The sequence below is a fragment of the Phoenix dactylifera genome, chromosome 17, assembly GCF_009389715.1.
Source record: "Phoenix dactylifera cultivar Barhee BC4 chromosome 17, palm_55x_up_171113_PBpolish2nd_filt_p, whole genome shotgun sequence".
In the NCBI taxonomy this organism is placed as follows: domain Eukaryota; kingdom Viridiplantae; phylum Streptophyta; class Magnoliopsida; order Arecales; family Arecaceae; genus Phoenix; species Phoenix dactylifera.
In genome coordinates, this window is record NC_052408.1 from 12,637,845 (window position 1) to 12,693,732 (window position 55,888).

General features: G+C 38.3%; 3 protein-coding genes across 6 annotated transcripts; 1 reads left to right on the plus strand and 2 right to left on the minus strand.

Annotated features, from left to right (window-relative positions):
• The first annotated feature begins 9,750 nt into the window (after positions 1-9,750).
• LOC103717693 (protein argonaute 1B-like) lies at positions 9,751-21,574 on the plus strand. The gene is made up of 23 exons (XM_008806176.4): positions 9,751-9,944; positions 13,401-14,101; positions 14,193-14,401; positions 14,498-14,647; positions 14,738-14,871; positions 16,136-16,245; positions 16,621-16,727; positions 16,852-16,990; positions 17,150-17,266; positions 18,200-18,307; positions 18,429-18,500; positions 18,795-18,917; positions 19,036-19,201; positions 19,377-19,498; positions 19,580-19,717; positions 19,836-19,978; positions 20,095-20,157; positions 20,229-20,292; positions 20,390-20,525; positions 20,682-20,755; positions 20,876-20,970; positions 21,057-21,088; positions 21,197-21,574. Exons 2-23 carry the CDS (start codon positions 13,409-13,411, stop codon positions 21,409-21,411), a joined length of 3,210 nt encoding a protein of 1,069 aa, XP_008804398.1. The 5' UTR covers positions 9,751-9,944; positions 13,401-13,408; the 3' UTR covers positions 21,412-21,574.
• Positions 21,575-21,815: 241 nt separating this feature from the next.
• LOC103717684 (sucrose synthase 7-like) lies at positions 21,816-26,265 on the minus strand. 3 transcript variants are annotated; one of them, XM_039115077.1, is made up of 17 exons: positions 26,075-26,265; positions 25,827-25,959; positions 25,582-25,736; positions 25,299-25,491; positions 25,081-25,199; positions 24,765-24,981; positions 24,589-24,684; positions 24,311-24,484; positions 24,099-24,215; positions 23,775-23,941; positions 23,462-23,686; positions 23,001-23,322; positions 22,660-22,904; positions 22,434-22,572; positions 22,258-22,346; positions 22,151-22,174; positions 21,816-22,041 (listed from the first exon to the last, which is right to left on the minus strand). In XM_039115077.1, the coding sequence occupies exons 1-17, from the start codon at positions 26,176-26,178 to the stop codon at positions 21,978-21,980; spliced, it is 2,583 nt and encodes an 860-aa protein (XP_038971005.1). In that variant the 5' UTR covers positions 26,179-26,265; the 3' UTR covers positions 21,816-21,977. The 3 variants fall into 3 exon arrangements, with proteins under 3 accessions (XP_038971005.1, XP_038971007.1, XP_038971006.1); XM_039115079.1 differs by having other exon boundaries at positions 21,993-22,078; XM_039115078.1 differs by having other exon boundaries at positions 22,039-22,078; positions 22,151-22,346.
• A 5,593-nt stretch (positions 26,266-31,858) lies between these two features.
• Positions 31,859-55,320, minus strand: LOC103717668 (protein ACCUMULATION AND REPLICATION OF CHLOROPLASTS 3). 2 transcript variants are annotated; one of them, XM_008806146.4, is made up of 17 exons: positions 54,131-55,320; positions 50,773-50,831; positions 48,348-48,412; positions 47,392-47,526; positions 46,960-47,008; positions 45,981-46,093; positions 45,841-45,912; positions 45,621-45,731; positions 41,275-41,456; positions 40,341-40,586; positions 40,138-40,229; positions 39,584-39,966; positions 37,168-37,272; positions 36,907-37,044; positions 35,665-35,831; positions 32,479-32,600; positions 31,859-32,224 (listed from the first exon to the last, which is right to left on the minus strand). In XM_008806146.4, the coding sequence occupies exons 1-16, from the start codon at positions 54,415-54,417 to the stop codon at positions 32,528-32,530; spliced, it is 2,277 nt and encodes a 758-aa protein (XP_008804368.2). In that variant the 5' UTR covers positions 54,418-55,320; the 3' UTR covers positions 31,859-32,224; positions 32,479-32,527. The 2 variants fall into 2 exon arrangements, with proteins under 2 accessions (XP_008804368.2, XP_017700763.2); XM_017845274.3 differs by lacking the exon at positions 40,341-40,586.
• Between the last annotated feature and the right edge of the window lie 568 nt (positions 55,321-55,888).

Sequence of the window (55,888 nt, forward strand, 5' to 3'; positions counted from 1 at the left end):
TTGAGACAGAGTTTCGAACAGTCTGAGAGGGCGTCTCATATGCACGGAGAGTGCTCAGAGCAAAGCAGGCATATCTTGAACGAGACTCCTCCACGGTGATTGATTGAATTCGGGGAGTAGACCGTTACGGGGATGGTCACCTGCTGATTGGTGACATTCGCAGACTGGTCAGGAAGATAGAGTCTTTTCAGGCAGCGGACGTCTTCAGGGAGGTAAATAGAGCTGCAGATTGGGTTGCTTCTTTCGTGGCTCGGCACTTCGGTGATTTTATTTGGACGAGGACTGCTGACACCTCTCTTCCATTGCTCCATTTTCTTTTTTTTTTGACTTATCTGGCTGTACTCATGTGAGGATTATATAAAATGCCGCTTTTACCAAAAATAAATAAATAAATAAATTCACCTGCTTCCGCTTACGGTGCATGAGCGTTGATTTGCTTGGAGAGCGAAGATAAAAGTAAAAGAGAAGAAGACGTCGTGGGAGTGCCTATTTTCTACATTGAGTTGGTGTTTGTGAAAAGAAAGCAACCAGAGAATGTTTCCACTCGAAGCTTTGATACCATGGCTGCTATTTTTTAAGCCAACTTCTTTACTTTTGGACTTGATGTGGTCTTAACAGGGCATAGCAACGAAAGAGATCCACGATCTTTGCTGCAACATCACGAAGGACTCAAACTCGCATAGTGTACCGAACGTACCTGGGAGCTCAACTTGACCTAATTAGGACCTCACTTGTTTGTTAACGAAAACTAGTCTTAAACACCACTTTTTTCCCTACTTTGCTTCCAAGCATGTTGGTGCATTGTAATAAGCCTAGGATGTATTTGAATTGATGTAGAAAAATTCCATCACTCAACCAATCTACTTAGATGCCAAGAAAATATGACAATGAGCCTGTATCTTTCATCTTAAATGAATTAGCAAGTTTCTTGGATAAAGCTCTTTGCCATAAAGCTTCTTCAAGCACGTTTCTTTGCATTTCTTTTGGCAAACATTATCGAGTTAGGGAGAAGATGCAAGTGGATATGGAACAGTTTTATCCACCTTTCTCGTGCTAGTCGGTGCACATGAAAGGAATAACTGTAGGTGTCCGGATGCACTTGAAATAAAAGGTAGTTTGTATCTTATTCTCTCTTACAATATTTGGAAGAAAGCTTGAGAATAAAGAAGTATATACACCAAATAAATGAAAAAGGTTATCCACTCAGACTTTTTTTTTACTAAACATCTTTTCATGTAATTAAAATTGAATTAAATGCAGTAGTATGCAGACCAAATGGGATCTGGGATTTTGTTAGTAGACAATCTAGTTTTTTTGGCAACATAGTGGAACAATCCTTTTATTTCTCTTTTTCATTAAGAGAAGGAAATAAAAGCACTAATGGAAAATTTTTATTAAATCCGAATAATTAAAGTTAAAAAATAAAATTGCAAGTGTTGATTTTATGGTTAGGAGTAGATGAACCGGTTTGAATAGCATTTTCATTAAAAAAACTATTGGTAATATTTTTTTTATAACTCTTAACAATAAAGTTTACTCTTTTATCCCCTCCATTCTTACAAGATTACAGAATCACCGTCAAATAGTCTATGACGGTTTATATTATAAACCAACTCTTTTCCCTTTATCAGCATTTTTCTTTAGAAAAAAAAGGCTCCACCTCTGCTAAATGAAATGTAGATTTTTTTATTTTTGAGCAAATTACAAAAAATTTCTTAAGGTTTATGTTTGTTATACTTACACCTACTATTTTGTAAAACCTACACTTACGCCCAGTTAAATTAACGGTATTATTCAATCTGTTTATCTTATATAAAAAGTCAAAATTGTCCCCGAATAATAAGAAAATTACACTTACTGATCTGAATTCTTTAGATGATAAGCTGCTAGAGCTATTATAGGTTTATATATAGATATAAAAATTCTCATTCACAACGATAATGTTAAGAAATCATGTTTACAATATTGGACAAGTAGAATTCAAAATCAACAAAAAATACATCCACATCCCGATCTCTATGATATGGTGGGTGAGAAAGCAATAACAAAATCTGATAAAAAAGGATGGATGCCAGTCGGGAAGGATGCTCGTTGTCGGATGTTGGTTAGAAAAGAAGTCTATTGTTGGTCGCTCGTCCGGCAAGAAACATATTATCCTCCTCCTCTAAAAAAATAAATAATAAACTGCAGATTAAATACCCCATTCTCCCGGACCGGTCACGTGCATTCTGAATAAATTTTATATATAATTCCCAGCGAATCCAGTTACATGCGGTGTATTAAATGATAGTCGAGACTTCTAGAACTCTCTCTTACCTATTTTATCCAATGATTAATTAATAAAAAATATAAGAGCTTCCCGCGTGGGCTACATTAATCCCCGCGCAGCGCTCCCAGCATACAAACTTCAATGGGATCCCGTCGACAAAACCCCATCCCATCCGGCCCCTACGACGCTACAAGCCAACGGGTTAGATGGATCCCCGCGGACCAAACCGACGGCCGATTCATCGCTCGCATAGGGCTCGACAGGTCGTTTCCACGAAGATAGATTGACCCCCCCGGGGTACGTCTTTTGAGACCTTCGGAGTACGGACACCTCTCGCGGGCCCCACCTCTCGTGGCGCCGACAATGCTCTCCCGCCATGCCGAGCCCTTACCGTTACCACATTGGTGGTAGCGGTGGTCCCCACCGTCCCATCCCGGTCGGGACCTATCATTGCAACTTAATTTTTTTTTTTTTTTTTCTGCTAAAGAACAAGGGGTAGGGGGAGGAAGGGACAAGCCCACCCCCGCGTAGCAGCCCCCAACTGGGCCCCCGCCCCGCCAGAAGAATATTCGATACGGGCAGAAATGGCCGTGTGTTGGGCACCCCGACCGGTTTTACTCATACCCTCCCCACCCGTGGGCCCGGCTCAGCTACTCCTCTGAGCTCTGGCTCGAGTCCCACGTGTGAGTACGTCACACCCGGCACCACCCCGGCTACTAGCGGTTCAAGAGCGGTCCTACACCACAAGTCCAAGCAATGGCCAAAGTAGTAAGCTCCGGTCCACAATTTAATCGTCGCCGCAGCGATTCGAACTTGGGACCTTGTGGTTAGAATTGCTGCTGAGTACCACTAGGCTACCACCTTGGTGGCTTGCAACTTATTTTTTCGCCGAAGAAACGCTCCACGCGAGCCCCGAAAAATTATCATTTCCCGGTATTTTCCAGACCGTCAATTTATCAAAACTCCGTAAATCATCCGTCAAGTCTCACGGTGACTGGGCCCAGAATCCCCCCCGGGGACCAACGTACGCTCCTCGTTTGCCGTTATCCGACGGCAATAAAATAGGTATCGTGTCGGATTGATATAAATGGGCTGTAAAGGAGAAAAGCAAAAGCTTCCTCCATGCTTCTTCGACGAAGTGCTTTTAAGGATGTAACAGGACAAATCAAGGAGGGAAAAGTAATAAAGATAAAATAATTGCTATTATAATCAATTATTTGGTGTATGAAATGCATAAAAAAGAAATAAATAATGAGAAGCTACCATCATGGTGATGGGGACCGAGTGGTTTTGGTCTACTTTCTTTTGGAGGCTTTCTTTTGGGTTGATCAAGCGGTCAAATTAACGGTCCCCAAGCGGTGGGTGGCACTCTGGGACCAAATCAAATCAGATCCGTGATGGCGATCAGCCAAGGATCTGGTCATCACGGCACCAGCAACGAGGCATGGCTTGCAGGCCCGCTGTCCTTTGGTTGAGTTGATCGGATGCCAATTTTCGGGTGTTATGTCACCTCAATGGTTGTTGCATTCTTCCAACGTGCATACGGTTCCTGTTAAGGTACTGCTTGGAAGAATAAAATTATGTTAACATCTCTGATGAGAAAAGTTTCTATGAAGCATCAAATTTTTCTTCACTGTCAGTACTTTTTTTGAATCATTTATCTGTATGAATACCTTGTGACAAGAACTAGAAGAATTATTAAAAGGTTAGATTGCAGCCAAATTTGTAATACGACATAAGAAATCTATCCTAAGTTTCTTTTGAGAATTGGCTTATTGTTTTTAAAGCCATTCTGAATTTTGTCGCTTGGGGTGGGACATAATATTTCACATTTTTACTTTTGATGATGTGTCGGCATAATGCACTCCCTTGGTTTTGAGTGATTCTAATAATTTATTCTATTTACATAGAATATATATTAAGAATGCCCGTCAAACATATCCATGTTCAATAATATTATGATTCTTAAGATAGCACGAGAAAATAAATAAGGATCCTACTGGATATAATTTCAGATGTCAACAACGTTTTTCATTGTTATTTGTATGGGGTGCATAATATTTAGTTTTGTCATCTCTCTTTGTTACCCGGCCACAAAATGTAGAAAATTTTCAAACAATGCCGATGTGCTGCATTCGGAGACATTGAAAGCAAAACCGCCTTCTGATTTGACCTAGAAATTTTCATGAACCATGATTGAAGTTCCAATTTTTGCATTCCCCGAAGAGAAGATGCTTTCTTACGTACACCGTGGGAGATTTATTGACCTTGCACATGTTAGACCAACATATATTTGTCTTGAAAGCTAGGTTTCCGTATGATTCCCTTGCATGAATCAGACCAAAGTGCTACTGAATAATAAAACTAATCAGTTCTCTGGAAAAGTAATGGTGGCCTTTATTAATCATAACTAGATAAGGCCCAAACCATCATATATTCCATATGTGCCACCCACCAAAAGAATTCATCTGCATAAGTTGAGAGCTAAAAGCCTTGCAGGACGCTCTTCCATGCAACCTTCATATATGCCACTTTAATTAGAATGCAAGCTAAAGCACCTAACACTCTGTCCTTTTCCATGAACCACAACTTATTCTTCTAAGTTCAGCCAGCCTTTTCTGTCCTTATTTTGTAGCACATGATTTATTTTAATTAAAAACCCCACGCAAGACTACAAAACAACCTTGTTTTGGCAACTGTTGCACTATTTCATAAATATTTGCCTAGTAGAAAATCCACATGACGACATGCACCACCATCCTTTGGGCTTATCTCCTAAGTCGTAAGGGCTAAGAACACCTCGCCTGGGCTTTCCTTCATATATATTGATCTTTTCTCATCATAATTCTCTTGTTGAAGATTGTGAGCAGAAGCCTTCGGAATAGCTGCAGGCCACCTTCTTTCCATGGCTTGTGAGTTAGAAGGGCACAACTCATTTCGAGGTATGCAGATCTATCACTTTCTTAATTACCAGACTTTTCATGGAACGACAGCTTGGAACTGTATTTACTTGTGTTATTAGAACATCTAATGTAGCAGAGAACTCGATCCATTCACTCCATCATATGTCCATTTTTGCCATGGTATTCATTGTGCAGTCATACTATGGTAGCTACAACAGAGCACTTTACAATAACCCTGAGTATATAAAGCGGCACTGATAAGTATATATATGCCTATTAGGTAAGCATGGCGATGACAACGAATGTTGGGTTTCTCAGGATCAAACCTTAATGTTTGTAGAACACATAAACAATTATCGATTCACTAAGAATAATGCCTAAATACGCCTACTTTTTGCAACACCCAAATAATATGATCGAATCTTGTCTCGAGCATTCTAAGTTTGCTTTATCAGCACGAGGTCTCGTTGCAACTAGCACAGCACCATTTTATTTCTCAAGTTTAAGCCTTTATGATTGTAGAACATATAAACAACTATCAATTCAATAATAGTAATGCCTAAATACACCCACTTTTGGCAACACTCAAATAATATGATCAAATCTAGTGTCGGGTATTTGAGGTTTGCTTTATTAGGGCAAGGTTTAGATGCAAGTCGCGTAGTACTATTATGTTACTTTCCTTTGTTAATTGTGCTTGCTTTATACAGATGACAGAGATCGTAATATTATCTCAAACATTTGAGAAACACTGTGAAAAATAAATATTTAGATACAATTAGAATAGCACTATTATGCCACTTCTTGTCACTAATTGCACTTTCTTTACAGTAAAAAAGCTCAAATAAATGGCATGCATCTTATCCTTGTCTTGAAAATTAGAGTTCCACTTTGCAAGGGCAAGGTTTAGATGCAATAGAGCAGTACCATCATGCTACTTCCTTTTGTTAACTGCACTTGCTTTACAATGAAAAAGCTTTACTAAGTGACATGTGTCTTCTAGATTTTAAGCCGGCAGTTTTAAAATTTGTCCTAAGTTTCAATAATATAGTGGTGATCAATGCTAGCATATGCTTAGCCGCGATCGACTTAAAAGTAAAATTATATAAGGCTATTACAAAGATAGCATGCAATTTATTTTCACTTGATAAATCATCATTTTAAATATTCTTATTTTGATGCTTTCTTTCAATTTACATCCTTATATTAATATGTGTGACCTATTTGCCTATCTATGAAACTCGTGTGCATGAGTCCTAACATATTTCAACCTTTGGGCACTTTTGTAGATCATATATTTGCATTTTACCTAGCAGCAAACCATATTTCATGCCAATTTGAAACCATGGGGGAATTCTTGTGTGGATCACATTCCCTACTATTTGCATGAAATTAACGGATGGCAAGAAAATGATATCTAGAAAGTGAGCATAGTAGGTATTCGCTTTATCATAATAAAAATAAAGAATATTTAATTACAAGTTTAAAGTGGTAAACATAGGTTTGATCGGATCAATTTCATAAGTACCATGTATTTATCATATAATAATATATACTTGTGCAATCTTTTTGATCCGATCGAAAAGAACAAATATTTTTCTCAAGTCGTTTAGCTCGAATCTCTTAAAAGAAATTTAGAAAAAGATGGAAGAATTACAAAAGTAGAGCTTAAGTCTCCTTTCTTTCATTGATGATCTAAAACCAAGGTACACATCATTTATTTATAATGGTGAGGTCAGTTCTTGTACAATTTGGGTCAGATTCTTCTTCCTAGCTCTGATAGGATTATCTTTCTTAAATTAAATATGACTAGCAGAAATAAACTCGAAAAACTAAAATTCTTCAGGAGGTATATCTCAACTTCTACACTAACTCTTCTTTCTGTCGCTCTACCTAATTCTTCTCGAACTGGAAGATACATTCAATTAAAACGTTACACCAAAATAAAAGTTTTGGTTTGATCGGCCTATTTCAGGCCCCAAATGATAGAATTTGGGCTTAATTTCTAGAGACACCATCTCCTATTAAGTGTGGATTCATATTCTAGATCTCGAAAAAAAAAATATAATTTTAGAAAAAAGTTCATCTTCACCGGACGCTGTATAATCAAGTTATAGCTTTTGAAAATTTGGTTCATAACTTAACTTCTCGATATGATAGATCTTGCTTCTAGATCTTGTCCAGCCCTATCTATAGTGGTCAAAATGGTCCCCATCGAGTATGGTGAGGGAGAAAAATATTATATAGAGGTGACAATTTACTCCATCTCATTGGGCACCCAATTCAATCATAATAGGATGAATTTTGACCGAGCTATTTAGACTCAATGGCAGGTGTAGGTCTTGATATCAAAACCCGAAACTGAGCCAAAGTAGGAGCAAGTAATGGTAAAACCCATCTTGAACAAGACCTCAATATATATTATTACTCCCCTCCATGCCCTTTGCCCTAGTCACTTCACTCACTTGTCCCATGACTATCATTATCGGTCGTTCCCTCTCATTCTAATTAGACCCCAGCCCTAGTGTCGCACCCACTCTCCTCTCCAAGCCAATCAAACGCCAACCAATCCACTACTCCCTGTTTACGCCTTCATTTCTATCCACCAACTTAATATAAATTCGATCTTTTATTTTTTGTATTTTGTTTTTTTTATATATTACGATCACATATTATTGCTCTAGTTCCCATGGAATTTTTTGATACGATTACAAATTATTGCCTCAATTTCTAAGGATTTGAGCAACTTCAATTTGTTTTTTTTATTGATTTTTGACTTCATAAAAAACAATATTTTCATATGTTGTATTTCTATTATCGTTGAAAATTTGATTTATCATATTCTATTTGTTAGACTCTTATTTTGTGTATTATTTTTTTATTTATTTGATTTATAGGAAAAAAAAGACCTTTACAGTTTTACCTGATCCGGCCTGTCTAACCTAACCCGTTCAACTCTACCTAACCTGCTCTACCCCGAGACAGATACAAGATGGGTATGGTTATATAGTTTCCAATTGCCTATCCAATCTATACTCAGTTTGTTACCATCCCTAATATTATGCTAGCACCTAATCTTAGCTCTTTTTTTTTTTAAAAAAAATATTGTTGAAAGCAAGAATACAAACCATGGCGAGTGAGGTTCATTAACAAACAAAGTTTTCTTTTAAAACTGGATTTTTCATTTTTCTTCTTAGTTATGAGAAAGTCAATGTATAAATTTTCAGTATTATTTTTCTGAATCAATGCATGAAATAATTTTTTTTTTTTTTTTGGGCAAACAACCTACCATTGTTTCAAAACTATTTTGACATAGCAACTCTTTTACCACATCATCATCCTAAGTTACTAGCACCAATCTGAATCCCACCTTTCCAATACCAATCACATTTATGTGGTAAAAATGGTTCCCATGCAATCATAAAACACCAGGCCAATCCTACCACTCAAAAAACAAAAAGGGTCATATTTCATTTGCTAAAAAAGTCAGATTCTTATCTAAAACAGAGTAGTGATAAGATAAAAATGGCAAAAGTTAAAAAGACCACACCGACCCTAGCCTCTTGGCTAATCGAACTGACCCAAAGTGCTCCACTACCCTCACCTAGTGCCCTCTCCATCCCTAACCCTTTTTGAGCCATGGAGGGCCTCTCCCACCCTTATCTTTTTTTTTTTTTTTTCTATTTTTTTAAATTTTATTTTTTTCTCATTTAAGATATTTCTTTTTTTGGGGTAATCGTGTCGAAATCTGAGCTGCCTTGTAGGGTGTGGACCAATGGCTTTTGGCCAGCTCGTTGGAAGAAGCACCGGTACGGGTCCATGTGTCATTTAGGTAAAAATAAGATGATAAACAAATAGATAAATAAATAAATAAATAAATATGATATGATGTGATATTAGGCTCGTTTCTCGAGTGGGGGCGCAGCGGCCGGTCACGTCCGGGCGATATCAGCGACGTGGGCCCACCACGTCTCGCTTCCACGAGGCAGCGTGGACCCCACTTTACGTCCGACGTGGCGATCCGTCCATCCGCAACGCGACGCCTTCGCGTCAGCTCCGTGGTACCGCAGCCGAGACTTCCTGCCTCCCTTAACGCTAGCCGTCAGATCAGTGGAACCCGCTCCTCCCCTGGGCTCATCCAATGGTCCGTCCCAACTCCCAGCCCACTAATCACCGTCCGTCCATCTACCGACGCTCGAAATCAAGAGAGGGAAATGTTGCAAGTCCTTGGACCGCGCCACCTCGTTGTCTGCGCCGTGTATCCGTAAACCCTCCATCCGGAAATACCATTTACAAATGATTTTGCGGTGGAGAAGAGAGCGGATCCGGTGCAAGCCAGGGTAGCAAGGGACAGCTCACGGGGGGCCCATGCGGGGCGCCACGTGGCTTCCGGTTCAGACCGGGAATACGGACCGACGCCGCGGTCGGCCCGAACCGGGTAGTGGAAGCCATGGTGGAGAGGGAAAGCTCGGACCGGGAATCCGGAGAGACTCGGCGGTCGGTCCGGTCCGCAGGGGCTCGTTGGGTTGCGGAACGCCCTAGCGTCAGTTTTAAATACCGGACGCGACGCTCTCCTCGCTTTGGCATTTTCTCGGCATCCCCGTGGGGGCGGAATCCTATTTGGACTCTCCCTTTCCTTTTCGCTCTACACCTACTGCTTTAGGTTAGAGTTCTTACGGAAAGAGAGAGGAGGGACAGAGAGCGGTTTTCCGAGGCGGTTTTCGGGGGAAGAAGCGGTTTCTGGCCTCCAGCACCCCGTTTGCCGGTACAAGGTATAGCCGTTTTCTCACTCTACTTCGCTCTTCTTCTTCGATTTCTCTGGTTTAGGGTTCATCGGATTATCGTAGATCGGTTGCATCTGCTTTATTCCTTTTTTTTAGCTCTTTTATTCGATCTAGCTGCATATCCTTGTGTTATTTTTTTGAGCTTTTCGGAGACATTTTGGAAGGAAATATTGGTTTTGAGAAATGCATGCTTATTGGCTTCGCTTATTTTGTTTTGATTTTTGCGATTTTTTTGTTTAATTTGGTGTTGAAATGGCGGAGGGTAGGAGGAGACTGAGATCGAGCTCGTTTTCGCTTTCTTGGAGCCCTAGCGGGTGAGATTGAGCTTTTATTGTGATCGATGGTGTTTATCCTGGTTATTTATAGTGTTTTTTTAGTGCGATCAGTTGTTTTGATTTGCTTTCGAACTATTTGATGGCAGGGCCTAGTTTGGTATTTTGTTTCTAATTCAGAGGACTGTAGATCCACCGATTTTTTTCCCTGTTTCGTGGCCTCTGATCTTTGGCCTCGTTTCCTCTTATTTTTGTATTTCCGGTTTGATTTTACTTCTCCCTAGGGTTTTAGACGATCAAGTATATCTACGCTGTTATCCTTTATACTTTTTAGACGTGCCTTTGGGGTTGAGGATTTGGATGTATCTGTCCTTAGTCCCCTCTTTGTAATCGGTTAACAAGAGGCATTCGTTATTTCTCTCGGTTTTACAACCTTTTCCCTGTTGTCTTTTTTGCTCTTTGTTCTTTTTTTTTTCTGGGTGGGGTTCTTGTGAATTGGTTATCGATAGATAAAAGATTAGAGAACAATGTAGCTTTGCACTTTCTTGTGATTTGGTTATGGTTAGATACAAGATTAGAGAACGGTGTAGCTTGGCCCTGTCTCTGATTTCGCTGAGTTTTTATCTGTGTTTCTTTTTTTTAAAGAAAAAATAAAGCTACCTTGTTAAGACTCACCTTTCTGTCATCATTTCTTCTATTTTTTTCTTCTCCCTCCCAAATTAATGTTTCATCTCGACGCATTTTCCTATATTCTATGCATGTTGTTTCTACTTCTATGTGTGCTTTTTCATCAAATTCATTTTTGTGTACAATAAAGGAATTTTATTTATTAGGCGGATGTATTACTTCAGTAGAACCTGATTATGATAGTTTTGGAGCTTGCTTGGCTTTCTTTTAAGTGTTACGATATTTGTTCTGTAGTTCTAGTGGAGCCATCATATCTAGATTACCAACGTAAGAAATGATTATCCTTTCTGTATCAATTTTTGGTTTCAGATATTGAAATTTCCATAATTTGATTGTATAGGAGTTATAACATTTACAGAGTTTTGTGGGATGCATTACTTTTTGCCAAATGTATTATTTCAGTTGTTTCATAACCAGTTATTGATGTTTTTGAAATCTCTTTGGTTGCCTTCCATGTTTTGTAGTTTATGTCCTTAGTGTTTAATAGAGCTGTCCCACTTGGATTACCAATAAAGAAGTGAATATCTTCTTTGGAATATTTTTGATATCAAACTATACCTGTTGCTCCCTCCCTGCCCGTGTTTGAATTAACTGTGGATGGTTCGTGAATGTTCTTGCTAACCTTCGCCAATAAATTTTCTTCTGTGAAACCTGCTGTTATATCCTGTGAAATTTTGTGGTAAAATCTTGCAGTTGGTGTATCAGATGTGCTGTTTTGGAAATTTGAGGCACTTATCATCTATTATGCTGTTTCATGTTTTAATTGTTGATTTTAATCATTTACATTTATGCATTGACACATTTGCAGTGTTGCAGGTAACTCTATATTTTACTACTTGTGTTTGTTTCAGTTGCTTTTAAGAACAATTTTAATGATGGTTTTGAACATCTCCAGTTGTTGTGATTTATGCCTGTTGATTTTGTTTGATCATCCTATTTGGATTACTGAGATATCTTCTGCATATCTTTTTGTGAATCAGAAAAGGATTTGGTTCATATGCGCTTTACTTCAGTGTACCTAGGAATGTTCATGAACTTATGTAGGGTTACCCTCTGTGCAGCAAATTTTCTTTAAGGTGGAATATGCAAATCTCTTTAAAATCTGCTGGTGTATCCTGGACAGTCTTTTCAAATCTTGCCAAGAACGTATCATATTTGCTATTTTGGAAAACAATTTATAGGGTTTTATGTGTATGTCCCTAGGCATTTGTATTATTTCATGTTATATACAAATGTATTTTATTATTCTTAATTGCTGGCACTGAATATTGCCAGTTGTGCTCAGTAATGATTCTATTCTGCAGATCTTTTCGGTTTGCATTGTCTTTGGTTCTTTGTATCTATGATGCACCTTGGCACGAACTCTTATTATAAATAGACTCACGTCAGGTCATTTCATCTAGCTTGCAAAACGATCAGGGATATCTGCCTATGGGTGCTCATGGAGGTGCGACACAATATTTATGGAGGTTTTTGTTCATTAGATAGGGCTTTGTTATTTCCAGTTTTTCAACTATTTAGGCCGCGTTTGGTATCATCTCTACTTTTTTTTAAATAATTGGAAATGGGAAATCTATTTCCATTTGATTTTCAGATTTCCAACAATAGAAAATGTTTGGGGCTCTCTCTCTATTTCTCTCTTTAATGATATCACCATCGGCGGAAGGCCATGGTGGAAGACGGAAGCATGGAACCGAGCAAGCATTGAGAGGGTGGGGAGTGGGAGAGGTGGGGCAATTGGGGAAAATGCAACGGGAGCCGCTCAAATGGGAGATTGCTCGACTAGACTGACTAATGCTGGGAATGGATGGCTACGACCATTCCTAAGGGAATGAACAAACGGACGGGTGCCAACAATGAATGAACGGATGTCGGAAACAAACTAAATAAATGTCGACTCCTCCGATCCTATGGCATGTGCAGGTCTCTAGGCCCTAGTGGAGGAGGAAGTGGTGGTGGGATTGAGGATGGTGGCGAGGTGGAGTCACCAAAGAGGCTGGTGGCGGCGGGGTGGAGGAAGAGGGCGGTGAAGGCCTTGAGGAGGCGAAAGGGCGGCACTGAGATCGCGAGGTCAAGCGGCAGGATGAGAAAGGGGTGAAAACCCACTTTTTTTTAAAAAGTGGAAGTGAATAAATTTTCACGTCCACTTTTTCTAGAAATAATGAAATTTATTATATAAAAAATAGAAACATAGTAACCAAACATGTTTTCTGTATTCGATTCTGTGTTTCTGTTTAAAAGAAAACATGAAAAAAAGGATGCCAAACAGGGTGTTGGTGTAGATTATTGTATTAGACTACAGTTGTTGGATAGGGCTTTGTTATTTCCTATTTTTGCAACTGCTTGGTGTAGGCTATTGTAGTAGTTTTTGATTATTTTGCTGTCATTCTTGTCAAGGTTCATATGCATGTGTCTATATGTTCATACTTTGTTCTATTAGGTTTATATGCATGTGTATATATATTTATAAGTTCTTCTATTGCAGTTGCCAACATGGTGAGGAAGAGAAGAACTGAACCTTTGGATTCTGGGGAGAGCTCACAATCTGCAGAGTCTAGTGGCAGCGGTGGGCGAGGTGGGCCCCAGCATCCAGCTGAAAGGGCTCCAACTCAGCAGCATGGAGGAGGAGGGCGGGGTTGGGGTCCAGCACCTCAACAGCCCCAGCAAGGAGGTCGTGGCAGGGGATACTATCAGGGACGAGGTGGTGGAGCGCAGCCTCGTGGTGGAATGGCATCACAGCAGCAAGGTGCCCCAGCATCTGAATACCAGGGACGTGGCGGGCCATTTTCTAGAGGTAGAGTGCAGCCTCAGCAGCATTATGGTGGCCGCAGGGGAGGTGGAAGTATGGCTGGTGGACATGGGGTTGGCCCCTCTGCGGGTCCGTCAAGACCACCAGCACCCGAGCTGCACCAAGCAATGCAAGCTCCATATCAAGCATCGCAGGCAAGTTCATCTAGGCAGCCAGAGATGTCTGCTTCTCAGATGACTCAACAGTTCCAAGAGCTCTCTGTTGAGGGTGAAACTACACCTAGTCAAGCAAGCCAACCTGTGGTTCCACTGGCATCATCAAGCAAGTCTCTGAGGTTTCCACTGCGCCCCGGGAAAGGGAGCTCTGGTGACAGATGCGTGGTGAAGGCGAATCATTTCTTTGCTGAGCTACCTGACAAGGATCTTCATCAGTATGATGTGAGTTTGCCTGTAAAATATCGTGTAAATCTATTATAGTTCGTATCCACATTTTTTCCACTGACTAGTCATTTTTGTCATATTCAATCAGGTCTCCATCAAGCCAGAAGTTACGTCGCGTGGTGTAAACCGTGCTGTGATGGAACAGCTAGTAAGACTCTATAGGCAGTCTTATTTAGGAGGCCGTCTTCCGGCCTATGATGGCAGGAAGAGCCTTTATACAGCTGGTCCACTGCCGTTTACCTCTAGGGAGTTTCAAATTACTTTAATAGATGAGGATGATGGTTCGGGCACTGAAAGGTCTATTGTTCTGAGCACTAATATATCTTTTGAAGATATGTTTATTTCTAATTTTATGTGGCTGACTGAATCATTAAATGTATTCCTATTCTGCAGGCGACAGAGGGCTTTTAATGTTGTTATCAAATTAGCTGCACGCGCAGATCTTCATCACCTAGAAATGTTTTTAGCTGGGAGGCAAGCAGATGCTCCCCAAGAAGCTCTTCAAGTGCTCGATATTGTGCTACGTGAGTTGCCTACTACGAGGTATCTTCCATGTGCTTGATGTCCCACATATTGCTGCTTTTGTATTTGCTGAGTGTTGAAAATGATGGCACACATTGCTGTCATTTACAGATATTCACCTGTTGGTCGGTCGTTCTATTCACCTCATCTAGGGAGAAGGCAACCACTTGGTGAGGGATTGGAGAGTTGGCGTGGTTTTTACCAGAGCATTCGCCCTACTCAGATGGGCTTGTCACTAAACATTGGTACCAACGCTCCCTTTTTCTGTCAGTATGTGCCTTAATGCTTTTGAGATTCAAACATGTCGTTTGACAATCCAAATGAACTGTAATTCAGACTTATATTAATACAAAGTAAAATTTTTGTTTTGATCTGTAAAATTGTGTTGATGCTTAAAAGATAATTACTGTTTTAGAAGAAATTTGCAACATCATAGCATGCATTCAGTGTGTTGGTCATATCAAGTGAGGCAAGCATGACATGCATACCTAGTACTTTCTGTTCAGTAGTTTTATCATGAAGTACATGGGAGCCTTCTTATGTCGGGGATTGCATATTTGAACTTCTGCAGCATGTATTGCAGCATGAGATTTCTTTATTACTTATTTACAATAAGAGAGTTTCTTTATAATTTCACTTTAGATGAAGTGTTAACAGTTTGCCTGTACCAAGCAACTTAAATGTGAAGGATGGGACATTATATGAATTGCCTCTACTTCAAATGATATTTTGTTTTTCTATGACCAACAAAAATATGCTTTTCTTATAAGTAGTGCTTGCTGTTCTATTATGGACATCTGACCCCTTCCCTCACGTTAGTTGAGCTTTTTTATGTTGCTTTATTTATATGTATGTATGTATGTATATATATATATATGTGTGTGTACTTCCAATATCCTGAACACTTTATCCATTTCATGTGCATTGCAACATTATTCATCCTCTGAATGTAATGAACCTTATGAATCTTACAAAATGTGTTTTGCATAGCACAGAGAAAGCACCACATTGTGTGTTCAATAAGCTTCTAAGGGAAAGCAGGATGTATGCTATGTAGCATACCCTGTTTCTCACCATGGCATCTGTAGGCTTTGTTTTGTGGGTGCGTGCTTAATTTCTAATTTGAAGTTGAAGGCATCACAAATCTTGTTATTGGAGAGTAATTTGTATGAGATAGTTGTGTTAATATGTATATGATGCTTTCTCAATAATAAATAGTCTCTGAGTGCAGAAATTTTATGTTCAATAGGCTTCTAAGAAAACGTAGAATGAATAGCATGCAGTACGCTGTGTCCACAGAGCATGCATTATTTTCAAAGGGTTCATTTTTACCGTCTACTTTGAAGTTCAAAATATCACAGATCTTGTTATGGCGAGTTATTTGTATTTTGTTAATGTGTATAGTATGTTTTCTTAAGAATAAACTATATAGTGCATATGAATTTATTTCTTTAAACTGCCCTATCATTGCAGATTTTTTCACTCCAGTTAATTTACTCTCTTTTCCAGATATGTCATCTACTGCATTCATTGAACCACTGCCTGTCATTGACTTCGTCACCCAGCTTCTAAATAGGGATGTCCAAGCGAGGCCACTGTCTGATGCTGACCGTGTGAAGGTCCTTTTCTGAGCCTTTATTTTCTGTTTTCTTGAAATTATGCTCTTTTACTTTCTTCTTGATGTGCAAAGACGTTTCAAAATAAGATTTTTTGGGATTTGCAAAATTATTGCAGGTTGTTTTTACCTATTTTTACTTGAAAGCGAAGCTTACACTAGTTGACCGAACCCGAACATTTTGATATTCAAGTTTAGGCTGATACTGTTTTTCCCTTTGTTCAGATAGAATTTGTTATTGATTTATTCAACTCAGTGGATTTTAATTATATCAATAATTAAGAGTAGGTGGCATTCCCTTCAAAAAAAGAGTTAGTGGTGTTCGATTTCATGTTATGGTGACATGTTAAAATGCCACTGTTCTCTATACATTTACCAGATCAAGAAGGCTCTAAGAGGAGTGAAGGTTGAGGTCACTCATCGTGGGAATATGCGCAGAAAATATCGCATATCTGGTTTAACATCGCAGGCAACTAGAGAACTAACGTATGGAGTTTCTCTCTTTCAGCTTTTTTTTTACTGCTGCTATTAGTGTTCTTGAGAATGCCATTATAGCTAACCTGAGTTTTCTATGTTCTATCTATTTATCATGGAAACACATGAACAACAGCTTCCCAGTTGATGAAAGAGGTACTATGAAGTCTGTTGTGCAGTATTTTCAGGAGACCTATGGTTTTACCATCCAACACACCAATTTGCCTTGCCTGCAAGTTGGTAACCAGCAGAGGCCAAATTATCTGCCTATGGAGGTGAGTTTGCATATGCTTTTATATTGTATGGATAATACTTCTTCTTCTTTTTTTTGGCTTATGATTATTTTTTTGTTTAAAAAAACGTTTTCAATCTCCTTGTTATAGATTTCATGCTAATCTTTTCTTTTTCTTTCTTTCACTGGGTAATGTTTTTAGGTTTGTAAGATAGTGGAAGGGCAGAGATATTCAAAGAGGTTGAATGAGAGGCAAATAACTGCTCTTCTGAAGGTTACATGTCAACGTCCTCAAGAGCGTGAGCGTGATATTATACAGGTGATGCTTCTGGCTTAATTTCATCGATCATTTTCAAAAGCCCTCCCTTGGTTTTGTTTTTGATAAAAATGCCTCATTTTATTTTAGCATAGTTATATTCTAGGAAGCAGGGATACTTGCAAAATCATATGCCTTCATACTGTATGTGTATCAGATATTGATATTCATTGGATGCTTCTTCGATACATGTCCTAGACTAATATTAAGTATCTTATTTTTTTAAATAAAAAAAGACATTTCACAGATTTCTTGGTTACAATTTAGATGCTTCCCCACCTCCAAACATGAGGGGAAGGATGTTTTCTTTCTTTTTCTAATGTTGACTTTCTAAATGTGAATGATCAAATTTGAAGGTTATGCTGTTTCCTTTAAAATATGAATTATGGATTGTGGTTGTGTTTGAATGATAACTAAGTGATCAGCTTGTAAAAGTTGATGCTATTGTATAAAGTATGGATTATGTTATTTTGATAGCCTTATGTGCTTTCTAGATGCTATGCACACACACGTCTATGTATGTATGTATCTGCGCTCGTGCGCATATTAAGATTTGCCATATTGATAATCTATATCATGTTGTTCCGTAGCTTTTATCCGTATCCATGCTTCATTTGTTGTAGTATCTTTTATATTTGAGTTTGTAATTAGACTTGCTGTTGAATTTCATTTTACTATGGAGCTTTTCGCATTTGTATTTCCACATTGCTATGCTGCTGTTTTATTTCCTTGTTTCCACTTTCACTTCAATTTGACCTATAATATCTATACCTTTTGATTATCATGATATTCACATTGTATCCTATTGATACAGGGTACAATACATGTTGGTTTTGTTTCCTTCTGTTGTGTTTTTCTTCAAATGTTGATGTAAACATGGAATAGAATAATTATAAGAAAAAAATTATCATGTTAAAACATCTCTTTTGCCCTCAGACGGTTCATCACAATGCTTACCATGATGACCCTTATGCAAAAGAATTTGGCATCAAGATCAGCGAGAAACTTGCATCAGTTGAAGCACGGGTTTTACCTGCTCCCTGGGTGCGTGGAACAAGCAAATTAAGTTCTTGTTGGAATAACTCTTTGGCAATGCTACAATGCAATCTTTCTGATTTTGATAACTATTCCATCTATTATTGATTGCATTTTGTTTGATCTGCAGCTTAAATACCACGACACTGGTAAAGAGAAGAATTGCTTGCCAAGGATTGGCCAGTGGAATATGATGAATAAGGTATTGTATATAAAGATTTCACCAACATGAAATGGTTTTGGTGCATGTTAATCATGACTGCTGTTCCTTTGATGGTTTAGATATATCATTCATTAATGAACATGACCTTAGTAACTAACTTTTCCTTGTACATTACCCCCTCTATCAATCCGAACTGAGCGCTGCCATGAGACTTTATGGCTTGTGCTGTAGCCATGCCTTCTTTCATGCAGTAATTTAAGCATGCCACCATAACTATATTATATGATTTTATTATTGGACTGCCTTTTGCCTTACAATCCCAGTCTAATGTAGAAAATGGTGAATGGCGGGAGAGTGCAATATTGGGCATGTATCAATTTTGCACGTAATGTGCAAGAAAGTGTTGCCCGTGGATTCTGTCATGAGCTTGCTCAGATGTGCCAGATATCTGGGATGGTATGTCTCCTTGATTATCCTGTTTGATTACATATTTTGGATACCTTTAATCGGTCACCTATTCCGATGTCATGTAAATAATATTCTACATCGATACTGCCATTGGAACTTCATACAGGAATTTTCTATAGAACCTGTGCTTCCTCCATTAAGTGCAAGGCCTGATCAAGTGGAAAGAGCTCTAAAAGAACGATATCATGATGCAATGAGCACACTTCATCCCCAGGGCAAAGAACTTGATCTACTTATTGTAATATTGCCTGACAATAATGGTTCTCTGTATGGTATTCATCCCACTCTGTCCATCTTTTTTGAATTGACTCATATACACCTGTTTGTTTGTCAACTTTGAGATTTTAATTATCTTGGTCCCATGATACAGATTCTTTTAATTAGTTCCCAGATTATCAAGTTTTTATCAGGATGCTATATTTGGCTGTTGCTTTGCCTTCATGTCAGGTGATCTAAAACGGATCTGTGAGACCGATCTTGGATTAGTGTCTCAGTGTTGTTTGACCAAACATGTTTTCAGAATGAGCAAGCAGTACCTGGCAAATGTTGCTCTCAAGATAAATGTGAAGGTGCGAATGCTCTCAGGCTTCTTTTCCTTCCTTTTTACCCTCAATCTTTTCCACAACTTGACAAGAATGTTTTGATTAAAGGTTGGGGGAAGGAACACAGTCCTTATGGATGCATTGACAAGGCGGATACCTCTGGTTAGTGACAGGCCTACCATTATTTTTGGTGCTGATGTGACACATCCTCATCCTGGGGAGGACTCCAGTCCCTCTATTGCAGCTGTAAGATGATCCATCTTCATGCAGGAGACATGTGTTAACTTTTTATTTTTTTTTAAGAAAAAATATGTTTTGGTTATATGACTATATGCTCATTTGATTTCTCTTTGTTATCCTGCAGGTTGTAGCTTCTCAAGACTGGCCAGAGGTGACAAAGTATGCTGGATTAGTTAGTGCTCAGGCCCATCGTCAAGAATTGATTCAAGATTTGTTTAAAGTTTGGCAAGATCCTCAACGTGGAACTGTCACTGGTGGCATGATAAAGTATGGATTGATTGTGTTGATTTACATGATTTCTTGTCACTTAGGATTGGTTGATTGTATCGTTGGCATCCGGAAGTTCATTTGAGAGGACTCATATAACATCACTAAATGTGCAGGGAGCTTCTAATTTCCTTTAAGAAGGCTACTGGGCAAAAGCCACAGCGAATCATATTTTACAGGTGGGATCCTTGGATAATTTTCCTTAATGCTTTTCTGTTGTGCAGAATTACTGATGGTGTTTTCTTTGTAGGGATGGAGTTAGTGAAGGGCAATTTTATCAAGTTTTACTGTATGAGCTCGATGCAATTCGGAAGGTGTTGCATTTGGACGTAGCTGTAGTCAGATCTTTATTCAATATTGCTGATGCATTGGTTGTCTAATGTGATTCATTTCTTTTTAAAATTGTCTCAGGCATGTTTCTCTCTAGAACAAAACTATCAGCCACCTGTAACCTTTGTTGTGGTCCAGAAACGCCACCACACCAGGCTGTTTGCAAATAACCATCGTGATCCCTACTCAGTTGATAAGAGTGGAAACATACTACCCGGTTAGTCCCTTGCTTAAACTACAAATGATTGAGCTAAATGATGCCATCCTGACTTTTCCCCCAACTTTTTTTTTTTGTTGTGTTTTCCAAGTGCTTTATTTGTTTTGTTATTATAATCAATGTTGATCTGATTGTTGTCATCCTTGTAAATTGCAGGTACTGTTGTTGATTCTAAGATTTGCCACCCAACTGAGTTTGATTTTTACTTGTGCAGTCATGCTGGCATCCAAGTATATTTTCTCCTATCTTTGCAACTGTTCCTTATTGTTTGTTTATTCATGTTTTTATGTATTTTCAATCCTCCTGATTGGTATTGAAATATTAACTTTATGCGGTGTTATATTTATAAGGGTACAAGCCGTCCTGCTCATTACCATGTCTTGTGGGATGAAAACAAATTCACTGCTGATGGTTTGCAAACTCTTACGAACAACCTTTGCTACACGTAAATCTCTCCTTATTCCTGGTGTTTCCTCGGACCATGCTGTCAGCTCTTAATCTGTTTTACTAAATTCTGGATTGTTTTTGCAGCTATGCAAGGTGCACGCGCTCTGTATCCATTGGTAAGTTGCTAGTTTCCAGTCCTTACCATTGGTTTATTCTTCCCTAGGGGCTAGGGATGAGCTTGTAGCCTCCCATGTGTGATGATTGTTTTATCTTTTCTTCGACAGTGCCACCTGCATACTATGCTCATCTGGCTGCTTTCCGGGCCCGCTTTTATATGGAACCAGAGACATCAGATAGTGGTTCTTTGGCAAGTGCAGCTGCAGCTGGTCGTGGGTTTCCAGCTGGTGGACCACGCAGTACTCGGGTCCCTGGTAGCACATCTGTGAGACCCCTCCCCGCGCTAAAAGAAAATGTCAAGAGAGTCATGTTTTATTGCTGAGCCATGTAAAACGCTTGGCCTCCTACTGTTACTGCTTAATTAAAGTTGACTAGTACCCTTCTGTTTGTAGGATGTTGTTAAATTTCATGGTCATTCATGTGAGATGTGACTTGGAGACGTAATGCTTAATGCATATTTGAGATTCTTGTTGAGTTTTATGGTCCTTCTGGGGGCATAAAATATATGCTAAATATTGCAACCCTTTGCACCCGGAATGAGCATCACGATGGCTGGACTGCTGAGGGTTTGTCCTGGCAACTGTTTTTGGGGACCGGATTCTGTTTTTTCATCTTGGGGCCTGAAAGACACTCTCCTGCTTTATAGAACTGATGAGTCTGCTTAATGTTTGGTGCCGTTTTCCTGCAGAAACGTTTGGGCACTGCTGCTTTGAAATGACTCACTGCTTATATGGATAGTATTTTTGATCTGGTCTCATTGCTCATAAATCTTGTTACTACAACATGTCATTCGTTTACAGGGGTCTATTTCAAACAACAGGGTGAGGTACAGATTCAATCGTTCAAATATAAAACATCCGTTTGGCAGGTATTTTGCTGCTACTTTGTTCAAGAAGCACTTTCGGTGGCTCTCTCGGACGGTGCTTTTGGCGTGAGGCAATCCGTTATAACCCTGAGAGCACGCAGAATTCGGTGATCAACTGAGCAACCTATAATATTTCATCGTTTAAGAAAAGCGAGATCAGCGAAAGCATTGAGATAAAAGGAACCTAGAGTCTCACCTTATCAAACGTGGTTGCTTGCGTCTGCAGTAGTTCCAAGATCAAGTTGTTAGTGACTGCTGCGCTTGAATATCCATTGTAAAATTCTAGAGAGTAGGCAAACTTGCCTTTCTCCTGGCAGTGGCTCAGGTTTTGTTACAGCCTTTGATGGGGCCTGCAGCTGAGCTTGATCACTTGCTAAGAGAACCATTTTGGCCTGGCAGCAGGGGAAAAATTGTATTACCAATAGCAAAAATTTTATCAATCTATTTATTTATTTGCTGAACGCTCCTTTCTAACTCACCAAATTTCTGAACTGGAGATTGTAGAGCAGCTGAATATATCGCTGTTTGGCTTGCTTCTCATCCTTGTTCTGTTGCCTCCAGAAGCCGTAGACCGATCCCATGTTCAATACCTTGGTTGCATAAATCTTCCATGTGTAGCTGTCATAACATAAGTCGTTTGTCAATTACTACATCATGTTCGCCAAGATATTGTTCTCATCTAGTCATCTTGCTGATTGATATTACCATTCATATATCCGTTGGAGCCCAGCTGTTGACACCTTATTCCAGTAAGTGCTGTCCTCCCGGCATTTCTCAAAGAAATCTGCAATCTTGTTGCTAGATTCCTCTCCGTTATTAGGATCAATATGGAAACCAGAAACTTCATCAACAATGATCTCTGCCGGTCCTCCTTTGTTTGTAGCAAAGGTCGGCAGGCCACAGTTCATCGCCTCTATGACTGTAAGTCCAAATGCTTCATACAAAGCAGGCTGAAACAAAGGAAGGCAGCAGAGAATTCTCATTTTCATAGATAAATTAGGTATAATTTAGGTGATGGTAGCAAGTTTGGAAAGTATAATTCAAACCTGAATGAAAGCTCCCTTGGTATCAGCAATGCAACGGTATAGCTCACCATTCCGAACCCGATCATTCTGTGCCTTTATCCATCTTATCTGACCTGTCAATTTGTATTTTAAAATCAGCGAATGCATCTTGTTGATCTCGTTGATCTCTTCCCTGTCTTTTGATTTTGAGGGGTCAAAGAAACCTCCGACCACAACGAGGTTCACGAGCTCCCTCAGCCTCTTGTTATTCCCATACCATTCAACTAGCCCAGTTATGTTCTTGACTGTGTCGAGCCTTGCCATCGAGAATATGATTGGCTTATTTCTGTCTGCAAGGTGTCCTCTGTTTCCGCTCATAAAAGTATGTAACATTAGAATTTAATCTTCCTTTCAGAAAAAAAGAAAGAAAGAAAATTGAATTCATGTCTGGAGGAACTACTTCTGCTCTTCCTAGAAAATTACAGGTTGATTTTGAAACTTACATATGTTCCTCATTATCCACTTTGCTATACAGCAGCTCCTCGATGGCAGGATGAAACAAAGTCATGCGCTTCTGTTTCTGTGTGTAGGGGAAGTAGAGGGATTGATCGGCTCCCGGAGAAGCTATATTAAACTTAGGATCAAACACATTGATGCCCGAGGCAAATCGACAGAGCCCTGGAAGTGTAAATGCATAATGGCTCTCATACTGCCCAGGCCTATCCTTGCTGCACCATGAAAACATTCTATGCTGTTGATTCACAAGCACCCGTAATTTGGAGCACATAAAGAATCACTGATTGATTATATACTTACCTTCCAGCGATTTCTTGGAATGTACTTGTTATGATGAAATCAGTAGTATTCATCGAAATCATGTCGGCAGTGAATTGGCATGAGAAGTGGTACTTTGCGTCGAATTTCTTCCACTTGACATCAGAATCTTCATACTTCGTCTTTTCAAGAGCATGTGCAATGGTTCCCTAGTTTGTCAACCATATCAGTAACAATCCTTTGAAGCAGAATAAAATCACATTCTACACTGTGAGATCCTTTCCCTCTATATTTAGTAAGTAGTTTTAAAGCTCATTCTGATGTTGCATGGAGTGAAAGAGATGATAATAGCATCACCATCAGTACCTGAGTTACTCCTAGTTTGGTGGCCACCAGAGAAGCCACCAAGTTTCCATCAGTGTAGTTCCCAATGATCAGGTCTGGTTTCCCTTCCAAGTGGTCAAGAATTTTGGCAGCAGCATCCTGAGAACCCACAAACTTGATGACTTATTAATCAAATCATGCCCTTTTAAGGAAGCTACGGATCCTAAGATAAAAAAACAGGATCAATTACATGCCTGAGCATATCTCTCGAGGTAAGGATAGATATCAAAACGAGAAACCCACTGTTGTAAAACTCGATCATCTCTCTTGAATGGCACCCGAAGGATGTGCGAGTGCTTGGTGTTGAGAATTGGCTCTAGTTCCTGGTTGCATTTAGTTCCCCGGGCTTCTGGTATCAGCCTGGTCACCTGCAATCACCTCCATTTGTTGCTTTTCCTTCGCTCACTAATTGTCATTCTATAGTTTTTCACTCGAATGAATCCTATCACAATGTTAACATTCTTAAGCTTACCACAAGAATTTGAGGCTGTGCACTCAACCCTTGTTGCTTGATTCTGAGGAGCAGTTCCTCTTCGAAGGCTTTTACCTGATCTAGGATGTAAACAACCTGCAGAAAAAGAAGAGTTCGGGAAATTATCATTCAGATTTTCTAGTTTGTTCCCTTCATTTGTGGATTGAATTCTATACCTGCCCACCAGTATCCGGCAAACCAAGAACATCTGCCTGTCCGAAATAGCCATGGGGAGAGAAGATCACAATGCTAAAGATGGTAGGGACTCTACTGAAAAATTTCTCCATGTTCGCAGGATCTGGTGCTTGAAGAACCTCAGACAGGCAGTGCAGGCTCCCCTTAACCCTTTCAGCAGTATCACCCCATCCCTTCTCCAGTCCCCACTCCTGAAATCTGTGGGACAAAAAAAGGAGCAAGTGAAAATTAGAGCGGACTTTTGAACCTTCTTCTCCAACGTTTGAAGCCTTTGTTAAGGAGAAACAGCAGAATCACCTTTGTTCGAACTTTTGGAATGGTGTGTTATTGGGAAGCGCACTGACAAACACTTCAGCCAAAAGCAGAGCTGTCTGGAGTTTGTTCACGGTGTCTAGCGTGTTATTAATCATTAACTTCTGCAGAGTTATTAGAAATGGTAATCGGTCAGATCTTTAAACTACTTGGTCGTCATAAGTTGTTAGCACAAACTTTTCTTTTGCTTCCAAAATTCTCACTTCTCCGCGGTGATTAAGGGCGAGCAAGTAGTCCAATAATGTTTTCATGCTCTCGGACTTCTCGTTCAGCTTGGATGATAAGAATTTGCATATAAACTGTGCCCCATTCCCTATGGATGATGGTAAGGTGAGGTGAGGTGTCAACAAATCAAAGGCTCCAAAATCCACTTCTAGAGCATGCTCATCCGTCGCCCTGCAATTTCCATGAATTACATGATTGTGAAACCTTTTAAGGACCAAATCCAGATTTATGTTTGGATCCGCTGATGATTAAGAATGATACCATTTCTCATCATATATTATTTCCTTGGATTTCAGGTATTCCGAAGGAGTGATTGCTTCGACTGTTAGATCCTCCGAATGGACCTTGACATACTCCCATATTCCAGGATGCGGCCTGACGGCGAATGCTACGATCGGAGGAAGGACGACGGCTTCCTGCCATTATGACATCACAGATTGAATTTACTTTGTTTAGATCCAAAAAACTGACAGTATCTGCAGCAAAAAATAGAATGAGCAGGCAACCTGGGTGCAACAAATGATGTAACCAAGGAAGCCTTCCATAAGCCTGTCCTTCTCCAGCTTATCGTCCACCGACTTCTCCAACTCTGCTACCAATTCCTGGTTCTTCATAAGCCTCCTACCCTTGGCGACATACCTGAGTTCCCAGTCGGGAGATGAAGATATTATCAAAAGTCGATATAGGATGCGAGGATGGGAAAACTTAATGGAAGATTATTTGATCAATGGATGGAGAGTATATGCATGCATACCTTGAAAAGCATCGTTTCATCTGGTACCGGCTCTGCCTCAAAGCTTCAGGCATGCTCTCAGCTATGCTGTCTGATCTCTTGAAGCTAAGAGAAGCTGCAGCCATTGTGGAAATTTGGGTGCTGCCCAAAGAATTCAGCTGGATTCAAGCTCCAAAGCCTGCAAAGAAAGCTAGGGTCTGGTTTGCGTAGAGTGCTGAAGGCAGCAATTTATAGCAAATTGGTTGCAGTTTACAATTGTATTGATTTGGATTGCAGACATGGATTTCTTTTACTTCACCGGCAGAAAGTCGGAATATGAGATTTCCTGGCTGGAGAAAATGTGGCCAGAGAGAAGCTCAAACCAGAGGACAAAGCACATTGCCTAGAGAGAAGTGATGCCAAAGAAAGATGGAAGGCAAGAAAGGCATATATCACAAGCTGGGAGATTCCTTGTTTGGTTCTCGAAATCTAACTCCCTGGTAATCTAGTTCGCTGAAAAAGAATAAAGCTTTTGGGATTGCCGAGGTTTGGAATTTTTCGATTTTTTAATTCTATATTGTCTGTGATTCTATGTGTGTCAATATATATCTATATATTATTTCAACAAGTTCGCCAAGATTTCTTTGCTTACGTCACCGTTAGTTCTATAGCTTTTCGACCGTTGCATTATTAAACATTTAAAAGGGAACCAACGGGAAACACCCCCCAAGAAAAGAAACTAAAAAGGCTGCGTTTGTTGAAGTTAACCAGATTCGATGATGTAAAGTTGGATCATGTCTCTGGCGGCCAACTTTACCAAAACACGGTAAAGTCAGCTATTTTATTGATTGGATGGCTTTTATAAATGGATTAGTTATACTGTTTCCTAGCCCATGGGACTAAAATGAGTGCCCTCTCTTCCTATCAGGGATAGAGAAAAATTCTTTTGAGATTTTTTTTTTTTTTTTTGATGATTTGTACTACGGATATATCCAATAAAATCAGAAAATAACAAATTCTAAAGCTTCTCATTTGTCTTTTAAAAATATATTTGGCCTGAAAGGCCACGTCATTACTCAACATAGCCCAAATATTTTCAAGCAGAGGGTGGCCTTTTTTTCGAGATCCATTGAAGTCTAAGGTTGTAATAGCAGCATTATTCCCTTGTGGGTTACGACATAACTCTGCAGAAACTGATATTAACTAACTCGCGGAATATAGCAGAATAGCGAGCTTCCTCGCGGAGGCCTACTTTGTCTTGTGTCTGAGACCGTTGACCACGAGACTTAATATAGTCTCAATCCAGGCAATGTTCGGAGAGGCTCATGGTGGTCTCAATTGAAATCTCAAAAAAGATGTCAATGGCTTGCTTTTGCTAACGCCGCATAAAAGCCCGACAACACGTGCAGGCCGTAACACTTGACAGATATGAAAGCCAAAATAGGTTGGAGCATGCGGCCAAATTGATACCATCGACATGCTAGCCACAACATGACATGCACACGATGCCTCGCCACATGCATGGCACGGCCGAGCTGGGCGAGCGCACGCGTCCCAAAAACTAGAAGGCAGACTTCAATAAATATATCCTATATAAGATTATTAAATATAGGATTTAAATTTTAAACATTTTCAAAAACAAAACCAATAAAATTTCTAACAATAACAACAAATTTCAGGAAAAAAAAGGAAGAATAGTGCCATCATTTTCCAGATCACTATTCATTAACATAAAATATGTTTGCTGGTACAGTTTTGGGAAAAAGATTAATAAGAAAGTTTGAGTTTTGAAGAAAGTATTGCACTCAGGAAATGGGTACTGGGACAAATAACAGCTGCTACTTAAATACTAAAACAGCAATATGTATAATAACATGATGACCCCCCTCTGAAATTGTTACAATGGCCCGTTATTTCAGCTCTCAAGGCAGAGCCGCAGAAATTAAGTGAGAGCCGCATACATAAGGATGAAAGCGGGTCAAATTTTATTCGACCGTATTCGTTTCCGCATCTGATTCAGATCGGATTTAAATACTAATTTTTTTATCCGATCAGTTTCGGATACAACTTCGGATGCTTCAATTGATTCAGGCGGTTCCTCATTCGATTACCCTTTTTGGCTTTTTCTCTTCTTCATCTTCGAGCAACCAGCTAGGGTTCCAACGACCAAACGAAGCCCGACAATTGCAACCGACTGCTGGCGTTGACTGGATTCAACCCTCTTTTTTTTCGACTCAGCCGACCTGCTTTCACCCCTTACCTCTTCTTCATCTTCAAATCTTAGTCTTCGAGCAACTAAGGTTCGGAAGGACCGAATGAAGCCCGACGATTGCAACCGGCTGCCAGCGATGGCTAGATTCAGCCTCTTTTTCCTTCGACTCGGCCAACCCGCTTTCACCGCTTTCCTCTTCTTCGTCATCAACACTTAGCGTTTGAGCAGCTAGGGTTTGGAGGGACCGAACGAAGCCCGGCAATTGCAATTGGCTACTGGCGACGACCGTGAGATTCCAGTGGAGGTGCCATTGAACTAGGTTTTGTTCGTTTTTTTGGCTTTGATCTGTCACGGTTTTTGCATCTGGGTTTCCTCTAATCAATTGAACCAAGCTTGATTTTTAATCATCTGGCTTTCATATTTTAGTGACTTGAAGAGACGTGGTGATACAGAACTTTATGCATACACCCCATTGGAGTAAATTAGCGACTATTTTGATTCACAATGTTGTCTGTGTTTTAGATTCATAAGACCAATTTTCTAGAAAATGGTTGCACATTTCACTGCTTGGTCTTTACAAGTCACATATTCAACCTCTTTCTGACGAGAAATAGCTTTAGTAATATTCTGTTGTTCTGGATGTGCTAGAGGGCAGATCGGTCCTAAGTGTTCTTGCATGTTTTGCCTTAGTGCATGTATTAATGGAATATGATTTTTTGATTGCAAGGAAACTAAGATTTAATATGATGAGCATCTTTAGATGTTAGTTAATCTTGCATGCTAAAGCATCCAAAAGTATGCCTAGTTTCTTTTAATTTTGTTCTAATTTGTTCTTGATTTTTGTGTTTTTCAGGACAAGGGAGATTCTTTAAATCATCGGGTTGCCTGATCTTATAGAAAAGGTTGAGGTTAAAGGTAAAGTGTAATCTATGTTTTCTGCCTACCATCCAAGGTTCTGGTTGGATGCTCTGTCTCAATCTCCATGCCTCTAACTAGTAGACAAACTATCATCTAAGTTCATGTTTCTAATTCTATTTGAAGAGCCAAGTAGATAAAATTTCAACCTTTTACATCAGTTACATCAAGTGCTTTAAATCTTGGCATCTCTACTTCCCTACACGTTCTCTTTCTCCATACTTGTGATCCAATTACTGATAGCATCTTGAAGCTCAATCGATTCTTTTTGTTGAGACCATTCTGCTCCCTTTGACATGCCTTTAGCCTTAGGGTTTCTCCACTCTAGCTTATATTTACATCCGCGTGCAATTCTGCCATGTCGTCTAAATATGGATAATATGCTCTAAGAAAGCAAGCTCTAGTATTCCACAGATTAAAAAAAAAAACAAATAACTTGGCATATATTTCCGAAAATATATATTAGATCCTGACAATGATGGTTGAGTTTTAATTATTTTTGTCTTGTGGAACAATGATGTTTGTTAAAATTTCTTGCATCATTATACTATTTTGTATATTAGTAAATATATTTTTAATTATCATATATTTCATTTTTTTCTAATTTGAATGTAGTTGTTATTAATCATGTCTTTTAGTGGGATTGTTGAAGATGCAAATAGTAAATCAGTTGAGCCTACAAATCAGACAGAGGAGCAAAGAAGAAAGAAAAAGCTAACATCTAAAATTTGAGCTAATTTTACAAAGTATGAAGTAGAAAAAGAAGCTATTCATCTCCGTGAAGCTATTCTGCTACTGTGTCGGATAGCTATTCTATCTCCATTGAAGATTCAAACAATGAACATCAATTTATATACTATAATAAGGTAAATGAATATGATACAATTTTTTTTTAAAAAAATAACCTATTATTTTTGTTTATATATGTTGAAACTGTTATACTAATATCATCATTTTTATTGTAGGGTGATTGGAGCATTGAAGATTGTCACATGATGTCATTCCATTACATTGAGCTATTCTACTTATTAGTTTTTGAAACTTTGCTAAAGATATTTTTGTTGCGATGTATTTGAAGTTTATCTTTGAATGAGATTAACTATGGTAGATGATGGTTATGTTTTTGATACTATTTATACATCTACATCCTTGCTCTTATATCATTTATCTTATGGGCATTATGCTACTTATTTGAATAATTTATCATCTAGGAGCTGTATTGAAAAAGCAAGTATATATTAATTTCTTGAATGATTTTTGTTTAGGAATATTCATACTTTTTAATTGACTTTCTTATTTTCTCATATTTGTATTTAGGTACTTCTGTTGCGAGTATGAACGAGCGTACACTCATATTAACTAGGGAGAGTGTTCGTGATCATTTGGATTCTCAATGATCTAATTCTTGCTTTAAATAGAGCTTTGAATTATTATTATCTCTTTTGCATGTACTAAATATTTACTAAAATTATAATTTTATAATAAAATCTATCTTTTATGAATATGTCATTATGATTTTTATTTTTGAATTCTTGCTTTCATTAAAATTTCGTTTCTTGCTTTTGATGAATGATTGTTAAAATTATAATTTTTCATCGATATATCATTTATGATTATATGATTATTGTTAATTTTTATTATTGATAAATGCTTGTTAAAATTCTACTTTTTTAATTATTTTTTTCTTTATGATCATGTTTTATTGCTAGTTTTCATTATTGAATTTTGATCAAAATTTGATTAATATCCAAAACAATATCCAATTTATCCGTTTATAACAAATATGAATATGCTTAATATTCAATTCGTATCTGTTTATAACAAATATAGATATGCTTAATATCCAATTCGTATCCGTTTATAACAAATATGGATATTAATTTTGATATCCATTTAATATTTGTATCCATTGAAAAATATGGATACAAATATGAATAAATTAATATCCGATCCAAATCCGATTTATTTCCAACCCTACGCATGCACAGCCATTAACATCATCAACAAACCAAAATTAAACAAAATCATAAATGTCCCCCATCGCTGCACTCTGAAGGGTGCTGCCAAGAGATTAATTAATGCATAGATACATAAAACAGTAAAGAGCAAACAATAGTAAAATGCCGTAGAAAACAGAACCAGGAACTAAGACATCAACACCAAGTGGAAATCCAAACCAGCCGTACAACCTCTAAACGAATAGGGCATGCCATTCCTCGCTCCAACCATTACTAACGAGCCATAGCCCAATTATTAAAAATAAAGGCTTCAATCATGCATCGCATTTCGTTGCCATCAAATTAAAACTAGCACGCGTTTGCTCCTCCTTGTTGACAAGCAGTTGTCTGCTTATGATACCGCCCAGCATAGGAAGAAATTAAACATGACCGACACATTTATCCAATCCTTGTAACTCCCTCTTCAATAATACTGGCTGGTTAACACCTCTCCAACAATCAGAAAGGAAGAAAGATACCCAGCATTAAAGGAAATATATGCACCAGACAGGTCAGGCAATTACAGCAAAATGCAGTATCATCTAGTTGGAGAAACTGAAAATTTAATAAAATCGAGCAACTGCCCTATTTTCCCTAGGAGGCAGAGTATATAACCTCTGTATAGTTACATGAGTCGTACTATCCCCAGAACTTTCTGTGCTAGACTTTAGACAGCATGGATCTCGCGACATTTCTCAATTCTACATTACAAATGATTTTCATATCAAGATCTGATGGATCCTCACATGCATTGGTTAATTGTTTTATGAGTCAAACATTAAAAAACAACTGTATTAGGTTATTGTGTGGATAAGAAAAGAAGAATTTCTGGCTACTGTTTATGATACAATCTTTCTTTTTCAAGCTGTATACAAATATTTATTATATTGCAAAAGCAGTATTTTTCCTGTTAATAGACACCAGTTGCTCCGACCCAGGACTTCCAACTCCATGTCAGATCTGGTCTGCATACCAGTCCTGCATAGTATGTTGAACCGCAGCAAACTTCATCTCAAGACTAGTGAATCCAAAAATGCTGTAGAAAGTATTCTGCAGACGAATCAGACCCTATACAAAAGAACCAACAGATACACGATGAAAGTTAAATAAATCTCTTCAGAAATGCTTGACAATCTATGACCCAGAAGCTCCCATGTCCAGCTGAGTCCAGCTAGCGAGCACACTTTATCCCATATAGATTGCCCATCAAATAACACAAGGTGAGTTAAAGATGAGAAGAATAGCAGTAGAAGAGGATTCTGAGAAGATTGAAATGCTCAAGATGAATAGAATTCATGTTTAAAGTTTTCTTGCAAGCCCACCTTCATCCAAAAGCTGTGAGTGCAAGCACACCTTCCTGTTTGAAATGCTCTATTGCCCAGAAGCTTCCTTTTCCAGCAGAGTCCTGCTAACAAGCACACCTTCATCCCACATCTCAGTCCACCTACAAAACAACAGTTAATTGTAGAGTCCCAGCAAAGTACACAAGGCAAGTTAAAGATGAGAAGAATTATGGTAGAAGAGTATCCTGAGATGATTGAAATGCTCAAGATCAATAGACTTCCTGTTTACAGTTTTCTTGTAAACTCTCAAAATTTGGCCAAATGAGCATTTTGACTAATTACTTCTGTATATCACGTTCAATCTCAAACTCATGCAAACAAACCACAACTTAGGTGGTATTGTCAGTTCTCATAAAAAAGTAAACTGGAAATGAAAATTGCTTATGCCAATCATTATGATGCTATCAATCAAAAGTTTTCTGCAGATGATGAATGAAAATAATATTATGATTAACTATGCAGTCAAATAGCCTTATAGCTACAGCAAAAATTAATTTTTATTAACCTTCCTTCAGTATGGTTGTATATGTTTGCAGGGGAAACCACAAGTTCGAAAGAGCCTTTCACTTTGAAAATCAGAAAAGCAGAAAACATGTTATTCACCTTGAAAATCTCTTCATTTCACTTACATTTCCAAGCTGATGCGCTCTAGCACCATTCAACTTTTGTGGCTCCTCTTGTAGCCACCAATTACCAAAGGCCAGAAAACTTGACTTGGACTCGATTCACCCACACCCAATTATCCGACTTGGTTTCGTCATGTATATTGAAGTAAATACTACGAATTACACATAAACTTACAATAGTTTAAAAGAAAGAAATTTAAAGCCACCAAAGGATTAACCACCTAAAATGGTTTTTTGCATATTGCCCCCTACATAAAGCATTTGTTACATATAAGGACCCCCTTATCCTAATTTACAAACCGAGCCTGATAACTGCATGTGTTTTTTAATATAATAACGTGTTAATTATCTGTTAACAGATTAGGGTGGAGCTTTACAATGAAAGTACTTTCTGTACTTGCTTAAAATTGGCTCAGCTCCCCTCTTTGCAACTTCTTGTCGTTGTGAAGGCTGCCGGAGAAGAAGAGGGAGCAGGTTTGAGAGCATCAGCAGAGTGGGCGGCAATAAAGATGAAACGAAGGTAAGAGTGAAGGCCATTACGGTCGAGCTAGGGGAGGTAGAGAGAGTTGCAATCGGAGATGATGAACCATGCAAGGGAGCAACAGAGGGTGGCTGTGACATTGACATGGGGGGAGGAGCCAGCGGTGGGCTTGTAGATTTAGGAGACGGTGAGGGTGGATAGGTGGTGGAAAATGTGTGCGATGGAATTGAGGTAGATGATGTTGGAAGAGACAGGAGGGGTGCAGCTGGGGGAGGGAGAGGAAACAACACCCAGTGTCAATAAGGCAAAGGGAGAGGTGGGTAGGAGCAGAGGGCTTGTAGGGAGTGGAGGAAGCATTACCGGAAGGCGCAACAACTAGTGAGAGCTTGCTAACCCTGCCATACATCCTCCTCCCACTCCATCTTGATAATCCCTCCACCCCTTCCAACCCCCCTTCCTCAGCCTCCACCTCCACTCCTCCACACTCTGCCACTCCCACTACTTTGCCCTCTCCAGCTGATATCTTCTTACTAGTGCCAGTTCCCCTCTGCCATATCCCACCTCACCTTCATCTCAATTGCAAATGTCGCCACTCTTGCAATGCCTTCGCCCTCACCTCTCCATCCCCTCCCTCCTCTGTACCCTCAACTTCTCCAGTACAATCCTCCTTGCTACCAATGAATTGGAGATGCTCCACAGCTTGATCCTCTCAACAAACCAGAGCCACCTGTTGCTGCCATGAAGGCCATTGTGGCAAGGTGTTTGGCGGTGGAGGCATCGCTATTAAGGAAAAGGGGAAATTAGGGAAGATTCCATCTCACAATTAACTTGAGGGCAATCCTATCATTTTACAACTCTAGTTACTTTAACTATTGGCCATGGTTGATTTCTGCAATAGAACCCTCAACAGAAGGTTCAATATGCAAAAATGTACAAATTGTCTGTCTCAATTTATAAATAAGGATTCAGGGGTCTTCGCATGTAATAGATGCATAATATAAGGGTCAATTTGCAAAAATACCATTAAAGCAATATATAAAATGCAAGAACTACCAGAGTATGAACGGGAGGTTTATTTACTTGTTTTCATGAGTTCTATCTAACTAATTGTAGCTATGCAAGTTAATAAATGTAAATTTGTGTGAGGATATGATAGATTTAACTTATGACAAATGATGTTAGTTAAAAGCATACATGATGTAAGTGAATTCTGAACTCACTTTAACTTGCTTAAGCCAGGAAAAAAATTTCTTGAACTTGGATGCTGTTTACTGAGGCAGCCAAGTCATAATTGACTTATCCAAATCATCCAAGTCATGCTACTTTCCCAAGCAGGCCAAGTCATGTGAAATTTTGATTCAACAGCTGGCAAAAAGTAGAATAAGCCGAGTCATGAGTCAACTTGCCAAGTTTTCCAAATTTGACCAAAGCTGGTTGTCTGAACATGTCCTTGCTAACTTCAATTTCTTTCTCTATAGCTTCACTCTCACTGAGCACATCTTATTGCAATTGCTGTGGCTCCTCCCTGCTGGTGTATGCCAATAAAATCCATGTCTTCTTCATGTGCCATTTACATAAGCTTTCTGATAAAAATTTTGGTTTTCCTTTTCTTCAATTTTTATTTTTTGTTCATCTATTTGTTTATGCATTTAAGTTTTTTTGTTGACTGTGATGTCTGGGTATACAGGATCTTTTAGATATTGCGTTTGGGATTTGGGTCACATTTGAAAAGGTACCTGTTCTATTCATTTTTCTTTATGTTTCATGATTCCTTGGTTCAGGTTTGATATTTGTCAAGATATTTAACTTTTCCACTTGCTTCTTTCTACCCATAAATAAACATCCATTACAAGTATATGCAAATTCTTTAGTTTCTTAAAGCACATGGATATGTGAAAATTTAAATTCAATGCTTTGGATGGATACTTTGACCATATTATATAGCCCAAAGCTTTTGGAAAAAATGGCAATGAAAGATAGTAAAGAAGAACATCAAGTACTTCCATTAATTGCACTACTTGTCAAAATAAAGTTGATAGAAGCAGGTTCTTTAAATACCTTGATCCATCAATATCTATATATAGGCATTGGCCATGACGCCAGCCATTTTTAAAATGGCCAAAAAAGATGCTACCATTTCTTGAATAAAATCTTCCCTCTCCATTTGCCTTGCCCTTCCAAAAGTTCGCAAACCAACGGTCTCCAGTATGAAAATAGAACCAACCCTATACACAGAATTTTCATGAAAAAGGGATGAATTAGAGGGAAAAATTGAAAGCAAATACCTAGTGCCTTGTAATAATAGTCTAAGGCAGCAAAGAAAGGGCAACTGGAGACATTTGACATAATGAGAACAGAATCTCATCTATCATCAATGTTTCTGACACAATCATCAAACTTTACTTCAATCCAGTTGTTTTCTGGAAGAATGTGGTCTTACTCCAGTTGAATTTCCATCTTTAGGTAACATTCATCATACATATTAGTCACTACAACTATTTGCATTCGATGTTTACTAGTCGACAAATAGGAAAGCATTGAAGAATTAAGATATCTAGTGAAGAAAAACAACCACGCTGCTATCACCTCATTAACTTCCATTCTTTTCTTCACCATTTTTTCATGGAACTGATGGGGTATTATATCAAGTTCCCTAGAGTCCTAGACCAACACCACTTTCGTAATTCTGGAAAAAAGATGGTGAATTTCTCCTCAATCAACAGCACATCTGCTGGGTCTAAAAGAATATTTTCCTTGTAGATTTACACAATATAGTCGTGCGACTAAGTAATAAAAACTTAAATGAAGAACCAAACTAGAATGTGAGTCCGTAAAAGGAGGTAAACATACACAATTCAATCCCCAAAAGATCCAAGCACTTCTTGAAAGCAATTGGAAGGTCCAAATCCAAATAAGCCAGTCTACTAGTCACATATTTGCTTGTCATTTGAGTGCAATAAATAGAAAAAGAGTACTTCTACCCTCCCTTCTCCACTACCTGCTCAGTTACCGAGTCCTATGTGGCAGTTGGGAATTGGTGCAATACAGGGGGATAGATGGGTGCCAGGTGGAACCAGGATGTGGTTAAGTCATTCTGCAAGTGCCACTCAACATGTATAACTAAGCAAGACTATTAATTCAATTGTTTCTGAGGGCTATCCATAAAATAAATTTCAAAGCTATGGACGATTCTAGTTCATATCATTATAGTCAAACTGACTTGAGTGAGGTCCGTGATGAAAAACTGATGATTTGCAACCAAAAGGATTGAAAGATGCAGCCCATATGGAAGTGTCATACCTTCCCATGCATAAGATCATCCCTCCATGCTCCTTGGAATACATCTCCATTACTGTAGCATAATGTACCCAGACCACATCTCTTGCCATACCGCCATATGCCATCATAGAAGCTTCCATCCGCGAAGGTTAGACGACCCTAAAAGATAAATTAACAAGATGCATTAACAAACAGATTAATTTTAACTCGACAAAAGCATTAATAATCCACTTTATTTTAAGTGCTAAGACAAACTGGAGCAATGGGGCAGTAGAAAAGTACCTTTCCTTCAGGAAGACCTCCTTGGCCTCGCCCTCTATAAATTCCTCCCCTGTACTGAATTTCCATAACAGGAGCAAAACTTTTTTGCGGTTCCCTTTCTGCCTCCTGCATGACAGTTATTTATATGAGCATATTTTTACAAATAATCAACACGTCCAATAAACCATGGTTTGACAAACATGAATTGATGAGTTCATGATAATCTCTAACAAAATTGAACGAGTTCCTCTTTAATGCAATCAACAGTTGAGAAAAATGTTGGTATGATATTTACCATTAGTAGAAAGATCCCTGAAATGGCTTTAGATTTTGCTCCTTTTTTTAAAAAATGATGGATGATTAGTTAAGGATCACGAGACAAGATAGCAATCAAACAACATAGACCTGAATGCGGATCAAGTATACATCTCCCAACTTGATAAAATGTTAGGCAGAGGTGAAAAGCAACGGAGGTAACACTTTCGGAAAGATCATTTATTGTTTTATGGAATTTTGTATACTTGCAAGTTGCAACCCAAATAATTGGGAAAAGCTGGATGGTTATAGTTATGGTGGAATTTCATAGATTTATCTTTCAAAGAAGAATTTGATTCTGCCCAAAATTCTTTTGCTGGTCAGGATCTACATTTCTATATGTTACAAAGGTGTTAACGTTAACCATCTTGCAGAGTTGAACCACAAGAAGGTTGTTGATCAGTTATTAGGGTACACCATAATTTATAGTGAACTACAAAGATAGATAAATCAAGTCTACCAACCTGTCACCAGACAGCAATTTTCAGTCATGTCAAATCCGAGCTTGAGATATCAGAAAACCTGTCTGAAGAGTTGAACTGAGTGGTTCAACCATTTGAACTGCTTCAGCTGGCAACTTCATCAGTTATTTTATTTTTATTTTTTTTAAAAAAAGGAAAGAAAAAGAAAACCCAGACTACCTGCCAAACAGTCCCAATACCCTAGAATAGATAACTTCAAAGTCAATTCTATCTTTTGGGGTGTGGATGGAGATTGGCTCCTGTGGTGGTGTTGAAAGGAGAAAAGCAGCAGAGGGAACTGGCAATGTGGATGAGGAATTTCAGAGAAGAATGTCAGCCATGAGGTAGAAGAGGGTGTGGGCCACAAGTACCATTTCGGTGGCCTCAACGATCGCAAGCAAGTTTTAAGGATTTTTTTTGTTTCTATTGCAAACCACCCTCACTTTCTCATGCCATAGAACCTCTTTCCCCAGTCAGGTCTCGTTTTCCCTTTTTCTTTTTTTAAAAGCAGTATCCAACATTTGAACCTTGGACCTCCTCCAAGGGCAAGTCCTCAGGGAAGAGGTACCAACCAACTGAACTAATAGTTGTGGGCGCAATGTACAAGATAGTTAGGAAGAGACATAGATGGAATATGAAAAAAGGGCAAGACCAAGATGGGAAAAAGAAGAGAGAGATGGGAGATAGATGCAGAAATTTTATTAGTTACCAGGCTTAAAAAGACATAATCCTTGGAAGCTTGGCCTATTGGTCAACCTACAGTCGGCCATTGTTGTTGAAGTTACTCCCACCATTCCCTTAAAATTGTCGGAGATAGAAAGGGAAGAGAAATAGTTAGGAGATGAGAAGAGTTAGACAAAAATGATCCTTTGCCTATTGGTGAACTTGCAATTAAACTAATCAACCATGACCCAACCCTTGAAACCATTCAGGCTGAGTTAATGGTTTAAAAACAACATATCTCTAGCATAATTATGGCAATTGCATGGGCAGATGGCTCCTAACAAGTCCAAGTCCACTAGATGTTATAAGTCCTTGACATGTTTATTTGGTTAGCCTAAAAAATTTAGGTAATTAGTTATACTACTTAATATCATATCTTCATTATGAATGATATGATAGTGGCAAAATTCACATGCCAAGATAATCATAGCACCTGATGCACCAACCTATATCATATCATTCTTGGCTCACATGCTCCATGTGTCATAGAAGTGTCCAACAATGAAGGCTGGCATGCATAGAACTAGATGTATGTAAAAGCTGAAAGCAAGCATTTGATTTTGGCTTGTAATTACAACTACATCCTGCCATTTGCCCTCATGTTCAAGTTCCACAAGTTTAAAAGTAGAGACTACTGTGTGAAATGGCACTGTCAAACTGATGTTTTTATTATTACTTTTTAATTCTTCTTACTATTTTTTAGGATCGAGCATACGTTTTAAGAGTGGAAATTAATTTCCTTTAAACATACAGAAAAACCAAAACAGTATTCATCACTGTCATTGGAAAACCTTGTCCAGAATACTCTAGGGTCAGCAAAAGATATACAAGTTTTCGATAGTGGTGACTGATAAAGGAATAGCACCTTCAAATTGCGGCAATAAATTATAGATATTTCACAACTAACATTGATATCATATGCAAGAAATATAGTTTACCAGCATTGATGCTGCACGTGCAGAAAGCAATCCTCGCTTTCTGGACTCATCCCTGTTTCTCCCCTTTAGTAGTGTCAATACAGAATTATAAATATCAAATACTGCCTCCAAACCTGCATCAGCAAAAGCATCCCTGGATTGGGCATTTTGGGCACCCAAGAAGTCTCCACCTGTGCCATGATCATGCAAAGTTTCTGATAGTGCAAAGTCCGAGGAACAAGCAGAACACTGCTCAAATGACTTTACACCAACAGGAAGAGTGAGAGTATCCGGTTCATCAATTTTGTTAGTTCCAATTAAAACAGCCCTCTGTCTAGCCCATAGCTGTGCCATGTGGAATGCTGGACCAATATTCCAGCTATTAGGTTGCTTCCTTCGAATATCTGATTTGTCAGGTAGCACAGAAAGTCAGGATCGCACTATTAAAATTGTTAGCTTGATAGACAGAGAAAGTACTAAAGTAAGATCTTTTTGGTGGCAAAGGATAATCTTTAGAAGAAGAAAATGATTATGGAGCTCGACAGCATTGAAAATCATACTGGCAATCTACATACCTTCATTTATTTGGTTACCATTTTCATAGATCGATTCATTGCTGGACTCCAATGATTCAACTCCATCTCTTAGACGTTCACTATTTGAATCTCTAAATAACAAGAAATTCTCACATGAACATATTTTGATTCCATGATTTAATCTCTTACACTAATAAACGATGAAACAATTCAAAAAATTCAAAACATAGAGTTCATCATACTTGCTGGATAGTTCGGTTTCTATTTCTTCAGAAAATGTATCGAGAGAACCATTGGATAAATCCAAGTTTGACATGGTTGCCATATCTGGCGAGATGAAGACATCTGCTGCTGGGTTACGAGAATGAACTGGTAGGTTTTCAACCAGTTCTGGAATATCTCTTCCCAAAAGAGATGAGAGAAAGGGAATGCGCAGAGCCAGGCTTGACAAAAAACTCCTCTTCTGAGAAACAATTTTCTGATTGCAGCTGGCAATTGCAAAATTTTATTCAGAATGGCTTAAGTGGCAATCTAATTCTATAAGTTTGAATAGTTCTCATCTGTATAAGAATGTCAAATACTATTAAAAAGATTGAAACTTGCAGTATTTTAATAGCTTATTATTAAAATTTATGTTTAATAATAATAGGCCAGTGGAACTAATGGGGATCTGTGGATAGCACAGAAAATCATTCCAAAAAGGAAATATTCAAAATTCTAGATTTCTACAACAGTTTGTTTCCTTTCTATAGCAGGTAGATGGACAAAAATGAAAATGCAGGAGAGATGGGAACAAGGTCATGACCAACCTAGAAAACTGAAGTTGTTGACATTTACTATACTTTCTTTTTTTGTTAGCACTAGCACAAAGTATTAACCACTTGCTAACTAATAGACAAAGGGTTTATGGAAGATACAGTGAACCAATAATCTGAATTTAAAAGTCTGTCCTTATTGTTATTAATTGGATATAATAATAAGATTAAGATTATCTTAATTGAAATCTTACTGTACTTTACTATAGTATCTGAGTATCCGGCCCTGCACGTGTTAGTCTCCCAACAAAAGATTTCCAAGAAGGCCTTTAGTTGAGAATGACAATTCCAAGATATTTCTAGCAAAATATAGCTAAAATATTCAGCAGACATTCTTCATAAGAACTTCCTTAACTCTTACCCCACAATCAGAAGTGTTATGAGAAATAGATTTGGCTCCATACTAGGTTCGTGAATTCTTGAAAATATGATCTCTCTTTTGCATTCTGTTATCTGACGAAAGGTAAGGACAATGGAAAGCAAATCGCTTTCATCCAGGGCAGAACCACTTGCAAGGGTGAAGATAACCGGGCCATTCAGGTCCTATTCACCAGAAAAGTCACAAATGTTAAGGAGAAAAGTATGCACTAGAACAATATTTTCATAGTAAAAGACTCCCAACTGACAAGCAGATTGTCTGCTAATCGATAATATATATCCTAACAGGAAAAAAGCATGCTTCCACACAGGAGAAGCCATCATTTCACGCATGATCACCTGAAAAATTAGCCAGCCACAAGGAAAAAAGAGATCACTGCCGACATGCTATTCTTCAAGCAATAGTGTACAGCACCATACCTTACCTTTGAAGATAAATTGTTACTTCTGATTCTAAGCAATCAACACACATAGCACGCTAACATCTAGCAAAGCAGCTAAATAATCTATCACTCATATTCATCTACCAGATGGGATAATAAAAAGCAAACTGTATAACTGTGTAGGTTTAAATGTATATGGCTAAATGATGGTGATTTGAAAGGGGTGAACTACATTTGCCAGATTTCCAGTCACTAGCCTAATGATCAGCACCTGCCATGGCTTTCATTCACTTCCACTGGAAAAGTTATAATGACTTCAAATCAGGAAAAGTTTTAGGAAAAATGAACCACGAAAAGAAACAAGCAAACAGATGTAAAACAATTGTATGGTGAACTTTAACAAAGCTCATAACCACATAAATTGTTCAATTAAAACACTAGAACAGAGGAAGCGAAGTGTTCTGGTGTCATAAATTTCAGTGCATGCTTTGAAGGAGAAAGTAACAAACCATTTGAGAAAGAAGGGACTAAAAGAATCTGTGTTAAATAACTAGATTCCAAAGGATTGTGTGGTTTCTAGAAAATAAGCCATGGAATATTAAAGGCAAATGATGTGGCATGATTTGTGAGTATTTGGTAATGTGAAGAGAATCAACAGTTGAGAAATTCTGATCAATAGTTGAAGCTCAGGTCAGTGAAAATAGTAATTAATTTCCAGCAGCCAGCAAAACAATTTTATGTTTTGTCACATCATAAGATGCAATTCAACAGAAAATCATACATAGATTAACTACTAAACAGTGAAAGGCTGTCTCTCTAGCCATTTCCTTACACCAAAATGGCCCTCTTTGTATCTTATTCTACCTAAAGGAGTTAACTCACCAGTCTATCTCATAAGCAGCAAATAGGCGCTAAAAACCTTCAATGGAGGTGTGCTGACATAATGATGTCAACATGACATTTGACAACTTACAGCAAAAAAAAAGCAAATTCACACACAGCACTATCCCACAGAAGGCTCTGCCCCACAAAAACCATGTTGAGTCTTGACAATTAGAATATCTAAAGCTTAGCTGGTTGTTCCAATCTCTCCAAGTGAGAAGTCTCAGGTTCAAACCTGAGAAGTGGCAAGTAACCACCATATTCTGAAAAAGATAATTATAATGCCTAAGAGTAGGCCTATATGCGTTTAAAGCAAATAGAATCACACTATGGCATTTATGCACTTCAATCTAAAGCACAGAATAACCACTAGTTTCCTGTCCTGGAAGGACCAGATGTCAGTTATATTATTTTCCACACACCATGAACCTAAGGTCATCATGACAACTATCTGCAGGCTCTCGGTGACTTAAATCCACTGATTAATCAGCTAAATGAGGTCACACGAATTCCTTGGAGAGGGTGTTATACATTATCAAAGGGGGTCAATGGCCAATAAGGATCTACGCATATAATCCCTCATATAGCTTGCTGTTAGAATTGAGGTTTGCAAACCACCTACAGCTTGTAATATTCCTCTAGTGGAATAAGTTCTGTTTAATTATGAGATTGAATCTTCTCAATCTTTTTTCAACCACTTCAAACATTGAGTTGCATCTTGATAGAACTAAAGCTTCAAATGGAAATGAATGACATAAAAAAGGAACGAAATTCTGCATATGAGTAGCTATAATAAAGCCAAAACGATTTGAACATGCCACTTTGTTTGACTAGATAATGGTATCATATGCCCTTAGCAAGCATAAGCATGAAAACTAATCAGTTACTTCCATGATAAGGTAGCAGGAGGGGCACTTAGAGCTTGATGAGGAAAAGGCTTAGAAATTGTAGGGTCTTAGACTCTTAGTTGGTTGGGAAATAGAAGATTAAGGCATGAAATCAGGAAGAAGCACAAAAGGATCATGATGCAAGTCAAACGATCAGGTATTCTTCAAAGAAGATGCTATGATTTGAGATATAACAATGATGTCAAGGAATCAAAACAAGGACAACACTAGTTCCCAGAGATTTGTCCATTTGCTAGGTGAGAACAAGTCACAAGAAACCAGTATTGTCGGATCTAGTTCAAATTTGCAAGTAGACCACAGATTCAGCAAACCAACCCCCCAGTTGATCTGCTAGGATAATCAAACCGGCTGAGCTAAAATCTCATTAAGCAGTAAAAACCATATGTGCTGATCAATTTTCACCAAATCAAAGACTCAGGTAGGTTCAAAAAATGGCATGTAAGTAAAGGACACCTAAAAGACCATTTTGACATTTATTTAATTTCTTTTTGTAATAACTATATGGGCAATTTAGTCCTTTTGCCCTATTCAAACAATTAGAAAAATAATGGAAACCATCTTCGGCTCCAATCTTTTTGATTTAAGGAGGGGGGGGGGGGGGGGGGAAGGGTTCAGTGAGGTCCTGAGCAGAGAGCCGCCAGTCTTACATGATGCGTTACTGACCAATTGCATTCCCCCTCCACTGTGCAAGTATATCATGGCCACCTTTGGACGTTTTTCAGCATCATTGGCACCTCAAGTGAGTCACATGATCTTGTTGACTTCAACAACTCAATCCTCTTCCTCAGCCGATTGACCCTCAACCACCCAACCCTTACACCCCTCTACCCTCCCCCTACTCCTTTCCTTTCTCATTCTCTCTCACATTCTTAGCCCCTCAAAGCTTTGTTTACTACCATTTTTAATTTTTCAAGAATTTATTGAAAGGAAAATTGTGAGGCTGATTTCTTTGGTCCAAACCTTCTCTCCTATTTGAGACTAAATCTCAACTCTGTCATTTGGTTATGTTCTCCTTTGGGCTTGGATGAGACTGAAGAGGCTCTTCCCAAAAGTCCGAAGCTCAGCAATTATCTTCTTAAAAAGAAAGAACTCAAGAAGACTTAGAAGTCATCTCCTTGCTCTTACAAGTTGATTATTTTCTATTATTTCATACAATATGTTCTAAGCAGTTGACCCAATGATCTAGCCCCTTGACCAGGTCAATGTTAGGCCCAAGTTTGAGGGAGTTGATAGATCCAAAGATGCAAAGAACTTAAAACAAAGATTTTTTTTAAAAAAATGCATAAGGTATGCATATTTAGACAAGAGGGTGTGCAATAGATCGAAACTTGTGCCGATAAAAGAAACACTGATAGATTACTAATTGTACAAGAATTTAAAGAACGAAACAGAAACGAGGGGAAAATGGCGTCAAGAATTTCAAATAGAAAATTTTGCATTCACTATTCAAATTAGACTTCTTGTGTTTCCAAAATATAAAAAATCTCATCTAAATTGTTTTATAGTTAAGATTATCCTTGCATACAATATGAAAGAACCTTCACAAAGAAAGAACCCTCACAACTTCTCATTTGAAGGTAACTTCATTTGGCCCCATTAGGTTTTATCTTTTTTCCTGAATAACTAGAGCAAATACTACAAGCTTGGCAACATAAGCATGCAAACGCATGTGACTGTTAGGCATTTAAAGTAATACAGGTTGAGACATCTGGAATCATGCTTTTAGCTATAAGCACTGCTTTTCCTTCCATGCTTACCCCAAGAAAATGAATTTTAAGAGGTGATTCATGCATTCCTGCAGTGTAACATCTTGAAAGCCTGAATGGCTGAAACTTGACCTAATCCGAACTCTATTGAGTTCCAGAGTTAACATGTAAAACAGTATAACCCAATTTACATATAAGTAAGACTGGACCAAATGCTTTGGACATAAAACTTAGCTGGGGTTAAATTTCAGTCAAACAAATCCATGACCTCATCAAAATCATTCACAACCCTAGGTCTACCAAATTAACCTGAAGTGCCATATATGAGATAAGAAAGTCAGATAATTAAAATATTATGCAAAAATTGTAAATATAATGCTATAGAATAAATTGTGCAGGAAATCTAATGCCATAGGGGAAGGAGATATAATCATTAGAAGAAAGCTTTACCTTTGGACCACCATTAAGGAAAGGACAATGGAAGACAGCCTGAGTAATTGCTGATTTAATGTTGTAACCAGCTCCAAAACCAACTTTAGCTTCTCCATAGCTTTCTAGAAGCTGTTAATAAAGTATTGGCTTCAAAAACTATAAAATGTGCAAAGAAAAGAATCAAAATAAAAATTGACAAATGGGGTAAATGAATAGCAGATGGAAGATGATGTCCTACTTTTACAACTTCCAGTGGTTTGACTTCCTTGATTTCTCCATCTGGTGAATTTCGAAACTTCAGATGTGTTTCCTGAAAACTCACAGTTACAATGAGGCTGGATAAACAGAAGATTTAGGATCACGAGGAAGTAAACTTACAGACATTAGATTAGATATTGCACTTATGGCCAGGAAGACAGCATTATTTGCACGTTCTAAAGCTTCGGCGAGAGTTTGAATTTCTTTTTCAAGTAAAGAATCTGCTTCCACCACTGAAAGTCAGAGTGAAAGAAATCATATAAGTAGATAAAATAACTTACATCACCGTTCAAAATAGTTGTGAAGTAAGCTCACAGTTAATTTAATATGATAGCTGTCAAAGCATATGCTGTTAAGCACACTAAGCAAGGCAAACGAATGCATGCTTAATTAGTGCTGGTTACAGACAACACCAAGTGAGTCAGTATGAAGACATGTTTACTGCACAGTCACTTCTGAAGACTCAAAGTCAGTATGTAGATTAACATGATGTACTGCTCCAATTATAGTATAGTATGGAGCATTATTGGCCTTGAATCTTAATATAAAACCACAATATCTTGGGTTATTACAATATCAAGACACATTGATGCACGCCAAATAGGTTTCTGTTATTTTACAACAATTAAAGGTATCATATGTGGAATGCCATTTTTAAAAGATTAACCTAGAAGACAGAGTTGTTTCTAAACATGCACAATTTTTTAAGTTTACAGTACAGTCTATTATCTGGCAGGTGGCATGTGCAATACACGCGATTATTCAAGGGACAATTTAATGGATAACAATGAACATGTTGAGCAAGATTTTTTTTGAAGTAGATTTGATAAATATAAGCTCCACTTAATCTCATGCACTTCTTCTATTTCCCTTCTATAATCATATAAAAATAAATATTAAGGGAGGTCCTTATTATTGCATATATGGAATAGGAGGCACATGCTCAAGCAGTGCCCGTGGAGAACAGAACATGAAGGGGCAGCGACCAATAGGTAGGGTGGAGACACTTAGGCATCACATCTAGAGTTTGTTTATAATAGTGGGGATAAACATGCAAGAAAATCTAAGGAAAATTTAGAATCAAAAAGAAAAAATTTACCAATTTGAAAGTGTGAGAACTCTTGAAGTTTGTTTATCAATTCAAATACCTGCATATTCAACCATCATCCAAACATAAATGTTCTTAAAGGAAATAAAAAAAGCAACAATTTTGTGCAACATTTACATATACTATAAATTAGAAATGTTAGTTGCCAAGTTATCAAGACACTGCTCTCTTATCTTTTCTGGAATACAGAAGTGCCAACATTTACATGACACTCCTTCAAAATTTTCAAAAATGGCATTCCTACTCATGTAATTTGTGCTATCAACACCAGGCTTCGAATATTGGAGCATGTCCTTTTAGAGGATGCTTTAGCACATGTAATGAGACTCCAAATCTCAGTAACTCCAAGTGCTAAGGAAGACAAGGAGAAAGAAATCTAGAGACCAAGAATGGTATAGTTAACTCGCAAAAGATTAGTATTACCTCCTCTTGCCGTCTTTGTCCCTCAAAATTGAAGGGCTTCAAAATAATAGCAACAGTTAATCCACCTGCTAATTTAACAGCATGTAGAAGTTCTATTGCTGTAATATGATCCAAACCATGTCCTGCAGTGGCCACCTATAACAGTACCAGAAGAAGTAACTGTTACAGGCCAATATTTCATTGAGTATCCAAGCATAGATTTAAATCTGGTCAGTACTATAACTCATTCTATGTAATTTGATTCTGCAGTTGATGCATTGAGAAGGAGATCCTACTATTATACTGCAATTGGTAGCACAATGCATCAAAAGCATGCTCATATGGCTCAGAAGTCTACTAGCTCATGAAAATACAACTTCACAATACACCAAATGGTATGCAATTGACTTCAGATTATTGGGCTTTTAGTCTTGTAACCTTTTGAAGGTAGAATGTATGTTTAGAAGGGGGATGAAGCTTGTTCATCGCTGTGTTGTTGGTTTTACATATTTATTTATTTATTTATTTTGGTTGGGGTGTGCGAGTGTTTTCTTCTTATACTTCTTTTTTCTTCTTCTCTTTTTCTCCTTTTCTTGGGGGGATGGGAGGGGGATTATATCACCGCATATGTTGATCAGCTACATGGGCTACAATTGAAAGCTCAAAGAATTATTAACTGCTCAGGAATTGGGTACAAGTTTGTGTGGAAGGTGTTTTATCTAATAACTGGGCCATACGGAAGGCTCAAACATACTGTCTAGCAAAATGTTCCAAACCACTCTTGCACGATGAACTCCCCATATGTGATAAATCAATTTATAGCTGCAAATGAATATAAACATTGCAGTTAGCTAGTTAAAAGTCCCTGCTCATGTCAGAAATGGATAACATCATCATGATTATAATTTATAGCACTGAAGGGTAATTGTAAAGGAGAGATCAAACAAGCAAGAACTAAAGGTGAGGGGTGTACAAACAAGAATGACAGCTGGGGGACATGGATGCAGTGATGGTGGAAATTCCACGTTTCTGAGAATCATATCTGAAAACAAAACAAGATAACAGTCAATTTGTTTTATTATTTTTCAACTTAATATAAAAAAATTAATATTTTGAATATGGAGTTGTGATGCTGATGATGATTAGACCAATAAATAAATAAAATATCAAATGGACAATCTATGCTCAAAATTGTACAAAAGAAACAAAGAAGGAAATCATTTACACCCAGGAGTGATCCGAGAAGAAGCTTAAAAGGGCCACAGCCCCCTCCAAGCTCCATAATTTTCTTAGAGATAACAATTTTTGAACCCACCTCCTTGTTTTGCTTTGTTCATAAATGGCTCCCCTTTTCTAATTTTCTCTTTCCATTGGTGGCCCCAGTTATCCAAACTCTCCTCCTCTAGAGAGATTTACATGGTTTTTCACTAGATCAAAAATTTAGCTCATCTTAATCAACGAATGACGCCAATCTATGCCAGGAATGTTTATTTCCTTACATGATCCATTGTAATCATCTATGGATATAAATCATATATCAGATCAATAAATGATGGCTATGGATGCTATGATGGAGATTGCATAACCATCTAGTTTAGATTAAGGTTGCCACGCATCTCACTCTCTACAGTGTTTCCTCACCCGCTCGAGCGGCCACTTCTTACATCCCAATGTTCAACCTCTCATGTGGTTACTCATCAGAACATAAGGTGAGTGCTTCATCCTCATACCACATTGTTTCTCTGCGACTTCATCACATCCCTTTTATGCTTTTTGAACCAACTCATTGGATGAAAATACTATTTTATGGATGGTAAAAGTAGTCACCACATGAGAAAGAAGCAAGTAGATTGTGCTGTTTGCTTGCATCTTATCTATAAATAGACTTCTCCCTCATATGTCAATTTAGGTGCATTCACCTATTATAGAATACTATTCATATAAATATAAAACATGTCATATAATCTTAGGTCTCAAATGACCAAATCCATCAAAAGAATTGGTGAGCTTCTAAGTTGGCTCATGGACTCTGATCATGGCCAATCTGAATCAAGTGATTCTGCGTTTCTAGACCTTTATTTTAAAGGGGTAAGGAAAAGATATTTTTCTTTTGAGTTGCAACCCCCCCCCCCCAACCCCCAAGCGCACACACCCACAACAAGAAAAAGAAGAAGAAGAAGAAGATAAAGCAAAACAGAACAAGAAAAAAGCAAAGCCGCCAACTTTTCAGGATTCATAAACACATCAAATAGGAAAAATATTTTAAGTGATAGAACTAAATGATGCAATCTAGATTATATCTCTACATACAAAATAAAAGCAAAATAGCAAACTCGAAAGCTCTGGGGAGTAAATGATCATTTTGACAAGAAATTACATCTAGTCTACCTGGACCTTGGTCTATACATGAAATGGGACTTTGCATTAGTAAGTATGAAATTTTTTAGTTTAAAACAAATTCTTAACATGCACTTTTAACACCATTGAAGGCTGGGTAACGTCCCAGCTGGACCAGGTCACAGAATATAGTGGATCAGAGTAATAGCACAAATTAAATTTACTCTCGCATGTCAAAATAAATGGCTGAAGCATTCTCAATTATGCATTTTCTGAATTAGAGGATACAACTACTATTGGAAGGTGAAACACTACAGTCAACAAATACTGCAGTGTTTTGCTAATGATTTCTTTTGGTCATTATGGGGGTGATTTTGTCATGAATGAATCATAGTGCAGCACTATGGAGGTCAACTTAAACAAGGACAAATATACACAGCATAACTCCAGCCCCCCTCTTTCAGAAAAACCATAATCTATAGAACAGACTTGCTACCATCATGCTTCCTTTTGTCTACAATGTATACCAAGCTAAGGACACATACTTTAAGGTTCCAATGAGCCACATCATTGAAGCTACTCTAAGAATATGTTTTTTGTATCAACCTCAATCAAGTAACCTGCTTTCAGGAGGAAAACAATTTCAAGCCTTTTAGCCTGTCTCCTAGGCAAATTAAAGCTTTCACCATAGATGAAAAGTTGGGCAGGTAAATGTTAATGGGTAACTTAAAAAAAAAACAGCCAATCTTGCTCATGTCGTCCAGGATATTTTTGCAGCTAAAGTAATCTCCATGTCATTTAGACCATAGTAGATTTTTTTTTTTTTTGAGAATTAAATGAGTGGAAGCCTAGCTAAATCAGGATGAGAGGGATCTATTGTATCAACACCAAGAGACATTATGAACTCAACCAGATGGCACCCTTGAGATCGTAATAAGATATGATATAGCACTTCTACTATATACAGAAAACTATTCAGCATTCATACAAAAGTCTCACCAAATTGATCCTACATTTAGGAGCTTTTGAGTTTAGAATAACCAGCAATTGGAGGAAAAAAGATACCTGTTCCATGACATCTTTGTAGTAATTGCACCTTGAGATTATCTCTCATATGAATAGTCCTACAACAAAAGTTCACATCACAGAAGGAAGGATAAGCATATGAAACAATCTTTCTGAAGAGGAACAACATGAAACAAAAGCTCTCCACATTGTTGTAGAAGAAGGATACAATCTATAGACCACTCAAATTTATGGGCTGAAATGAGAATAACAAATCTGTCACAAATTTAAGTAACAGGAGGAAAAAAATTGTCAATGTCCCCAAACAAGGAGAAATATGATAAGATTATTGGTGCTGCTACCAGGTTAATAAACATTTTTTTGAGTTTTTTTTGGTATTATCAGGTCAATAGACATTATGACTAACTTTTGCAATGCAAATTAAACACTTTTCATGCACAGCTTTTGTTAGAGAAACATTTCACATGGAAGAAAATGCTAATTTATATATATTCCTGATCGACATCTCTATCTGCTATAACAATGCCAATTCTGGACCTGCACCTCCACTCCACAGTTCAACTCCACAATGGGGCCCAACATCTTTCAACTCAAAGTCCCCAACACTTTTCATTAGTTTACTCTTTTTTTCCTCACAGCCACAAGTGACTCTTTTTTCTCTACTTTGATGTGCGCTGCCTTTCTCAGTTTGCGTGAGTCATATGCAGCACATGTGCAAGGCTCTAGTTATTAAAATATGAATGCTTGAGGTTGTGAATCCATCCTTGGTGAGTCTTTTTTTTTCATAACAACCCGACTGACCCCTCATATTGAGTCACAATTCCATCCCTTATTTCTACGTGGCAAAGTGACCATCAATACACATTTATCAAACCACTGTTTTGCATCTTTTCTAAAAGTTGTGGCTCTATTCCAAGAATGAAAAAACAATAAATAGAAAACACCTACAGACAGAGGTTGGACAGACTCCATCACACACTTCCTCTTATACCTCTAATAGGAAAGTTTTATGCAACACCACTATTCTACCACTTGGGCACCTGTGCGATCTGGCACTGACGTGGTGTCCCATCCCTGTGAATCACATCAACACCCTCCTCCCACATTGCATGCGTAAATGAGTAGGTAATGTATTGGAACAGCATAGCATTACTCCCCTTGCACCTTGCATCTCAAGTGTATCTTTCATATGCAAAGCACATGCCAAATGCTATTAGACCTCTTAAAATATTATTAGCATCACAAGAAAATAATTAAAATGTTTTTGCTGATGATATGATTCAATAGGAAAATTCATTTATAAATCTTATCATGTGTCCTAGCACAGTTGAAATTACTTGATCAAAAGCTTACAAAAAAAAATCATACTCTTTCTCTTACTTTAGTGATTAGAGAATCTTTAAAAATAAAAGAAAATATAAACCGCATTTGATGGCAAAATTATGGATTACAAAATAAAAAAAGATCATCCGATATGGAAAAAGTAGTGTCACATGTCAACAACACATAGAGGAGTTTCTTGAGTTGGGCGGTAATTGAGTTCTATGCTATATATTTCTCATCACTATAACCATCAAGACTTGTCCCCAAAGTATGCCATACCGTACCAAACTAGAAGGTACGGGAGCATACCGTACCAAATCGGGCGGTACAAAATGTATTATACCGAATCAGACAGTGCAAAGCATACCGTATCATACCGGTTCGATACCGGTATGTGGTATGGAAGGCGTACTGACACTCCGTACACCGAACCAACCCCATACTGAGCACACTGATGGTATCAAGTTGGCACCAGTTCAACAGCCATCAACCGCTATGGATCCCAATATTAGTTCAGCGGGCCTTATATCCATCTATAGGCATCATTTTTATATCTATCAAGGAGGAGAAGGAGAAGCAGAAGCAGAAGTAGAAACAAAAGAAGGAGAAGGAGAAGGAGAAGAAGTAGAAGAAAAAGAAGAAGAAGGAGAAGGAGAAAGAAGAAGAAGAAGAAGAAGGAGAAGGAGAACAAGAAAAAGGAGGAGAAGGAGAAGGAGAAGGAGAAGGCGAGGAGGAGAAGGAGAAGAAGAAGAAAAAGAAGAATGAGGAGAAGGAGGAGGAGGAGAAGAAGGATAGAAACATCAAAAAATACCAAGGAGGAGGAGGATAGAAACATCAAATTATACTTAAAATCATTAAAAATTAAAAAAATAATTACAATTAATTCAAACTTAAAAAACTTTGAAAAAAAATAGCGTACTGGCATTGCATACCGTTTGTCGGTACGGTATTGAACCAGTCACCAACCGGTACGGGCCCCAATACCGGTTCAACAGGCCTTGTATCCACCTATAGGCATTGTTTTTATCTCTGTCAAGCTTTAATACCCCAAGAAATGATCATATTTTCGACCCATTCACTTCCTCTTTAAAAGTGCGTCTGCAGAAATTCGAAACTTAGACAACACAATTTCCCACAAGGCAGTTATTGTTCACTCATTCTTCTCAAACAACTTCACTAAGGTGAAACTCCATGAGTTTAACAAATTCAGAATTGAGGGAACTAAAATTCTTCTGAAAAACTATCTTCTGAAAAACTATCTTCAATGTGTGTTAGTGTGTCAATGCCACACATTTGGATGAAGTCTGAAATTCAAAATTCTATGTGTAAATAAACTGCACATACATTGACCCTTCTTGCGAACTTCTCCTTTTCTTTCTCTTGGGAAAGATTAGTACAGAATAACCATAACAAATTGATGAGCCTGCCATCCATTCGCATTAGTGTAGCCCTAAAAGTCTTAAACCCTAAGCTCACAGACACTCCTAGTAATCTAATTATGGCGCTAACCCAAAGTTCATATATGTCCTTCGCCCCACAATATGAGTCAACAATTTGGAATCAGGGATCAAGAAGGTAAAATCAGTCCTACGGACCAATCTCCAATTAACAAGAGACATCCTTTGCAGACAGACCGCCAAGACAAAACCACTAGTATCATTCTTCAACCGAAGTTCATATACAAATTCTCAGTACTTGAGTGCCTAGGAATTCTTGACATTAATGAAATTTTCTTTATTAGATAAGAAGCTCGACCTATAAAATCACAAATTTATAACTGCTATTTATAAAAGAAACACGTTCTGACGATACTACTCTTAGCTTCTTTAATGTATAAGGTTCTTGTGACTACTATCAATGCAGTATAAGGAATCGTCTGTCACGCATTGTCTTCAGGTGAAAATTAACAAAAGAATTTGCAACAATTTACAACAGATTAACACAAATTAGAACGTTTAGCCATTTTATTTTATACTCTTAGCCTATTTTATCTTTTCTTTACTATTTCCATCAAATTTCGATGACCCATCCGAAGAAAGAAGAATTAAGAGAATAAAAGAGGAAAGTTTCTTGCCAGAATCGGAGGCGAGAGGAGGAGACAGAGGGAGAACTCAGACAGAAATCGATGACGGCGTCCTTCCTGCTCCCAATTCCAATCACCTCAACGGGATCCGAGTCCCGCTGCGAATCGAGATGGCCGATCGAATCCGAAGCCGTCGACACTCGGAGACGAAGCGGCGGCCGCCCGCGGTGGAAGCCGGTGAGGCCGCGCGCGGCGCAGATCCTCGCTGGAGAGCCGCGCAAAGGGCGAGTTGAGGCGTGAGAGATCGCGAGCAAGCTAGATGGAGCAAGGGCCTCCATGGCAAGAATGAAAGGGGGAGAGGAAGAAAGGGAACGGAAGCGGGAGAACGATGAGATCGAAAAATATCCACATACCAAGAGGCGCTTTCTTGAGGGTGGAAACTGGAAAACCGGATTTTAACGCATTTCTATTCAAAAACTAAAGCATCAATATAATGTACGTATAGACGCATAAGACTATTATGCGGCAATGATCGCATAACAAATATACGCGGACACCTGCAGCGCCTAAAAATTTGTAAGCGAAATGAAATCAGCATACAAATTATATGAAAATTCCGCATACAGTGTTCAGTACAGAAAGATGTATGCGGACATCCGCACTCGAGGCCTATCTGACTGCGAAACGCTTGATCAGCCACGCCATGGGAGCGGTCGGTGGTCGGTGCCCAGTTCCACGGGTACGACGAACTTCGCGTCCTTTCCTGAACCTCCGGCCGCCGCCCAGACCTTCGGCGAACTCCGCCTCCATCGCCACCGGCTTGGAGAGAGAGAGAGACAGAGACAGAGATACGGCGGAGTGGGGAGGTACTGGCGGCGCCGCCAGGTACTCACGACGGTGGAGTGGAACGCCATGAGCTTCGTGTCCGTGGGCCTTGTGGTAGGGCTGGCGATGCGCAGCATCTGTTTGTTTAAATGCTCAATAGACATAGCTTCACGGAGTTCAACGGTCTCGCGATTTGTTTGAGGTTGATGGGTTTCGAGAGCAATCCAACATCTACTACGACGGTAGACCCAATTCTGTATTCGTCCTGCTTGGCCTGAGAGTTCTAAGACACAACCAAGCTGGTTTAAATCGAGCCCGGACCTCAATCTTTGGGGTTTTGGGAGCCCGGGTAAATTTACCAACCAAGAGAACTATAGTGGGTACTTTTAAATTAAATTACTAAACAAAGAGCATTTTCTTTCTGGGCGTGCAAACTATGACCTAGTTTATGGTGTTCTTGTAGGGAAATTCTGATAAGGGTTTCTGAACCCACCTAGAACTATTTATGGGCCATCCATAAAATATGGATGCTGGAAGAGAGCTTTTTGCAGTTTTAGGCGTCAAGAATAGGTGGAAGATAACAAATATAAGTATACATATTCAGTCCTATCTATGTGAATTGCTGTTGTAACTGAATGGATTTTAGCAAGATAAATAAAAGTAAATGAATTGAGGGTTTGGGTTTCGATTTGGTATATTATATGGTGCTATAGGAGTTTTGGTTACTAAAAGAATAGTATAATTATATAAGGATTATTTTGGAATATGGAAGTTTTCATGTCGAAGAAACATTGATATTTTTATATAGTTTTAAGATACTTGGATGCACTTCGTTTAAGCTCTTTTTGTTAGGTGTTGCTATCTAATGAGTTCGATGATCTATTGATAAGTTGAATGGAGAAAAATCTAAGAACGAATTGACATTTTTCGTAAATGATGGTTTATCTTGCTGGGAAGAAATAAGAGAATCTTCACTAATTCCAA

Coding starts and splice junctions, on each gene's coding strand:
- LOC103717693 (XM_008806176.4), top strand. CDS start 13,409: ATGGTGAGGAAGAGAAGAACTGAACCTTTGGATTCTGGGGAGAGCTCA. Junction 19,499..19,579: donor CTCTCAAGATAAATGTGAAG/GTGCGAATGCTC, acceptor TTTTGATTAAAG/GTTGGGGGAAGGAACACAGT. Junction 20,526..20,681: donor GAGTGGAAACATACTACCCG/GTTAGTCCCTTG, acceptor TGTAAATTGCAG/GTACTGTTGTTGATTCTAAG.
- LOC103717684 (XM_039115077.1), bottom strand. CDS start 26,178: ATGGCTGCAGCTTCTCTTAGCTTCAAGAGATCAGACAGCATAGCTGAG. Junction 22,347..22,433: donor ATCTCCAGTTCAGAAATTTG/GTGAGTTAGAAA, acceptor CCCTGCTGCCAG/GCCAAAATGGTTCTCTTAGC. Junction 22,175..22,257: donor GAGCCACTGCCAGGAGAAAG/GCAAGTTTGCCT, acceptor GAACTACTGCAG/ACGCAAGCAACCACGTTTGA.
- LOC103717668 (XM_008806146.4), bottom strand. CDS start 54,417: ATGGAGGCCCTTGCTCCATCTAGCTTGCTCGCGATCTCTCACGCCTCA. Junction 37,273..39,583: donor CACGTGCAGCATCAATGCTG/GTAAACTATATT, acceptor ACTGTCATGCAG/GAGGCAGAAAGGGAACCGCA. Junction 37,045..37,167: donor GAGGTCTTCCTGAAGGAAAG/GTACTTTTCTAC, acceptor TTTATCTTTTAG/GGTCGTCTAACCTTCGCGGA.